The sequence below is a fragment of the Cygnus atratus genome, chromosome 1, assembly GCF_013377495.2.
Source record: "Cygnus atratus isolate AKBS03 ecotype Queensland, Australia chromosome 1, CAtr_DNAZoo_HiC_assembly, whole genome shotgun sequence".
In the NCBI taxonomy this organism is placed as follows: domain Eukaryota; kingdom Metazoa; phylum Chordata; class Aves; order Anseriformes; family Anatidae; genus Cygnus; species Cygnus atratus.
In genome coordinates this window covers 205918862-205990001 of record NC_066362.1, presented here as the reverse complement: position 1 = coordinate 205990001, position 71140 = coordinate 205918862, and the positions used below count along the sequence as shown (strand labels likewise).

The 71140-nt window shown below is 41.3% G+C and overlaps 2 protein-coding genes across 9 annotated transcripts in view; one reads left to right on the top strand and one right to left on the bottom strand.

The window, feature by feature from the left end:
- The window catches only part of THAP12 (THAP domain containing 12), a 13828-nt gene extending 1230 nt beyond the window's left edge, over positions 1-12598 (bottom strand). The window contains 6 exon segments of the mRNA XM_035560501.2: positions 1-2394; positions 2671-2707; positions 3689-3796; positions 5395-5515; positions 12511-12580; positions 12583-12598. The exon segment at positions 1-2394 is cut by the window's left edge and continues 1230 nt beyond it. Coding sequence (XP_035416394.1) covers positions 446-2394; positions 2671-2707; positions 3689-3796; positions 5395-5515; positions 12511-12580; positions 12583-12598 — 2301 coding nt within the window. The 3' untranslated portion in view covers positions 1-445.
- Positions 12599-24458: 11860 nt separating this feature from the next.
- On the top strand, positions 24459-64603 carry EMSY (EMSY transcriptional repressor, BRCA2 interacting). 8 transcript variants are annotated; one of them, XM_050713803.1, is made up of 20 exons: positions 25448-25695; positions 29205-29304; positions 29922-29996; positions 32272-32447; positions 33559-33711; positions 37229-37488; positions 42027-42300; positions 44237-44542; positions 46645-46794; positions 48317-48490; positions 50581-50717; positions 52233-52406; positions 53316-53514; positions 54578-54742; positions 54963-55121; positions 56977-57036; positions 58110-58264; positions 59643-60206; positions 61037-61543; positions 63071-64603. In XM_050713803.1, exons 1-20 carry the CDS (start codon positions 25626-25628, stop codon positions 63263-63265), a joined length of 4053 nt encoding a protein of 1350 aa, XP_050569760.1. In that variant the 5' UTR covers positions 25448-25625; the 3' UTR covers positions 63266-64603. The 8 variants fall into 8 exon arrangements, with proteins under 8 accessions (XP_050569914.1, XP_050570459.1, XP_050570102.1 ...); XM_050713957.1 differs by lacking the exons at positions 33559-33711; positions 46645-46794 and adding an exon at positions 24459-24639 and having other exon boundaries at positions 25587-25695; positions 63071-64592; XM_050714502.1 differs by lacking the exons at positions 33559-33711; positions 61037-61543 and adding an exon at positions 24499-24639 and having other exon boundaries at positions 25587-25695; positions 63071-64592.
- The last annotated feature ends 6537 nt before the right edge of the window (positions 64604-71140 follow it).

The following is a 71140-nucleotide window of genomic DNA, read 5'->3' as shown; positions in this document are numbered from 1 at the left end:
CGAGTTTACCAAAAAAAAAGAAAATTTCTAAGTAACAGAAGTGAAATGGATTATACGTTTAACATTTTCAGTTTTTTCTTACCCTAATTCATGAGCAAATACGTAACAGCCCCATCGGATCTACAATCACCACAACGTACTTCTGCCAAGATGCAACAAAGTAAGTACCTAGTTAAGTCGATCAGATGCAGAAAGCACTTCTGCTAAGAGCATGGGCTTATTCTCAGGCTTGTTTGTTCACATCACATATTTAATGCAGACTAACAAAACATAATTTGGGTCACGGACCACACCTTCTTAAATCTGAGACCTAAAATGGAAACACATTTGCAGTAATTTATTTATTTGTGTGTTTATTTATTGGGATTTCAAAGTCTTTTTTTCTTCAGCCTTGAAGCTCAATGAGCAAAAAGCTGTTTCACCAGACTGGTTAGAGCTTAAAAAATTAAGCATCTTTTGTTACTTCGGAGTTGTTTGAGGGAAGAAAGTCTTCTTGAAATTCAACTTTATCTGGATAGAGTTTAATGTAGGTGTCCACCATTAAATCTAGGTCGTGTTTTATATCAAAGTTTATGTTTAACAAAGCTAGGTTGCTTGACCTTTGCTCTGTCAAGGTGTTTTTCAGGTATGCCTTTAAGCGCTTCCGTCCTACTTCGTATTTCTCATTCTCCACCTTCATCACTGGAAGTATGGACAAGACTTTAAGCAACGCGTATACGTTAGGGAAAAACTTTATGTCAGGCAGGTGAAGTGCTTCATAAATAGTAGATGGAAGTTCAATATCTTTCCCTCGGTGCTTCCACTTGATTCTCCAACAATGAAGTTCAGCAGAAAGCGTGTCCGGATTAGGTAAGTCATTTTTGTACATGTCAGCGTGATGCTCCTCGGACGTATTGAATTTGAGCTGACCCATGACTGAGGGCACTAACGATAAACATTTAAGAGCTTTTAAATGTTGTTCTGAGAATATATCTTTTAATTCTTGAATTATATGTTCCAATGTGGGGATACTAAGGATCTCCTTGTAGTAATTCTCTGATGTTATCTCAGAGTCCAAGTTACCTTGTTGTGCTCTGCGAAATTTTCCTGGGAGTTTAATTTGTACGTCCAGTTTTGTAGCCAAATTTGTTGCTTCCTCAAACCAAAATTCATGGTAAACGTCAATATTCTCCACCACTTCGTTCAGAGAATGCAACACCGCTGTCAAGCTGCTAGCTGCAAAGAACACATCTGACGTTTGTCCCTGGAGATTTCTTCCAAATGCTCTCGTAAAAGACAGAGCATTTTTCAGAATTACAATAGTCACAATGAAGTCAAAATCCGTTATTGCGCTTGAAAGTACAAATGCTCGACCAGCAATAAAGTTGTTCCACCTGACAGTCGAGTCACTGTTTACCGCATCCAAACACAGCACCAACGCTTGTATGAGGTCCACTAAAACCTCAAAAGTATCGTGCCTGCCTGTCCACTGAGAACGGCAGATCTCCTTCAGCTCATTGCTCTTCTCCTTATTGTTCTGAAAAAGAACAGAAATTGTATTGTCCAGTTCTTCCAGCAATTGCGGGGACTGACGAAAAAGGCAACAAACTTCCTCGATTGTTCCCAGTGCCGTGGAAACTCCAACAACAGGAACGGATTTTGCCAACCAGACATTTAAGGCACAAGAGGAACACAGCGTATACACAGCTTGCGGATACTTCTCCAAGAGTCTTGTAGCCACAACTTTCATTTTAGAAGCAAACCCGCTGGAGACAATGTAGGCTTGACCTCGACAGTACTCCATGTTTAGTCCCCACTTTTCAGTAATAGTCGTATGGAACTTAACAGCTAAAATGTCAGGATCAGCCTCATAAGGTAAAAACCCAATGAATTCTTCTCGTAGATTATGAGAATCATCAACAAATCTCACCAAGACTGGCAAGTGTTCCTCTCCTGCTATGTCTACCACTTCGTCAGTAACAATAGAAAAGAAGTGCGAGTCTCTTACTTCCCTCAGTGTCTCTTCTCTAATGCAGCTCTCACAGATCTCAAGCATTTGTTTCTGCTGAGTTTTTGAACAATACTCCAGATTGACCGCAGTCATCTCAAACCGTTTCCTCAGAACTTCATCTCCAGCATTTATTCTACATTCCAGCAGAGCCTGAAAGTTATCTGAGGCAAAAATACCTTCTGGAAGCTCATCAGCATTATGGCCATCCAGGGGAATATTTTGTTTACCCATTAGGATCAAAATTTCAAACAAAGATTTAAGGTAGTCTTTGTTTTCTCTTTCTTCCAGTGTTAAAGGAGTGGCTTCTTCTTCTTGCTCTTCCCCGCCTTCCTCTGAGACAGTGTTTTGTGCATTGCTTTCGTTCAGTTCTTGGGTTGCCTGCTCCCGTTCAAAAGCTTCATCAACTACAAAACGTAAAATACCGTAAGTGTTAAGATAACACGACTAAAACATAATATTTGTTTTTCCCTACTATCCCCATTACCATTAAGTTACTGGAGTTCAGAGGATGTTTCCAGTTTAAAAGTGAGTAATTTGGAATGAGTTTAGACTGGCTACTTGAATCAAGCAGCAACTCAATTATCCTCCTGCTATACATAAACTTACAGTTACATATTCTACGTTATGTTGAAAAACTTAAGGCTGATAAAGTTTTTCAAACAATTATTTTGCTCACTTACTCTTTTGCTGCTTCAGTGTTCTTATTTCATCTTCACTCTTAAAAAAAAGATAAAATTGATGTCAATGTCTACCACATGACCTTAAGATACTAAAACACATCAAGGTCAGATACAAATATTGTAGATGAGACCATTTTCAGGTTTTTAATACTTATTTTAAAAGTGCTAGAAGGTCTAAGAGAAGGAAGTTCTTTAGGTAGTTTATTGCTGTCACAACGTAACTACTAACTACACGGGAATACTTTGTTGCTACTACTAAGCTTCCCATACTTGTATTAGGAGTTTGTTGAATCTGCATTACGAGCAAACCAATTTCATTAAAGAATTCTATTTCAGTAGGAACATGCACTATGCCAACAGAAAGAACTGTCTTAATTGTTTCCTAAGATTCAGTTAAACAACATACTTATTAAACTCATGAAGAAATATTTAGAAATCATATTTCTCCGACATACAAGCTGAGTTTAGGAATTGAATTCCTCTTAATTTTCAATATACTTAAATCCAGAGATCTATAGACGTTTTGTGTAAATGACACAAAATAGCCATTGACAAGTCACAATTCCACGAGAAACTGCTTGATCTTGGTTTTATACATGGATCATCTTTTGAGAACAATAAGCTAAAACATGCATGTCTGAATTACTGCAGACTTCAGAAGAGAATCAGGCAAACTGAAGATCAGAGTCAACATATAGCAAGAATTTCAGGGTAGCATGCCTAAGTTGTATTCAGTTAGCGCTGCATCAGCAAGTAAAAGAAAGTTATGCACTTGCTTTCAAAGACAGGATTAGCTCTCATTTTCCAGATTATTTCATTAAACTTTTCTGAGTAGGTAAGAGTTCTATCAGTGTAATATTTGGGTATTTAACTTACTATCAGCAAAATTATACTAGAATAGCAGCACAGAAACTGCAAACACCCAAGTGCTACGTATTGTTAGACATTATGTAGGTTCATATGAACTTACTTGCCTTCACTGTTTTAACATTAAAAAAATCGTACATTAAAAACTCACCAGCTCTTTTATCCTTTTTCTATGTCTGCTGTGGGGATTGTTCAGGTGACTTGTAAGATCAAATATAGTTGGCACGGCATTATCCCGTAAAACTGTTCTGTAAGGACTCTGTGAAGAGACATCTAGATTAGCGATGCCTTTAGGAAATGAGCATGGCCTCTGAAATTGTGTTTTTCAGACAGCATGTACAAAAAAAACTAGGCCTCTGTGTAATTTCATGTTTTTTGTGCAGTGCATACAAAGAGCATGGCCTATGAAATTTTGTGGGTACACAGAATTTTTTTCCTGTTTATTATTTTCACTTTCTGATGCATCAGAACAAATAGGAAGTTGTGCTATGCAATTCACATTTTAGGGATTTAAAGAAAACACTGAAAATGAGAAGAGATTAAAAAAAAAACACAAAGCACTACTACTTTTTCTTCCCCTTTGTATTCACATCACAGATCCTCAATGCCATAATTTCAATTTACTTGAATATTATGATTTTCTAAAAAATAAATATTCAGGATATACAGACACCTATGCATCAGAAAGGAAACATTTTATTACTAGTGCTTTGTTTATCATCACTTGATTCACAGTTCTAGAAATAATCACACAAGCATTTCCACAATGAAAACATTCAACTGCTTCTTTACGTCAAATTATGCATATCCACAAAAAACTACAGTGAACGACCATATTGAAGGAAAACACATCTGTCAAATGAGTAGCAGGAAGGCTTCCAGGTGGTCATGTAAACGTTTCTAACAGTTAAAAGTGTTTTAAATAAAACGTATTTGAATATGCTGTGAACTTGTGTCGTCTAAACTGGACCGTTTCCATCAAGTACAGACCTTTGACTGATCGTGTTTCTACATGTCATTAGACTGAAGTAGATTTCAAACAGAGTTTCACAAAGCTTCATTTCAGATTCAGAATTTCTTCCAACATTCATCTGTTGGTTTGTTTCTGGGAAGCTGGCTAATCAGAGACCCTGTCATGTGTAATACCAACAGGAGCTCCAAGTTTGACCTATGTATTTTAATTACCCCACAGAACTGCCTTTGTGTCTTTCAGCCTAGAAATCAAGACTTGGTACAAAGCCACAAATCCATCGTTTCCTACTGCTAAGCAAGCTATTAAAATCAGCATCATTTTAACAAGAAGAATTGGAAGCTATTATTTCATTAACAGGAAACAGTAACATGACTTAACTGGATAAAATATAGCAGGAACCAGAAGCTTGACAAACGTATGGTGTGTTTAAACCTCTTGGCCACAACCGAGTGCAATTTAACTGAATCACACCACATACACACTTCGGTAACAGCACATTAGTGATTTTAAATAATGAGGGGTATGCAAACTTACATTCTTGCACTGAATACATTATATAATGTTGTAACATCTAGTGACAGTAAACAAAATAAGCATGGTTTTGCAAGAGGAAAGAACTGCAATAAAGGCCACAAACACATTAAACCAGCACAAACAGTTTCTCTTCCCAAACTGCTCATTTCCACCTCATCCTTTGTGCCAGTACAAACATCTGTGAGTCTGTGCGGTGCCCTGGACCACGACAATGATGTCAATTAAGACTAGGAGATCATTTTCCCAGGGACCACTTACCCAAGGGATCAAAGATTAAAACGCAGCATTCTGACTAAAAACCTTAATTAGATTTTGCAAGGTGCAATAAACAAATGCTTGGTTTTACTTACACTTCTACATATCATAGAAGTCTCAAAATGTTTAGCGCATAGTCTGTAGTGCTTGTTGAGTTGATCTGGAGTTTTATCTTCCAAATCTGCCCTTCGACAGTTCTCCACCCATCTTTGACATCTGCAAGTAAGCAAAAAGAAAAAAGTTTTTAGTTTAAACAGAACGCCCTACAACTTCAAACCTTACTCACAACTGGAGTGTAGCGATCCCTGCCCTTCATGCAGGGCTGAGGAAAGCTCTGTGCACCTTCCCCTGGAAAGTACCATGGCATCTTTTTAAAAATCTGCTTTTCTCCTTTTGTTCGCCATTTAACGCCACCCAGCAAAGTCATGAATCTTTTCCCTCTTGCCTTTGCCTCATACATACAACATTGCAATGCAATTGCTCACAAAAACCAGCCATCTAATTCTTGACAAGAATTATATTCAAAAAAAGCTTGTAGACTAGATAGATACAGCCATAGCTTTTTAATACCACTATGAAAAGTTACCTTTTCTACCTACCTTTCAAAAAAAATGAATTTTTCCTTTTCTATCCTGATCACCTGGGAATTTAGAGTTGATTTTCAAAAGATGAAATAATAAAAATTCAAAAGCAACCATTCTACAGACAGCGAAGTCTGAAGTAAGTTTTCATTAGATTTTTATGACATTTATTTCTGCTTTAGATTAGTTCTCTGAGATACAACACAAAGCTAAAGGAACATTTTACCAAGTAATAGGGCTCCTTTTAGATACGCAAGATAATATTTCTTCTGGTGAGTAAACGACTTTCAGTAATTGATGCGAGTGTATTAGCCAGTTTATATTGCCCCCAAGGGGGTCTGCACAGTTACCTCTGAGCAACACCATGCACAAACTGACTCTGTACAGCTACTCCAGTACAACTCATCTATTTTATCTGTGCAGTAAATATACACATATAAATTAACGAGATTCCAGCAGCCATTAATAGCTCGGTATTTGAAAGATAAACCCAATCATTTCCATCCTGCAAAAATCATTCTCTGAAGGGGCGTTATTGTCACGTACACGGACCTTGTGGTATCACAGATCGACCACAACAGCACATAAGGAAACAAAATTGAAAACACAGATGATTAAAACCTTCACGTGAATGTAACTGATGATTTGCCCATCGTTCTAACTGTGTAATGAGGTTGCATAAGCTCCTGTTCCTTCTAGGCTAAATCTCTCCCCAGTCAAACTCAAGAAGGCCAGTGACAGCTACATTGTAAAGAATCATGATGCTATCACAATAACGCTACAGTAAAAGTGAGGAATTTTCATTATATTCTTACTGTACTTTACAACACATCTCTTGGCTACATACTTTTCGGCTTTTCAACTCAAATTTCCCATATTTTATATATTTTTAATTGGTACACGTTGGCAATGTCCACGAAGTTCCAGGAACCCGCTCAGAGAAGTCACACAAACAGTGCTATTTCAGCAGGGCAAAGTGGGGGAGATCTTCCTATAACCCAGTCATCGCTGAAATTCATGAAACTGCACAAGGTATTTAAGTTACTTAATCCACTTAAAAACAAAAATTACTCTTAAAAAGAAGGGTTCTTAGCTAAGAAATTAATAGAAGCTATGAGAAAGTAAATCTGTTATCCTTTTCCGCTGCAAACTTGGAATTATTGCTCACCAGAGCAAGGAAGGAGAACAGTAATTAGTGATTTTTCAACAGTTTAGGGATGAAGGACGTTTCTCCAGGTGTTTTGGTGGGCGGCCCAAATGAAGAAACCCATAGCTCTGCGTGGATTCACGATCACATCTACTTTAACTGAGTAACTAAAGGACAACTGTGCAAGTGAAAAAGGAATCTTGGATCCTGATCCCTGCACTGTTTGTGCATTGTAACTTTAGTTCACACAAAACATAAAAATAATACTGGCGACAAGTACCATAAAACAGGGATAACTTTTAATAGATTGTTATTGTAGATCTACACATAATATCCTGAATTATGGCTTAAAAGAGAAATATATTTTCTTGCTCAGCCTTTTGGCAGCACAGACCTTGCACTCTTGCATTCTTCATTTCACCAAGCAGTATAAACATGGACCTCTCACATGGGACACCTTTAAAGCGCAGGTTATACTGAATCTGGCTCTAGTACTTTCTGAGCAGTTGCTCCAATTACGAGCCAGGTAATTAAAAGTAATCACACTGGGCTGCCACACAGGCTGATGAACCTTCCTATAGTCAGTGGTGAAGGCTTCAGTCCAGAGTGGTTGGTGTCCAGAACAAGAGCTTGACCTTGGCAGATCTTTTACCTGCCTCTCTCCACGGACTCAGGGAAGCCGTGGAAGACCACCAGGGAGCAAAGTCAAAGCTCCTCACGTTACAACTACTCCTCTGAATCACCTCCTGGCAAACCCACGAAAACAAACTGGTGGCAGCAACGGTGTGTCTACAGCACACATACCAGAACTGACACGTAGTAGTTGTGGACAAAGTCAGCCCGAATCCCTTCACCTTCAATGTCACTGCCATTCAGAGAACAAGTTAAGTAGCTGCTAGTAGCAGCTAGGCACCAGATCAGGCTCGTGACTGATGGTAAAAGATACCAAAAACTCCTCAAAGGGGTCTCAGGAAATGAGTTTCGCAAAGATAAAATCAACCTCCAAATACACCTCTCCCTTCCTGACTTCTCCAGTGACATTAGAGCAGCTGTGGCTGCTGCCTTCTGGGCTGAAGTCAACTCCGAGCACAGAGTCCCAAAGAAGCCTTGGCACGTACAGCCCGAGTCTGTGGATCCTGATCAGGCACAGGCACCAGGCTCCTCACCCCACTGGAGCAGAAGATCAGTAAATGGAGCTCCAGACGTCCAGGAAACTTTACTGGCAAAGGCTGGAGTGCTGATGTTTTCTCAGGTAGCCACAGGACGAAAAGGAGATGGTGGAGGTTATATGACTGGACCCAAGAATTTGGCACCTCAGTCTCATTACGAATTTGGCTCCTCAACAAATTCTCTCCGAAGAATAAGGAGCAGAAGAACAAAGGAAAAGGAGGTCAGATGCCTGAAAACACGCAGCGTAGCTGTGCATGGTATTATCCAAACAGCAATTAGAAAGATTTGAGAATAAAATTAGGTACAAAACTTTCTTCACTGTTTAAGCGTTCAACTAACACACGTTGTACACTGGGGTGTGAGTGCTTTAGTTGCAAAATATTTCGCAAAAATTAAGATGCATTTCAACGCAATATTTTGCACCACTCCTTAGATACCACTCATCAGTTTTATGGAGGTTTCCTTCAATCACAAATTTAAGGAGGTTTCCTTCAATTACAAATTTAAATAAACTTAACATATTCAGAGATCTGCTGACACCTGGTAGAAGCTCAAATGGCATTTTATTTAGGTGCAGATAGAGTAAATCACTTATATTACCTTGGCGTTGGTCAACGACAGCAGAACAGCATCTCTGCTGTGTTAGAGAGTATCTTACATTTTGTTCTAAACATACCTCACCTCAACCTGCCACCATGAAGAGTCAGAATCGCAGGTGGTGGTTAAACACAGATCCTACTGTCTGCCTGGGCTGCACGAAATGATAAAATACCCATCCTTATTGGCATAACAGAGGCTACTTACTTACTTACATTCACGTTTGATGTGAAAATGCTACACACAATCCATTAAATGCAGCTGGTTCTTTTCCAAAGCCTAGCCTGTGCACCTGCTCTTGCTTTTCTCAGACAGCGACAATCAGTGAAGCCAGTCTTAAGTGACCGGCTAGCTCTCACAGACCTGCTAACGCTCCAGAGATCTGACTTGGTTAGAAATGAGGAGACATTTCTTCTCAGCAAGAGCGGTCAGGCGTTGGGACGGGTTGCCCAGGGAGGTGGTGGAGTCCCCGTCCCTGGGGGTGTTCAAGGCAAGGCTGGACGTGGTGCTTGGGGACATGGTTTGGTGGGTGACAGTGGTGGTAGGGGGGTGGTTGGACCAGATGATCTCGGAAGGCTTTTCCAACCTGAGTTATTCTATGATTAGAGCTGCTTAGCACTGAATTGGAAAAAAATAAAGGCAATTACTCAGTTACTGTAAAAAAAAAAATGAAAGCAGTAAGGTAGTACAGACGATTCACCTAGGATTATGTATTTCTTATCAATGATTTTTTTAAATTAAAAGTTTCAAAGACGCACTCAAATTCTGTTATGCCCACCATTCTCGCTGTAAGCTGCCAAGAGCAAACAACACATTTTTGGCACGAGCTATTTTGCTCCCCCTTCCAGTTTGACCTACAAGGATAAGAGGTCTGTACGGCAGCAAGCAGCACTGGAAGGCCACAGCAGTAACATTGCCTGACATTTACAGTTAATTGCAGAGCGGTGCTGTAGTTCACGTAGGCAAATAAACCACTACCTTCCTCCAGCCTACAAAGACAGAACGTTAACAGGGTTTATCAATCTTTAAATGGTAATAGTTAATAAATTCAATATATGATCATTTTGGACATTTTACTACAGGTTTGAATGAGAAAAGTATAAGATATTAGGGAAAAAAATGTAGATAGCATTGAAAGAGCGTCACCTTTGCCACTGCATGTTTTTAAGAGCACAGCAGACAAAAAATGCTAGAAAGAGCTTAGGTATAGCTTCTCCTTCCTTTGGAAAGAAATGGTCTAGATCACCCTTCAGCGTCGATTTTATCTATTTTCTACTACTCCCTTACAGGAATGTTAATCTTTTTAGCCTGAACTACTTTACGGGGATTATAAAGTAGTCATGAAAACAGAAAGCACGCCTACCCGTACCAATGCCATTGTAGAAACGTAAGCCAGTACACCCTTCCTAAAACCACGTCTGTGATCCACTTCTATGGATGTTTCATTAATTTATGTTGTTCAACTCAATGTAGGTGGTGCACATTTTGGATATATTTCTGTCACAGTACCACAGAAAACGTTCAAAGTGCCTTTCAGTACAAATATTATGAACTGTAGGAGATATTTTCTTCATACAATAAACTTATGCATTGGCCAATTTTGCCCAACTTGACATTCCTCAGATTTTGCAGGAAGGACTCCTTGCAAATTAAGCCTGGAGTTCAGACAGCACCAAAACTCTTCAGTTCTGCACAGCCTGCAGTCATTCCTTTGACTGTGTAAGAACCTGTGGCTCTTAAAGGATGGAGAGTTGAAACAGAAAATGCTAGGAGTAAACCATACAAGTGAAAGGTTAAGAGTAGGCAATCAACCATGTTGATTTCAGTTTTCATTAAAAGCATAAACATGTGCAATGTGGATTGTACTATGAAGCCTTGCAGCGTACGGGCATCATAAGAGGTTTAGCACAAGGCACTGAATCCACTCAGGAGAGCTTGACAATGTCTTCGAACCCACAGGTTTCATAACCAGCTACTACCTGTATGACTTTTTGTGCCTTCTTGTGAAATCACTTAAACAGGGGACGGTTTCAGAGCAGTTATGTACCCACAGCTCACAATTTCTGAAGTGCTTCACGCGTGTCAAGCACCTCGAGGAAACCAGCAAGTGTCACGTATCAGTCACTGGGAGGTTCAGCCTTAATTGCCTGCTGTTAGAGAGAACTGACGCTGCTTTAGGGAGGACGCACCTTCCAAAAGTGTGAGGAGCAAGTGGAGTCAAGAGGTGTCAGCTAGACATGGTCAGCTGCTACCTCGGAATTTCTACACCTAAATGCAGGATTTATTTCTTGCACGTGCCCCACTCCTCTCACACACTGTACCAGCCCACCTCGCGTGGGCCATCCTCACCACGTGCCACCTCCCCAGGGCACCGAGGGGCTTCCACCACCTGACGCAGCGCTGGCCCTGTTCCTGCACCCCATCACACCCACACGTCTGTCCCCTCAGACCCCATGTCCGGGCACCCCCTGACACCCAAACACCCCCTTCACAGACCCCCCCACACACAGCCAGGCACCCCCACACAGCCTCAGTCCACCCCCCCCAATAGCCCCAGCACCCCCTCAGAGCCTCAGCTCCCCCCCACCAACAGCTTCAGCTTCCCCCCCTCACCCTTGGCTCTCCCTATGACCCCCTCACAACTTCAGCTCCCCCCCAGCCTCAGCTCCATCCCCCCCAACGGCCTCAACTCCCACCATACCCCCCCCACAGCCTCAGCTCCTTCTACAGCCTCAGCTCCCCCCCCAACAACTTGGGCTCCCTCCCAAGCCCCCCCCACAACCTCAGCTGCCCTTCCCTGATCCCCCCAGCCTCAGCTCTACAACTCCTCCCCCTCACACCCTCAGCTCCCCCCCCAACACCTCAGCTCCTCCCCCAGACCCCCCAAAATCTCAGCTGCCCCACAACAACCTCAGCTCCCTCCCACAGCCTCGGCTCCCCAATGCCCCCCCCCCAACCTCAGCTCCCCCCTAGCCTCAGCTCCACCTCCCCACACCCCCAATGCACTCAACTTCCCCACACCCCCCCCACACACAGCCTCAGCACCCCCTAGGCCACCCCCCACCCTCAGCCCCCCTCCCATAATCTCAGCTCCCCCTACTCTCCCCCCCCCCCCCCGAACAGCCTCAGCTCCCCCCAGGCCCCCCTCACACCCTGTTTCCCCCAAAAACCTCAACTCTCCCTACAACCCCCCACAGAGCCTTAACTCCCCTCAGGACCCCCCCCCCCAACACCCTCATCGCCCCTCAGACCCCCCCCTCACACCCTCAGCTCCCCCCCCAAGCCTCAACTCCCCCCAGACACCCCCCCACACCCTCAGCTCCCCCCAGACCCCCCCCATACACCCTCAGCCCCCCCACATACACCCTTAGCGCCCCCCAAATCCCAGACCCCCCTTCACCCCCTCAGCCCCTCACCCCCTCTCCCCTCACGGGGGGGGGGGGGGGGGGGGGGGGGGGGGCACAGCGGCCGCCCCGGCGCATGCGCAGCCGCCCTCCCCAGGCCAGGGGGGTCCCGCAGCGCCCCGCCCCGGGCACCACACCGCGGGCGGCCTCCGCCGGGAGCCCACGGCCTCTCACAGCCCCCTTTTTATTTCTTTAACACCTCCCCCCCCCCCCTTTTCCTCCCGCTGAGGTGAAGAGGAGGAGGAGGAGGAGGAGGCCGGGCTGTGAGGGGGAAAAGGAGGCGAGGCCGCCCCCCACTCCCCATCCCCTCACCTGACGGGGTCCCGGGGGAAGCGGAAGAAGGCGAGGTCGGACTGCGTGCTCTTGCGGGTGCAGTTGGGGCCGCGCAGAAGTTCGGCATGGCAAAAAAAAAAAAAAAATAAAGACAAAAAAATAAAATAAAAAACCAAACAACCCCGCGGCGATAGAGGAGGGGCGGCGGCCCCTTTAAATCCGTGGGGGGGGGGGCGGAGGAGGTGGAGGAGGAGGGGGGCGGGGGGGGAGGGGGGGGGGGGGGGGAGCGGCTCCACACTGCTGTGAGCGGCCGGGAGGATTCACCGCCGGGACGGGGCGCGACGGGGCCGCCTCCTTCCCACAAGGCCCCGCGCCGGCGGGGCGCTTCCCGCCGCGCCGCGCGCCTGCGCGGTGGGGACGTTGCGCGGAAGGGGCGCGGCGCATGCGCGGAGAGCGCGGGTGAAGGCAAGGGGAGGGCAGGGTGAGGGCAAGGCTTGTGTGGCGATGCGCGGGGCGGGGGTTAAAGCGGTAATTAACGCTTCATCGGTCGTTAATTAACGCCGTAGGCAGGCTTGCGTACCACATCTTGCTGCTCCGAGAGTGTGTAGGCCTGAGGAAGACCTTAAAACTACCAGGACTGCTGAGGCACAACGGGGTCCAATGCGTTAATTCCTCATTAACAATAAAGTTGGGCTCCTGAGGTTTATCTCACTAATGGAATTCACCCATTAAAGTCATGAAAGTGACTTTTAATACTGAAAGAAGCAGAGTTGGTGGTGGTCAGTTAGCTCATCCCGGTTACTCTTGCTTCCCAGCTCCTTCCATTGGCTGGCACAGCCTGCTTTCCCTGGGAGGCAATTTAATTAATTAAACTCCTGCATTCACTTAACTCTGGTGCCTTCAAGAATCACAATGCTTAAAATCAAGAAATCTGCACTTGATACTAGATAAGCTAATTTATTATAGTTTTAGCTAGATTATAGTTTACAAACACAAACCGTATAGACAATGTAAGTAATACTCAGACAACATAAATAGTGTTTATGTGTAACATTGAGTAAGTTTACCCTAAAAATGAACTTAAGTTGTAGAATGAGGTCATAACCTTTTTCTCTTGTGTATCCTGTTTTGTCTTTTAGGGAGGTGTTAATCCACAGCCTGGACTGATATTGAGAGGAGCCAAGAGCTGACAAAGAGTGTTATAAGTAATAAAGTATATAAAACAGGGAGTATACCTACTGTGAAGGCTTCATCAGCTCTCTCACAGGCAAAAATGAAACAGAGCTGAGAGAAAAGAAAAGAAAAAAAAAACAGGAAATAGAAAACTAGATAGTTAGAAGAGACTCATTCACCAAGTATAGCCTGCTGGTAATTTGAGGAAGTAGACCCAGAAGCTCTGACATGTATAAATGGTGATGTCAAACAAGAGTTGTTTTCAGGCACAGTAGTACTGTTCTGTAAGAGTTCAGTTTGATGTAGACATCTCTTACGTACCTTTAAAGTCACGTAAGAAGAATCCTGGCAAGGAGACTTAGGGGGATTATGGAAGCATAATCTAAACATATGAAATAGGCAAAGAATGTGTCTTTCAAAACAGTGAATAAAGTTAAAAAGACAAAAAAAAAAAGAAAAAAAAACATTTGATTCCTTTTGGACAGCCTCAAAACCTTTCAGCTTATTTTGTTACTGTGAGTAGGAGAAAAATTGTCTTTTAGGTAAGGAAACCTTCAAAATACTCTTCAAACTAGGAAAAAAAAACATATATTGTTGGACTAATTTCAGTAGCATGAATTTATTGGCGTGTTCTTTGCCAGAATTCTAGCTTAGCTCTGATTGTTCCTTTTGAGTAGTTTTGAGTAGTCGATTTAAGCTGATGCTAAAGATACATTTAGCTGCACCTAATTGCTCTTGCTTCTCTAGACAATCACAATATGCATATACTGTGAACATTGTAAGCGAATTAATCAGGTGAGAAGTAACTTTCAAAAATACACTCATTTATCTTTGATAGGTCAGTTTTAATTCAGGTAAATTTGTTCTTTGATTTCCTGTGCAGGTTGCATGAATGTTCTTGCTCATGCAGGAAAATGCGCAGGAGAGAGCAGGATCATTTTTGGTTGCAGTAACAGCTTAGGAGCATGAATGTATAATGTTAAGGTGAAGCTCCCTAATTTAAAAACGCTTTTAATACTTGTTTCAGTATGAAAAAATAATTCTTCCCCGTTAATTAATAACAAAATTGTTAGTTTATTTTACCCAAGAGCAAAGGGCTTTTTTCCCTTCAAATTGATTCACCAAACAAAGGAATTGTGTGCAGAACCTCCTGAGGATTCTGAAAAGCCAAACTAGAAGATTATAGTGACCGCATTAAAAAGAAATTAATCCTGGCATGTATTTCTAAATGGCTACTTCCCATCAAAACTTCAGTTGATATTCTATCATTTCAGTCACCATAGAAGCATGTTGTAGCTGTTACGTTCTGAATGTGTATATATATGTATATAGGATTTCCTAATTAAATGGATGGAATGGCTTATGCTTAAAGTTAACTTATTGAAGTTTGCTGGATGGTACTTTTATAAGGAGAGTAATTTTTAAGTGATTTCCATTGAACGGAAACAAAAATCAATTGTTTAAAAAAAATATTACTCAAAGTATGTTCTCTTAAAATCAAATTAGTTTACATTGCTACTTAGTTGGAAGTTCCAAAAATTAGCTTCTGTTGTAGAGTACAGACATCACTGACCTTTTCTGAGTAGCCTTTGAAGACTACGTACATAATTTGTATGCTGATGATTTTTTTAAACCTCTAGATTATTCAAGTGTTGTTCGCAATTACATTTCCAACCTTGTCTCCATATTTTGTTTACATTGAATAGAGATTATGTACTGTATTAGTAGTGTTATGCAGATAATCTGTATCATCTGGATAAATTATTAAAGGAATTGTGTGCATACTGATTTTTAATTGCTTTATTTCTCCTCTGTTTAAGTCAGCTGTGTCTTAAATCCAGCACTCCATGTAACATTACAGCAGTTGCAAAAGAATCTCTTTAATGTATTTCTGGAAATGAGCTGGATGTCTCTTTGACAAGACGAAGCTTAGTATGCCTTTATTTTCTAATAATACCATTCAAGTGTGATTGTGGTGTTCTGCAGGCTTCCTGTTAATAAACGTTGTAAAATTATTTGCAACAGAATATTTTGGTCTAATTTGCTTTAATGATTCTTTGTTACATAATCCGTCACAAGCCCTACAGCCGCATTGTTGGGATGACCTGTCTGTAAGAACTGAAGAGACATCGGGTTAATCCCATAGATGTATCTGTGCTCCCTTTGAGACACGCTGAAATTTGCAATGGCAGGATGAAAAACAAGATCCTCGTGTCTAGGGCTTGCTTATGATTTTGGAGAACTGGAAGGCAAAGGTGGGGAATAACCCAATTCTTACGTACAAGAGGACCTCTGAGACCAACCTCTGTAACTGTAAATTGGAGTAATGCAGTATCCTGGCTCCATCATCACAGTTAGCTTCTTGCAAATGACAATTACAATATCTATGATTACATTTTAGGTCATCAGACCCATTTTCCATTGCGTTTTCCTTGTTTTACTGGCATCTATTTCATGGGGTCATTGCTGATTCAAAGAACGCTGGGTTTTGTAGGTTTAGTATCAAGTCTTCGATAACGAGAAAATACAGAGGGTGATTGGCTTTGTGCCACTCAACTTTTAAGCGAGGGTGCCGTCTGTGTCAGTAAGGGTCTGCCAAAATAATGCGATTTTGTGTGCTGGCAAAGCTTTCCAGATGACCTGTACTAAGCTATTTACTCCAAGCTGCCTGTATTCTGCACTACGGCTATTCTTCCCCACGTAGGAAGCAGCCTTCTCAGTTATACGAGCTGCTCTGTGCTCAGTCTTCACTTCCACCTCAGCTGCTGCAATTTCTGAAGCGCTCCTCCAGCCAAAGCAGATGATTGCAACGTTCTGTGCTGCTCTGTGGGCAGCGCACGCTGGCGAAGCCGTATCTAGCTTCCTGGCAGAGATGCACAAAGCAGCAACCAAGCAAATTCCTGCCCATCTGCCCCTGTGCGGAGGCATCCGTTTTTAATTGTTGATGCTAACCTTAATTTACAGCCCTTGTTTCCTCAATACATTGTCTTGATTGCACAATATATTGATATGAGTACATAGAGACAGAAAAACTTCCAAAACAAATATTACCTAATCGGGCACTGTCGGATGTGTGTTTAATATGTGTACCACAAGGTATGTTGCCATTTGGCCAAGTTCTTTTCTATATCAGCATGAAGGACTTATATATATATTTCATTTCCGTTTATACCATTGTCATTTCTATCAGCATGCAGTGCAATAATGCAAGTCATCTTTTATTTTCCCTGTTTGTTTGCCCCAGCCCAGGAGTGGCAGGCAGTCTGTCTAGCTGTGTGCAGAAGGCTTGCTATCCGGCGGTGTTAAGACCATCCTCTTAAAAACTAAATGCTTTCTCCCAAAATTTCGGTGCCGAGTACATAGTGACAGAGAAATTTTGCATCATCCTGGTTTGCAGACTCTGCACCAACGTGTTTTTCTTTTCCATGGCTCTTTTTATCTTGAAACAATACCGTGTGTTTAAGTAAACTTTCATTTGGAAGGTGTTCTGGCATGGGATCCTTCAAAATTGCTTATAAACAGTTTATAAGCGATCATATTGCTAGGAAAAATAAGGACAGTGGCTGTCCAGATAAAGAAATGCCTGGTGTCTTTAGCCATTAGGTATTGCACTCTGTAACTATTTCTCCTATTGTCAATGGAGCTGCTTTTGTTGTCCAGTCTCTGTAACGTGATCGAATATATCCTTTACGGTGGATACAATCCCTTGCTTCTCCAGCATTCTAGCAAGGCGCATCTAGCCTTGTAAAAATATTTATGTCTAAACTGGGAACAAGTCATTCAATCACGAGTTGACTTCAGCTTAGAAGCAATGCCAAGTGTGCTGGGTGAAAAGTGCAACTGGAGAGAAGGTGCAAGCTTACCTAAAATACAACGCAGATCAGTTGCTATAGTGGCTGAATTCTGCTGCATACTAATCTGGGTTAAATTCCCTAAATTGCAGCTGTGTTACCCATAGTTTGCAGTAGGTGTATGTGGCCATAGGTAAGGACAGGAGTTACAGTGTACCAATAATTTTAATACTTTTATTTTTCCCATGCTTTCTCTCTTGAGAATTGCCTTTGCTCCTTTATACATTCTTAACACATACTGAATGCTACAATGAGAATGGAGATAAGCATCCATCTCTCTAGATTGCAGAGGGCACTGACTTTAATCTGCTCTTTGACATGCTGCAGAGCTGACACAATGAAGTTATTTTTTATGTTATTTCAGGTTATATAATCAAATTTTTGCCTCAGTGTAGCAAAGTGTTTAAATGGGTGCTTAACTTGATGCAAGGTGGCGTTTGGATGGGTTTAAATCTTGCTGAATTTCGCTGCTTTCAGCACTGAAGTTCTTAAGACTTACGATTTGCAAAATAAATATATGTATTGAATACAACATGTCTTACTTAAAATAAGCAAAAATCTCTATTAACTGGCAATGCACAACTACCTTCAGTGAAAGAAGGTGAAATATTGTTACAGATTTAAGTACATCTAGTCCTGGGCCCACAGTGACAGTCCCTGCATCTGACAAGGCTGTGTATAAAAGGACTCCTCTGGCAAGCTGCCAGCGCCTGAATGTTGCTGAGGCTTCTGTTCTTATCTTAGCCGGGAGAAAAATGTGACGGGAAAGGGTTTAAGGAAGAAGAAAGAGTTTAGGAGTCTAAGGGTGAGGGAATAAAACTAAAATGGAGATGCTTGTGTTAGGAAAATGTATCAAGTCACTAAATAATCTCTTAAGAGAAGTGCAAACTGTTGGCTAGGCCGTTTAATGTGGAAACAAAATTGACCAAGAAAGGATTTAACTTTTGTTAGAACCTGGGCTGACTGTTCCTCTCCTACACAAAATATAGAAGATATTTTAAAACATCTTTAAATTCCCTAAAATTTTAAATTCTCCATGATGTTGCATTTATCTTAATATAAGAGTGTAGCGGGTTTTTGGTTGCTAACAGACTAATAAAACTATTTTCTTGGTTTTCCAATTTTACTTTTGAACTTACCAGCATGAAACTTGAAAGTTGAAAATTTACAATTTACAGCAGAAAAGCAGCAGCTGCAGTAGCTGTGTGTGTTTGTCATGTAGCAGCGAGCTGATTTGCTTCTGCTCTACCCTCAGAAGACTGCTCTGAAGAAAAAGGGTATTTCAGAGTTTGTAGGACTCCGGTTTTAGCTTGGATCAGTGCGAGTCTGTCAGCTGTGTGCCACAATGAGAATGGAGTTTGTAGCGGCGTGAGTCAAGGTATAGTTAATAATCCAGCAAGAGCTGCAGTGAGGCTGCTGTGCTCGTTTCGTATGAGCCCCCAAAGAGCTGAGAGGAACGGCTTTGCTGCTGGTGGCCTGGGCTGCATACAAATTGCATTCTCCAAATGAAAATCACCATTTCTCCCTTGAGCTGTGCCATCTCACTGCCGGCGCCCCGAAACTACAACGCGTTGTTTTCTCCCTTCCATTGCCTTACATGCTAGAGGGAAGTGTAGTGAAAACACAGATTATTATGTAAGCTCCCAGAAAGTCTGTAATTAATTAGACCAGTGCCTGTAATTGATGAGAATCAAATTATTTAAACTAATAGGGGATCTGAGGTTGTTAGGTCCTGGAGAATATGAAACAAAGTAGGAATTCTTGATGGTCACTGTATTTCTTACTGGAACTGTTTCTTAGGGGGAACAAATTAAGCTTAAATACATATAATTGAGCAATTTCTTTAAAAGACCGGCAGTTTGCAGTTATCAATGATAATGCATGGCTCTTGTATATCAGTCTGCCATTAGGTTTTAAATTCTTTATAAAAGCAGGAAACAGAAAGGTGAAACAACTTGTCGGTGGGTCCCCATCAGATGAAGAATACTCCAGGTCCTAATGAGCTCCGGTTTTATCTTTGTCAGTTGGCTGTAATAGGAAAGCTAACAGCAAGCTGTTGTTGACACATTTATACCTAAGGAACCAGTTTTGTACGACCAGCTCCTGAGTCACTTGTTGAATTTGGTTGGACAGTCAGTAGATTTACTGCTTATCCTGGGGCAGAACTGGCAGGCAGCACAGTTGCATGAGTCTTGCAAGATTAGGAAATAAGGTGAAATGGAGCTGCTGTCAACAAGTTTCTCTGTCGTTTTCCTTTTGGAAAAGTCAGAAAGTGCTCTGTAATTTTGGGTCTCCTTAACTGGTGACTCAGTCAGTAAGAGAGGATGTAGGTAATGCGAACTAAGAAAGTGATTCACAGAACAGATCATCTTTGTGGAACAGGTCATCTTGAGTGCAATCACATGTGTGCGAGATAACCAGGGGATCCGGCCCAGCCAGTAGGGGTTCGTGAAAGGCAAGTCCTGCCTGACCAACCTCATCTCCTTCTATGAACGGGTGACTCTTCTATGAACGGGTGACTCTTCTATGAACGGGTGACTCTTCTATGAACGACGACGGAAAGCCTGTTGACGTAGTCTACCTAGACTTCAGCAAGGCCTATGACACAGTCTCCCACAGTAATCCCTTGGAGAAGCTGGAAGTCCATGGCTTGGACAGGTACACGCTTTGCTGGGTTAAAAACTGGCTGGATGGCTGGGCCCAGAGAGTGGTGGTGAATGGAGTGAAATCCAGCTGGCGACCGGTCACCAATGGTGTTCCCCAGGGATCGGTGTTGGGGCCCAGCCTTTTTAATATCTTTATTGATGACTTGGATGAGGGAATTGAGTGCACCCTCAGTAAGTTTGCAGATGACACCAAGTTGGGGGGAAGTGTCGATCTGTCAGAGGGTAGGGAGGCCCTGCAGAGGGACCTGGAGAGGTTGGATTGATGAGCAGAGGCAAGTGGGATGAGGTACAACATGGCCAAGTGCCGGGTCCTGCACTGCTGATTGATGCTCTCCTGAACATGAGCCAGCAGTGTGCCCAGGTGGCCAAGAAGGCTGACGGCATCCTGGCCTGTGTCAAGAGTAGTGCAGCCAGCAGGGCCAGGGAGGTGCTCGTCCCCCTGTGCTCTGCTCTGGTGAGGCCGCACCTCGAGTGCTGGGTTCAGCTTTGGGCCCCTCACTACTAGAAGGACATCGAGGCCCTGGAGCATATCCAGAGAAGGGCTCCGAAGCTGGGGAAGGGCCTGGGACACAAGTCCTGTGAGGAGCGGCTGAGGGAACTGGGGGTGTTTGGGCTGGAGAAGGGGAGGCTCAGGGCAGACCTTATTGCTCTCTGCAACTGCCTGAAAGGAAGGGGTGGGGAGCTGGGGGTCGGCCTCTTCTCACAGGTAACCAGTGATAGGACCAGAGGGAATGGCCTCGAGTTGTGCCAGGGGAGGTTCAGGTTGGAAATAAGAAGACATTTCTTCACTGGAAGGGTTGTGAAGCATTTGAATGGGCTGCCCAGGGAAGTGGTGGAGTCACCATCCCTGGGGGTGTTCAAGAAAAGTCTGGACATGGTGCTTAGGGACATGGTTTGATGGGTTACATTGGTGGTTGGGGGACATTTGGACCAGATTATTTTGGAGGTCTTTACCAAACTTAATGGTTCTATGATTAACATTTGGAAGGCAACTAAGAATATATATAAAAAAAATGCTAGCATTTTCACATTCTGCATTTTCTTCTTTTACCCACAATGAATGAGTCTGTTTCATATGAATTTACTGAGAAAATTTCACCCATGAGACATTTAGCCATGTTTCTGTGCTAATGAAGTCTAAACCACCCTGTCTTTATTTTCATTTTTTTAGTATATAATTGGAAGACTCTTGACATTTTGTTCATCAGACGTAAAGAAATGCCATCAAGTATTGGTCTCATTTGAGCGGACTCCCTGGATCGCTAAAATACCCTGTCTGCCTCCGTGCAGTTATTCTGAGTCAGGGTAGCCTCTTATGCTTTTCAGGATTCATTATTTGTTTTCTTTTCTTCCTTGTCCACAGTATCTCAGCCCCTCATTGTTACAGGTAATGGACAATTGATTGTAGCTGAGTAGGTGGGTCTGAAGTAAAAGGAAACTGTGCTGCTGTAACTACAGGCAGAATTTGGCTTTCAGACTTTCTGGACCTCTCCTGCATACTTCTGTGTCTGGGTCTTTATTCTTAATGAAAATAAGAAGTATTCTTGGAAATCGTGTTACGACATCTGTGAAAACACGGCAGTCACAGCTTCAAACACTTCATACATAACTGGCTCAGGTTTTACATCTCTTTGTTCTGTGCACAGAAGGAAATGAAGCACGCATGATTTTCCTGAGCACATACATATGTACTCATGTGAGTGTTGCTGTGCATCTGTCTACCTCGCCTGTAATAACCCGATCCCATTGGCCAGTTTAATCCTCATCTGGAAGAAAATTAAAGATTAAAGATTAAAAAATTACCTAAGCTATCTCATCAAGTTTAATGAAACTGCTGATCCAGGCTGAGAAAACTTATTAATATTGCTTTCTCTGAGAAAAGGTGAGCTGTGTTGTTAGAAGAAATTTCTCTGTAGAGCGTGTATGAGGACAGAGTGCATTCATAAACACACAAACTTCAAGAAAACATCCATCTTACAACTTAGTAGAGATATTTTGTTAAAAAAAAAAAAGTTTAAGTAGTTTCTTGCTCAGGGAACAATTTACTCTACAAACTTAAGGGACAGCTGTTAAACACCTCATGCAATAAAAATGATTCTCTGCTAGAGCATCACAGTTATGACTGATGAGTAAACCTCAAAAGGGCTATATTATTCTGGGAAGCACTGTTCATACTGAACAGAATAATTGTACTGAAAGTCACGTTTCATGACAGGTTTGCAGTGGAGCCTCTGACCTGCAAAGGAAAGGTGCAAGTTCCAGCACCATCCTTCTCTGCGTCTTCCTCAGCTTTGTGCAAAGCTTATGGCATTTGGTTTTGTTAGGTAATATTCTGCAGGGATGATCCTATTTGCCTTCAGCCAGTTCTTGTTTAAGAAGGCATTTAAAAAAAAAAAAAAAAAAAAAGGAGAAGGAAAATTGTTCTAGCTCTTCCATACCATTCAGCATAATTATTTTCAGGTACTTGAGATTTATACTGCTGTGGAGAACAATAGGAAATTGCAAGTGAGAAAACGTTCATCAGTGATCACAGGGAAGAAACTTTTTTTTTTTCTGTAGTTAGGTGGAAATAATAGCACTTGCAGATCTGAAAATAGGTGTTGCTGATCAAAGCGCACCATTCGCCTTGTCTTCACCTCGGAAAGCTTCCAGCTGTTTCTGGCCCTCTGAAAGCAAACTATAAAATAAGATTTTCTTATTTTCTCACTACAAAATGCAGGCAAAATCTAGATTTGGGCTGAGCCTCAGAGATTGCTCATTTCTAGGATTTTTTTTTTTTTTTCCTGGAGAACTACGGAAGACACCGTAGCCAGCATTTACCTTGTGGCCATTGACACTGAGAATCCTTCCTTGCAGCGCTGTGAAGCATACCAATGAGCCCTCCTCTCTCGAGCGAGCCACCAGCTTCCTGAGGACTGCATTATAGACTTCCCAGTCAAGCGTCTAGACAGGAACAAAGGGAGTTTCTCCTGCTGGCATTTCCAGCAGAAGCCTCTGCACACTGGAGCTTTCAAATTATATAGGGGAAAAAAAAAAAAAAAGGCTCGATTCCTTTCATTTTACGTGATTTCCTGTTAAAAGACGCCGCGGGTGAGGCAGCTGGTAATGAATTTCCGTAAGGCAATCAGGGCACGGATGTGTTTAGTGCAGGTGTGGACCTGAAACCAGGAGACTTATGCAAGCAGGAACACCCACGGAATGGATGCCACGAGGCGGGACACCTTCCCTCCTCTTCATCCAGCCCCAGGGTGCACGTTTCCTTCGTAAAATCAGAACGCGTGCGAGACGAAGGGTGGAAAAACAAGTGCACGTGGCAAAAACGAAGCCCTGGGGGCCCAAACTCATCCCAGTTGTGTTTTTTTTTCAGCGATCACCTCACAGAAAGTTTTGTGAACAGGCTTTTTTTGTTTGTTTGTTTGTTTTCTTGCTGTTTTACAAAGAGGCTTTTTTTTTTTTTCCTTTCTTGCCGTGACACGGCAGCCGCAAACAGACACCACATCGCCTTCAAGCCTCAGCTGCATCCCGGAGATGGTTTCTTTCCTATTTCTAATCTGATCTAAGGACTGTTTAGAAGACATTATTTATTTATTTATTTATTTGTTTGTTTGTTTGTTTTTCTGTGAAAACCACGGAGGAGGTGACCAACGCTGTTACACCCACGGGTGCTGCCAGGCCCCTGGCCTCCGGATCCATCCCTCACAGCCTTGGGCTGCAGGGCAGGTGAAATGAAGCCGTGTTGTGGGTGGCTTTGGGGCACACGCTTTATTATTATTTTATTATCACTTTATTTGCACAGAATAGTGGTGACTGCTGTCGCCACACCAAAACGGTGGCGATTTTAACCCAGAAAACGGCTGGATAACCCTCCATCTCGCCACGTTTCCTCGCACAAACAGCGGTCGGCGGTTAAAACCCGAACTTTGCGGGGCGTGACGAGCCCACAGCCCGCACCACCCCGCCTGCCGCCGCCTCAGGGCACGGCTGTGGGGCCGCCGCGGCTCCCGGTGCTCGGCGCTGCGCATCCCCCAGCGCCTCAGCCCAGCGAGCAACGCGCGCGGGCTGTTTGTCCCCTCTCGCCACCCGTACGCAGCCGCCGGGCAATGGCGGGACGGCCAGCACCGTGTCCACAACTGCGGGGGGGGGGAAGCCTACAACTCCCATGAACACCCTGCGGCGCTGCGCACGCGCGCGGACACCCTGTCTCCATCTTGGCACCCGGTTCTCCCATCTCAACCGGTAGAGGGACAGGGGGGCGAGGACTACAACTCCCAGCGTGCCCCGCGGCGGCGGCGCATGGGTAGTGCGGCGCGCCGCCATCTTGGCCCGGTGGAAGCGCTGCCGCCGCCGCCGCCGCCAAACAAACCGGAGCGCGGCATCGGGAGGGGGCGGAGGGAGGGGGGTGGGGAAGGGAGGAGGAGGCCGAGGCTGGGCCCTGCCGCCGAGGAGTCACCTTCGATGTGCCGGGCACGGCCGGGCAGGTGGGTCCTGCTCGCCGGGGCTCCGGGGCAGCTCCCCGGTGCCCGGGGCTACCGGTTCCCTCCGCCGCCTCACCTCAGGGCCCGGCCCGGCGGCAGCGCCGCGTTCCCAGGCCGCTGGTTGCTCCCTGAGGGGGCCCTCAGGGCTCAGCCCTCACCTCCCCCAGCCCCTTTTCCATCCCCTCCGGTCCTCCTCCGTGAGCCCCGGTACCGGGGAAAGGCGGGCGGGGGGTCCCCGGTGGCGGCTGCCCCCTGAGGGGAGCCAGCCAGGCGTTGGGAGCTGCGGTGGAGCCGGGGCTTTTGTTCCCGGTGCCCGCCTCCCGCCGTGCTGGCAGGCAGCGAGCGGCTCCCCCCCGCTCCCCTCCGGTCCTTTTTTTCCCGTTTCTTTTCACCGTTATAACGGGGAGATGCGCCCCCCTTTCCTTCCCTGTGCCCCCTAAAACCTCGCTGCCATGCCGTGGGGAAAGGGGGTGTTCCCGTTTTTGGGGGGGCTGGCGTCGGCGGGAGGAGAATTTCACGGTGTTTTTGCTTCTCTGGCATAGGAGAGGCTCGTGCTAAATGTGTTTCCCGAGGGGAAAAGGCGGGGGGGGGGGGGGGGCGTGCGGTTAGCTGGAAGAGTTTCTATAATAGGTGCCCTGTGCATAAAGGGAGGGAGGAGACTGGAGCATCGATTCGGGGAGCGTTTCAGCGTGAAAAAGGGCTCGAGCAGGAGATGGGAAACTCGGGAGAAAGGCTTGGCTGGTGGATCTGAGGAAGGGAGGATAAGAAGCCCGTGCCCTTGCGGAGCTGCTGGATTCCTGCACGGTAACACATGCCAGCACAAAAGCTGGAGCCGGAATGGCAGCGAATGTGTTGGTGGAGTTGTGAGCAGGCAGGAGAGTTTGCATTAATCAGCTTGGGAAATCGATAAATGGTGGATTCACGTTTACTGCATTTGTATTCCTTTTCAGCGAGGCTGAGCTCTGGGGGAGCACAGAGGCGAGGGAAAGATGCCTGTGGTGTGGCCAACTCTTCTGGATCTTAGCAGAGATGAATGCAAGAGGATCCTTCGCAAACTGGGTACAGTAAGATACAGTCTGTGGGTCTGTATGTTTGCCCTTTCCAGATTTGCTTGCCCGCTGCTTTCGTGAAATACTTTAATACGTCTACAGGCAACTTACAAGTCATTTCCTGCATTTTGCATGTGTCATTGGTTTGACAGCCCGGGCTTAAGATGATGGTTGGCAGATGCTCTGCCTGAGCAAAAGCAATAGAATGGAATTAGTTTGGTTTGGTTGAATCTCTCATGGACGTCCTGGTCCATCTCTGCATTGATGTTGCAGTGCTGTATTTTTCATGACTATTAACGTGTGAGAGGAGGTCTTCATTTGCTCTTCAATTCTTTATAAGACACCTATTTGTACCCCAAAATCATGGAATCCGAGTTTGGTTGATATAGAGAGGTTGACTTCAAGTAGCAAAGGTTCTGGTGTAAAGACCTGAAACAAGAACCCAACAACCTGTGTGATAAGTTGTGATTTTTCAGCCTTCAGGTACATGGATTGTCAGGGAAACGTGAAAACAATGTTATCACTTCACTGTCATAAACAGCAGGAGCTTTTGGCATTGTTTCAAATCTAGCTCAACATCTGAGTACCTTGCCCAACAGGTAAATAAATATATTGTGAGGTTTTTCATGCTTCATCCTTGTAAATAAACGTGTACAAGGAGATATACCGCTGTATTTTGGAAACTAATAAAAATATTTGCTGTTTCCAATGCGCGCACACCTTTGGGTGTCACAGGGGAGGAGATCTTTTGTTAGATCAGTGATTTGACCCAGCAATGTGCTTTTTGCATTCTTAAGGAACTGGATTTTTGGATTTAGTTAGTTTTTTTCCCCAGTTAAATGATGCATGGGATTAGAAGGGAAGACTGCCTTCTGAGGAGCATAATATAGGAGATGATGTCAGGAAGAAAGCCGAGACTGCCACAAACTTCCTGTGACAGTTGAGTCACTTAGCTTCTTGTTTGTATTTTACTTGGAAGTTAAAAGATTGTGTGCTGTACTCCTGCGCTGTGCAAAGGTTCTCACACGTCCTGAAGCCATTGAGTTTATTTTCTGAGAAAGGAGAAGTTATTTTTTCTTGATTACCCTTTATTTCTTTTCTTGGGAATCTGGGATTCGCATTCTGTTGAAACAGACATTGGCACAGATGTTGTGCACGATACCAAAAACTAAGCTGTACGTCCGTTAAGGTGACAGCTCTGCGTCTTAAGCAAGGCTCAAGGAGTACGAGAACTAGGAGAAAGTGCAGGATGCCAAAAAATTCAGACCGGATCTGTGCTACTAAATTATGTTCACGTAGATCTGCTGGCTAGAAGCGTGGAAAAAAAAACAAACAAACTTCCACCCCAGCTGATGGCGGTGTGCTGGCAGAACCCTGCTGGTGCAGCTGAGCCAAACAGAACTGCAGCTACACCTCCTTCAATGACATAACCTAGGCTGACAGAAAAAAAATAAATAAATAAATAAAAAGCTTTTTTTTTTTTTTCTTTGCTGGCATGAGCTGTGTCCCCACAAGGGGGCCCTGCCAGCATAACAGAGGATCGCAGCTTGTAGCAGCCGTGGCTCTTCGAGGGTAGGGAAGCTCTCAGTTTATCCAGACACGCCAGGAGACAGGAGGGGGAAGGAGCACGGGCTGTGGGAGTGAATAGCTGTCTGACAGCGGTGCAGCAGATCGATAGAGCTGGATGCAGAGCCCTGCCTCGCCAGCTCCACACAGCATCTCGTTTGGTTGGCCGTTCCTCAATGCCAGGGTGCTCCGCCACGAGTGAAATGCCACAGTGTAGGTGAGGCTGAAATGCATCCCCGAGGTGTGCAATACCTAGTGGTGTCCTTACTTCGTAATTTTGCACCTGAAATAATGGTATTTATTTGTAAAAGCAAATTTTTGAAGCTTTTTTCTGCCTGTTTGATGTGTTTCATCTTGAAAAGAGAGTGCACCGGTTCGTGACCCCTATATAAGACAGAAGGGTGAGGAAGCTGGTTATACCTGCTCTATAATTTACTCAGTTTACCAACTTCCCAAAAGCTGGAATGTGCATTTGAAAGATTTTGTGCAGAGCCTCTCTATTGAAAATGCAAAAAGGAGAAAAAAAAATCTGTCCTTGCTAAGTAATTATATGGTTGTATGTGGGGATTACTTTACGTTGTTAACAGAGGAAAATAATTAGTATCTTAAATATTGTAACGTGGTTGTCTAAATAAATGTTGATATTAGTAATAACCGTTGCATTAATTAGCAAATGTTTTATAACCGAAGCTGTAAATGCTTCTCTAGGTCACTCAGCATCCCTGTGCAGGCTGCGTAGTTAGCCAAAGCGACTCTGCTTTGGGTTCTGTCTGCTTAATCAGGACAGGAGAGCAGGGCTTCTTTTCAACGCAGTTCCTCAATTTGATTTGTAAACGAGCTCTTTGGAATCCTAATCTGAAAGCTTTTCAGAGCAGCATCCTCTTCTTTATTTGGCAGGAAAGTTCCGATGTGTTTTTGGGCTCTTGTGGCCTGCCCCTTTGTTTTTGTGTTTTTGGTTAACTGGGTTCTGTTGTGGGGTTAGGTCGGTTGGCTGCAGAAACGGGGTGCTGAATGAAAGTCGTCTAGTAAAAGTCACGTAGTGAAAGAATTTGTCCTGCTGGTTCACAGCATGGTTCCCAGGAACATTTTCTTAAAACGTTAACGCTAAGCTTAGAACAGCAAGTCATTCTTTGGGAATCTGGCAGACTCCAGCATTACGTGCACAAGGTGTGTTTTCACCCTTCTTAACAGGACAAAATCCAGAAATTCCAGTAGGCTTCAGAACTATTAATTTTTGAAAACACTGACGGAATATTTCCGTGAATCACCTGGTGTAATCGATTTGTTCCATCAGAATTGCGTTTTTGCCTGCTGATCCTCACAATGCTTCTGTGTTTAAGAGTAGCTGCTCGTTTCTTTCATGCACTGGACAGGTTTAATTCAGTCGCAGTGCGTTGTTTTCAGATTCAAGCTGTTGTACATATCAGATAAATGGGCATAAAAGATAATGGTGAGCATATTTAACAAAGCAGAGTGTATGTCCTTCATGCTAATGAAGGAGCAGTGTTAGGAAAAATTCATTTGCTCTTCTCATAGTGTATTTCTTCTGCAAGCCAGGCACTTCCATTAAACTTATTATTAAAAGTTAATTCATTAAGTTTCTTCTTCTATTGTTTCTAGAGAATTCTAAAGTACTGTCCGGGTTTGGGGACTGTTTCTTCAAGGTTTCTGACTTGAACTGCCAGCTCAGAGCTCGAAATGTTCGGTTGGGTGTATAAACCAGATAATCCTCTGTGATGATACAATTGTTTCGTAGAAAAGCTGTCCGCTGTGGAGTAATTGACTGAGAGAGTTCTAAACCATCAATCTCTTTTGAAAAGCACTAAATAATTGAAGGACATGTTCCTTTTAATGACTTTGAAAATTAATGGAATACCGTCAGTAATACTGAAAATAATGCTTTTCCTTTGCTGCGAGCATTAAATAGAAATACCATTTGCTCTAATTCCTCAGAACTGGAGGCATATGCAGGTGTCATCAGTGCCTTACGTGCACAAGGAGACCTTACGAAAGAGAAGAAGGATCTTCTTGGAGAGCTCTCAAAAGTGCTTAGGTAATCCTGACCTTTTTAAAATAAGAACAAGCAACCTGTTCTCTTTGAAGGTATTACGTGCTTTTTTATCACTCGCATCCTAAAGCAAATCTTAATTTAGAGAAGTAATTCTCCATCTTGTGGAGCTTTGATTCCAGTTTGGCTGTGAGTAAGGAAAACAACTGTTCCTCTCCAGTTGAAGATTTACTGTTTTGTCAATGTTTTTGGGGAGATCTAGCATTAGAAGCATCGCAGCTAGCTCGTGAGTGCGTGCTGGCTTGGATTTTATTCCAGGTAAGATTTGAAGATCTTCAGGCCCAGGTTGCAGCAAGGAATAACGCTGCATGTTTGGTGCAATTTTTTCTACCGTGTACTTTAAATCTATTGCACTGTTTTGCAGCGGTACCCAGTGAATGGTAATGTTCTCTTCATTCTTCAGTAATACTTTTTGGACAATAATGCATTCATTCTTTCTCACTGTGATAGCAAAAATTAAGTGACAGTCTCGTAAATGTAACTGCCTGTTCCCTTTCGTCTCCCTGACTGGATTATTCATAAGTTTCATTTTAGCTGGAAGTTTTAGATAAATGTTCATGTCTCCCTCTGACTAAAATATATTGGCTTTTTTTTTTTAACAGTATCTCAACGGAGAGACATCGTGCTGAAGTTCGGAGAGCAGTAAATGATGAACGATTAACGACTATTGCACACAAGTAAGTTCTAGGTTATTTTCTACACGATTTCCAAAGGTACCCATTATGCCATTAGCTGAATGATAGAACTTTCAAAATTGACAGTAGTTTAAAGAACAGTAGTTAGAACAGTATATGGCCAAAGGAATTACTGTACCTGATTGAGATCAGGGTGCTGGAAAGGATTATTTAGTACTCTTGCATTTTGGATCTCAAGGCTTCTAATTTGCTGCACAAGCAAAATTTAGGAGACAGTCCTTTGTCATGAGGAGCTTTCTGTGAAATAAACCAGAAGAAACAGAATAGAGAACGGAGTGAAAACAAATAGCATGAACAGTTTCTTGTGTACAAATTTCATCTTTGTTTTATACTTATTTTTTAGATTTGATTTTATTTATATCCATTTGAAAACATTATGTTAAAGGAGACTTAACTGTAGAAAGACAAAGGGAGGGGAAGAGGTGGGAGAGAGCAGTGGAAAACAGTCTTATCAGCATAGAGGGGGAAAAATGGTCAGAGTGGAGAAAAAAAACCAACACCCTGCAGCAAGCTGTCTGATGACATCAGTGTCCACTGCTCCTGGCTTGATGCAGCTGCTGTGCTAGCATCAGCTGGGCTGGTTCCTCCTTGCGTTTGCTTTCTCAAGCTTCATGTGATTTTGAGAGGTAGAGAGGAGCAAGGGGGGCAAGAGCTTGCATGTCTCTATAGGTAGTTAATAGCCTTACCTTTAAGAAGCGTGCTTGAAAAGCAAGGGATTTTAAGAGTGTTTGTTTTGCCTTATTTTCTTCTGTGTTGTAACCATCGATTTTGAATTTGACTCCTGTAGCTTAGGTGTTATGGGGAGGAAAACAAGGAAATTGGGCAAGTAGCAGGCTGCTTGGAGTTAGCAGTTGTCAGAACCGAGACTTGCCAAAATCAGCATGCCTCTTTAGTGCTGCAGAAGGACACTTAACATTTTAGTGTCTTAATGCTTATGGTTAAAGAGTTACAATTTGCTGTTTACCAAACAAAAATCCCACCAACTTCTTTAGCAAAAGAGAACAAATAATAAAAAAAATAAGTATTTAATTGTCAAATCTGGATTATTTTCTTGAATCAAGTATCCTTTTTAAGTAGCAGTTCTGTTTTTAGCATTTTACAGAACAAGCGTACAGTTTGTCCTGATGTATCGAACTTCAAACGGATGAGATATTATAATCCAGACAAGGTGCAACTGTAAAGTGCTGCATCTCTTTATTTTTCCTCTGGTAAATTCTTTGTAAGTGATGGTTGGTAATATAGTATTTGATTTAAATAATTCTCTAACTCACTAGGAAAGCAGTCTTTGCTAGCTTTGCTATGTGCAACATTTGTAGTCTTATTTTTGATTAAAAAAAATGTATTTTTACCTCAGCTGATGCAGCTCTGCTTATTCGATGTGAATATGTATGAAGAATGCTGAAGCGTATCAGAATTTAACCACGGAGCAGATCCTCTGCATTTTACGAACTAATTTGTGGTAGATTTCGCTGCAACTTGCTTGCAATAGTTCATGTGGGAAGCTGGTTTTCAGAATATATTAATACATTAAACGGGTTGGTTTGTTTAAGAACGACATAACAGCATTGGAAAATAATCTGTAATTCGAGTTTTGCCGATTTAACAAATGACTGGTGTAAAACAGTCTTAAACACCTCTCTATCTAGACAAGAACAGCACTTTGGGGAAGCATTCTAGTTTGTGTGTAAGTACTAAGGTTAAGAGAAAATGAGAGCAGCAGGTTGGTTTCTGTTGAGGAAGATGCACAGGTACCTAAGTCATTTCATGTCCTTTTACTTTGGGACTACATTAATAAGTCTGAGAAAATTCTGCTGAGGTAAAATAAGATTTGCATTAGAAGCTGCGGGTTTTCTCCTGTAATGTGATCAGTTTGCGTAAAATTTTATGAAATCTATTGGATGTCTAGGTATTACTGTCGTCCAGAAATAGAGAGTATATTAATTCTACCTGAATAGTAGATAATCTGTTGGGGGGTTTTTGAACGTGACGTCCACAGATCTCTGGCCCATTAAGGGCTTTGTAAAACATAACATTAAAAGAAGCAGCAACCCTTAGGTTTGCTATGGGAGGATTTTGACATAAATTGGGAAAAATGTGTAAGGGCTTTCAAGAAATGAAGAAGGTTTTAGGTGATTTCTCTGGTATGTCTTTAGCAACAGCCTTTTAAATTTTCACTGTTGCAAAAGGAAGTTAAATAAGAGTACTGAGTGTTTTGGAAGGTCAGCAGAATACTTAAAGAATATGCGTTTCTGTTTAGTATGTCTGGACCAAATAGCTCTTCGGAATGGTCTATAGAAGGTCGTCGACTGGTGCCGCTGATGCCACGACTCGTTCCGCAAACAGCTTTTACTGTTACAGCCAATGCTGTTGCCAATGCAGCTGTTCAGCACAACGCATCTCTTCCAGTTCCTGCAGAAACTGGAAACAAAGAAGGTGAGAGAATGCCGAGATTCTGCCACAAACTATGGGAATATAAAAATAATGTCACAGTGTAGATTTTTTTTTTTTTAGTGTTAGATATTGAAGAAAAACATGAATCTTTTTTATTGCACAATATTTGTAGAAATGATTTTTTTTTCTTTTAAATATACCTTTGTAGCATCTGCAGTGTAAATCTGACAGCTTTGTGTTAGTTCCTGGTATGCACACTACTGGAATTTAAAAAAATGCCACAAACTGGGGAGGAAATTCACTGGTTAACTTGTTAAGCTCTGTAAACCATAAAACCTTATATTAATGGTTTAAGGTTCTGTAAAGTTCTGTAAGTGGTGAAAAATGGTTCAGAACATTTTGTCATAAGACAGTGGGTACAGATCTCTGTAGGTCTTGGTGAAAGTCAAGAAAACTTTGTTGATTTTTTTTTAATGGACCGAGTTAAAAGATTGATTTCCGCTTTTCCCCATGCCTTTTAAATAATGTTAGTACGCATTCCATCTGACTTGGCTGGATGGGCTTGAAAGCAACTAGAGAATGTGTAACACTTCTTGAAATAGGCTGCTTTTTTCTGTTTTTCTGAGAACTGTTGGACCACTGTACTATTACATGTAAGCAACTTTTTTTTTTAAGCTGATTACCAAAACCATTACTTGTTCATTATTGAAGGGGTGTTTTGGTTCCTTAATGGTACATCAGTTGAAGAAGAGGCACAAACTATTTTCTATCAGTTAACAGTCTAGATTGTAGGTCATTTATAGAAAAGCAAAGATCAAATATTGAATTAATACTAAAATTTAAAATAAATCAAGCTGGAATGTAAAACATCTGATTATGGTAAAGAAAAAGAAGAAAACATACCATAGAATTGGCAGCACAAATTTCTGGGCATGGGAGGAGAGGAGGTTAGATTTCTACCTCCGAAGGCAGTTAATTCCATGGCCATGCTTAGGTCAAACCCGGGATTTTTCAACAGTAACAGGATTGCAGAGGCAGAGATGTGGATAATGACCCAGTAAGTCTTTGGCTTCCGTTTCAGTTGCTAAGCTAGTGATAGAATTACAGGATCCTGCGCTTCAGTTATATGGAAGGTGTCTTTTCTCCTCTTCAGTGTTGGTTTGCTATTCCTACACAAGTACCACTTCAACCCCAACATCTACCCCTGTTCCAAGTGGCAGTGTAGCAACAGTGAAGTCCCCCAGACCCGCCAGTCCAGCCTCCAATGTAGTCGCCTTGCCAAGTGGAAGTACTCTTTACGTCAAAAGTAAGTGATGCTAGTAACTGATTAACAAAAGGGAAAGAAAAGGACAACCTTGTGGCTGAAGCATGGAGCGAGTTAGACACTCTGGCTTCGGGCAAGTCATTTAATGCCTTTATGCCTTAGTTCAGTCTAAAGACTGAATAAATCGGTTCCCTTTCCCAGAGAAATTGTGTTCAGGATAAATCCACTGACTAAAATGCTGCAGGGAGCAGTAATGGCAAGGACAGCAAGACTGGAAAGTGTTTTGAAGGTGAAATATAGGCATTGCTATATTTCAGTGGATTTCTAATCCAGTTTGGTCAGATGTCTCCAAGGTGATACTGCATGTTGTTCTTCAGAGGACTCCCTTCTTCCCTCTCCTGCTTAAGTAATGCATGGTGGTCACTTAGTTGAGTTAGCTAAGGTCCCTCCTTCCCCCTTTCACAGTTGACCTAGACTTTTTCAGAACGCAGTAGTTTGGAAAATATGCGTGCCCTTATTTTAATTAGAGATTCAGGTATTGAATCACCCCAGGTGGTCAAATCCAGCCTTGTGCTGGTTAAGGATTTGGCTCTTTGCATACTGTATGCAGCTAGAAGCTTGAGAGAATACAGAGATTTCTGCGTTGTGTTTGAGCTAATTACAATATTTATAAGTCAAGTCATTTTGTGATTTATTTGGGATCGGATTTTAGTGAAGTTTGCATACCTAGGCAATTATGAAAATCCCATTAGGTATGAAATCCCATCAGATACTCATCTTCGCATATCTTTTTATTTTCTGGGTTTGGAAACCCAGGGTGTAACGTTTAGAATCAGTCTTTCTTCACATTGTTTTGTTTGATTTTTTTTTTTTTTAATTTCTTGTCTAATAAATCAGCTAGTTCCAAAAGCAGATTACGTCCTCATAAATATGTTCAGCTCATCCAAGATAGTTTTATCTAATAATTAAAAATGCATTATCCTGTCATTATTTGAATTTTGGTGCCTATTAAAATGCAAATGATAAAAAAAAGAGATTAATAGTGAAGTTGATCAGAAGTGCTATTTGCTATTTTTGTTGATGTTGAGGACAGTTAATATTTAAAATTATAAATATTAATCTTAGTGCTGTATGTGCATGTTTGTATAAACTTCTATCTAGCCAGAAGTGTCAAATTGCACATAAACGCAATGTTAACTGCAAACCATCATCTGTATCGGCTGTATCAACCCACAGAAGCCATTACAGTAAGATTTTTCATTTTTCTGATTTATTGCACTAACCATTTGGCTTTAGTTTGAAGATTCTGGGGAAAATGTTCTTAACCTCTTAAAAATTTAATTTAGACTTCTATTGAATGATTACATGGTAATGAGTATAAAACCAGTCTAGACGCACAATAGAGGGATGAAAGGTTCTCATTTTTATTCCATCCATTCCTAGATTTCCTCCCCGCACACATGCACACACTTGAAGTGCTTTATTCTATTTTTTTAATATAATTGTGCATTTTTCAGAGCGTGTTGTTACCAATCGCATTTTAACCAATTTGGTTAAGAGCAAACTCAGGAGGCCTGAGTTAGGGTTAGGGTTGTTGTCTGACCTCATTCATGTCACAGTCTGAGCCATTAACCCCTCCGTGCCTCTGTTTCCTTGCCTGCCCAGTGTGAGCTACAGCCCAGCTCTGTTACCTTTTTAGCTAAGTGCCTGTGGAATATTTGGCTCAAGGACAATTTCTGCCATGAAATTACAGGAATAACATCCTTACAAAACCCCAGCAGTGAAAACAAGGAATGAAACGAGCTGTACCTAAGAACAAAAGATAAATATTCAGCTAGCTTAATGTGCTGCTTCGTCTGTTTTGTGGGAGAGGATGAGTACAAATACTTCTTACCTTCAGTATTTCTTTGTAACCCACCGGAGTAACAGCCAAGCTGCGTGTGGATTCGTGATTCAGATGGATACTTGGATTCTGAAACGCCTGCAGGTTTTTGATGCCATCAGTGGCCATGTGGTTACGAGTTTACAAAGTGAACTCACAGTATACTTGGAGCCTCTTCCGAATACACCTTAGTCCTGTAACTGAGTCTCTGCTTTGTGGATGGGGATTGCATCTAGGCTTTTTTAGCCCCATAAAGGAAACTGTTGATTAGAGCTTTAACTCATCTGCACTTAATCCATACTGCTACAGTGTGCTAAAACTATTTTTTGAAGCTGAAAGCAAGCTCAAAGTAGAGCCTTTGCTTCTCTGCTGTAGTTCAGTTTCATGATACAACCTTCATCTTCTGAAGCGTACCTGCAGATGAGCTGTTCGTAGACTAATACAGAATGCCATGTTTTGAAATTTTCATTTTTCATGTGCTGTGCCACTAGGCATTTTCTTGTCGACATCAATTCCTGCATTTTTACTTTCTGAATGCCAGCATATTTAGTTATTTTAATTAGAGATTGACCGTAATTAGATCCTGACCCTAATTAGAAGTTGACTGCCAACCAAGTTTGCTTGGGTTACCAGCAGGACTGCTTTTTACCATGGCAGCATTTTCTGTCTGTAAGCCACAGGCATACAAAACAAAGTCTTCAGTCGTGTTCTGTATAGGGGGGACTGAGTCCTTCCTGCAGTTCTATGTTTTTTTAATTGTTTATCCCTGGGTGATGATAAACATAAATGCTACCTAATAACTGTAGGAGATTTTCAAGGTAGTTAAACTGTGTCTTTCCCTAATGCATACCAATTTATGAACCCCTTGCCTACTTAGGAAAGTTTCATATGAGTTTAAGATCCTAGATCGTGCTGTCTAAAGAGGTGTCTGTTGCCCAGCTGAATGTTACAACAGACTTGTTTCTACATGTGCAGAAGGTGATTGTGGGGATGAATGAACTACCTTGAGGCCAGACTTGTCTTGTTTTCCATGATTGCATGTTAGGTGATGTTTTACTGCTCCACACAATGCACCAAAGCAGAAGCTTACAAAGTGAGGCTTGACCTTCACAGTTGTATGCTATGAAAAAAAAAAATTAGATCTCAAGATGCTGTGTTGAGGTGAAAAGAAGGTTACTGTAACAATAAACATGGCATGGAAGTAAACGCAAGGGTTGAAATCAGAGAAAACTGCAGGAGGATAAACTTCAGTTGTCCAGTAAAACATAATCAATAACATCAAGGTAGGGTGAAGCTTTAAACTGAAACATGCATGACGTTATGCCAAATGCTGTGTGTGTACAGTCTCATTAGCCAAGCTTCTGGAGACAGAATGAAACTCATGTACTGGCTCTTGCGTTCTTTTAATCTTAAAAAGAACACAGTAACCCAGTGGCTGACTAGCTCGCGTTCTGAGGGCTTGATTCTTTGCTTCCTGGCACTGTAAGTGTGGCCTATATTAAGGACTAAGACCATCTGCGGTGTGTTATGGGTTAGTTGTGACCATAAGATGTAATTTATATTTCTTTTTCTCTTACTTGAAAGTGTGTGCAAGACTCAGCAAGTCTGAAGTGTTTTAGAAAGCACTGGGAGCTGCAGATGGGGAAAATATAATTTAGCAAAGCACTTCTCTTCCAGGTGTCAGCTGCTCAGATGATGATGAAAAGCCCCGCAAAAGACGGCGAACTAATTCTTCTAGTTCTTCCCCTGTTCTCCTGAAAGAAGTCCCGAAGGCAGTGACTCCTGTCACTAAAACCATCACAGTGCCTGTAAGTGGCAGCCCCAAGATGAGTAATATAATGCAGAGCATTGCCAACTCCTTACCACCGCACATGTCGCCTGTGAAAATAACCTTCACTAAGCCCTCAACACAGACAACAAACACAACAACACAGAAGGTATGTGGGGGAAGCTGCCAAATGTTCCTTTATTCTGGTTTTATCAATGAATAAGATGTGATGTTTGACTCTTCCTTTCTGTGAACTGTCTAGCTGTTTTTTTAAGGATTGCGCTGGGGATAAGGTAATCCCTCTTTAAAAAGAACAAAGAGAAAACCGAACTCTTGTATGAATTTAGTTCACCTGTGTGTGAAGGGACCTGGATTGACAGCCGTGGAGACTGAAGCCCTCTTTTTATCCACAGAACAGGTACAGCACAGGCAGCGGGAGTGCAAGCTTCCCCCAGACTGCCCCACCAATGTGCCTCAACCCTGACCTGAAGGGACCACTTCTAGGGATGAGAGGGGATTCAGTCTCCATGCTCATTCAATTCTTGGCCTCTCTGGTGAGACTGCCAACAAGGTTGCCAGTTAGTACCATTTGTGGTGTTGGGTTTTGTGATATGGACACTAGTCCACTGAGAACTGGATCACATAGGCCACTGAACAGCCTTCAGATGGTAACAACTATTGGTCAAAGGTAATCTTTCTTATTTCTATTTTCCTTATTTATAACTATTCTTTGCAGCAGTAGAATTCCAGGAGAGGTGGCATGGACTTTCCCTTGTCATTCCTTTTGTCTAGAGACTACTTTCTGGGGGTCTGTAAGGCTTATTCTTGGAGCTGATCAAAGACAGGGGGTGGGCTTTATTTTCCTTTGAGTTCTAGTGTGCCGTTTCTCATTCTACATTAACAGTATTATTGTGGTTAAAAACAATTTCATGAGCTCAGTGTGCCCAGGCTTCATGAGAATGCAGAGTAGAGTGTGTGGAAGAGGTTTTCCATAGCGAAATTTTGTACTGGACTCGGATTTTATGTGCCTGATCTATGGCATGGCTGTTTTCCCATGCTTTACAATGCACTTCAGATGTCTCTGTTTTTTTGTCCTTGAGGTTTAAAAAAGATTAATGCTTCGGACCAAGTTAATTCTTGGGGCAGTTATTAATTAAGGCAAACTTGGGAGAGGAACAAAAATGAATTTGGCGTTGATACCGACAGACTGATTGTAGGCTGGCTGCTAACAAGCATTTTTTTCCAACCGTGAGAGTTTGACTCTTGAGCTCAAACCTTCACACACTATTTGTTCTATTAGTCTTGTTAATTGTTTTATGGCTCTGTTTGGATTAGCAGAGTTCCCATGTCCTGATTTTGGAAACTTTAAAAACAAGGAGAGGATTTACCTGAAGTACTGTGCAACAAAGAGCTTGCTTTCTGGCCTCTTCCCACTTCAGAGCTCTTTGTTTTCATTTGATTCACTGTGCTTTAACAGCGTCCTTAATATAAAGTTGTCTCAGAAGACATGCATAGAAATTTGTCAGGGAGTATACATCATCAGATAAAATGTCCTGTATTCACTGCAGCAAACACACAGCTAGGTTAGAGTTTAACATGTCTATCCTGGTGCTCTTCTTAGGCTCATCTTCTGTGCAAGAAGATTTTTTTTGCCTTAAATGTCTGTAGTATTGCATTAAATATGCATGTTGTATATTGTGGTAGTTAAAGGTGGAGGGTGTTAAAGCTGTAAAAGGAAGAGAACGGACTGTTGGTAGGGTCTTCTGCAGTTGTGCCTCTGCTTGTTCTGACATGGAGGTTTTAGGTTTTGGTTTGTGTAGTATTATTTGACTCTTGCTAATCTGCTGATAGGAAAATCGTTTGTTTCATTAGGGAGCCACAGCAGCGCTTGTCTGAACTTGTCACACTGCCCTCTTTCGTTGTGTTTGGGTATGGTAAAATACGTCACCGGATAATTTTGGTGAGAGAGATCCCTCTTAGGAGTTTCAAATTAAATGACAGACTTGTTAGACTCAAATTGGAAACGTACTATTTTAAAGAAGTGCAATTGGGTATGAGTGAAGATCTTGGATGTGAATGAAATTCTTAGCTTCTGCATGGCAGCTTTCAGAATTGTTTTGACATCTCAGTAACATCTCAGTAGGTTGGAGGAAGATTTGTTGTAACAGCTAATAATGTCACAGCTCCAATTTCTGGATTCTCCTAAAATTAAAGTCCTCTGTCTAGGACTCAGAAGGAAACTAGTAATTGAAGCTTCTGGCCATGTAGTGTGTTTATTTCTCCAGAAACTAGGTTTTGATATTTCTCAAAACAGAGCTGGTGGAACAAACCTCAGTGTATGTAAGGAATTGATTTTTTTTTTAATTTATTTTTTTATTTTTAATTTAACAGTTAAAATCAACAACAACAGAACAGGAAACTTGCTGTTAAGACACTAGTCAGTCTTTTTAATGTGGAAAGATGTGATGCAATTTTGGTACCGGTGACTAGTCTACTTTTAATTTTTTGACTTGAAAATAGTATTTCAAAAATGTAATTGTTGTGACTTGAGCTTTACTGTTTGTAAATTTTTCATCAGAAAATTCTGCTTTCTGGATATGCTTCACACGTGAAGATCACTAATCTTTATTCTATTTCTTCTCTAAAAATGAAAGCAACAGAACATACAGATCCCAACCTTCTTAGTCACAGGACAGCAGTCAGTGTTGAATATATAATACTTCACAAGCTTTTCTCCTTGCATGATTAAACAAAGTGTTATTAAGCGATAATTTCGGACTGGGTGGTTTATCTCTGGCTTTGAATGAAGAACAAAGCTGTTCAGGAGCTGTGATTATGCCCAGAGGCATCCTGCGTGTCTGTACTTCGGGGAGATGCTGAAGTTGTCCTGTTGCACTGAGAGTTTTGTAGGAAGGTTAACTCTTGCCTTCCTTAACTGCAACTTGTCCTTTGTATTCCTCCATCACTTATCCTAGGTGGAATGGAGCTGGCCCTAAAATTCAAGAACTTGGGAAGTATTTCTAGTGTTAAAGGACCATTTAAGAAACAGAATGAAACTCCAGAGGCACATCATAGGATCTTTTCACCTGCAGGATTAGTGCCAGATTGCAGCTGTGCAGTGCTCAGCTTGTGTGTTTGGCCATAGCCTAAGAGCAATTTCGGAAGCGTTTTGATTAAATCAAGGTTAGGCAGAAGGCAAAAAGTAGAGTGACACAGCAGAAACGTTCTTCCAGGAGAAAGCAATAAAGTGGTAGAGCAGCAGATATGGAAGCCTTGTCCTTCAGGCAGTGGTGAGGTGTGGTCAGCCTGCTGTTACTCATGGAGGTAATAAAGTTTTGGTTTTCCTCAGACTGAGATGTGAAAGGCTTAGCTAAGTAGCAGGGGCCATAAAACTAGGCACAGCAGGGAGAAAGGGAAGCCAGAGGCAACCATGGGGGTGAAATTTGCTGCTTTTATTCCATCCATGTGGTTATCTTTTTTTTTTTTATTTAATTTTTTTTAAACAAAATTTAAACTCTTAATCTCTTCCTGTTTGGTTTATCACTTAAGTCTATTTCTGGTCCCATTATCACATTATTTCTTTTTCTGTGTCAGGCAGCGTTTCAGTAGTCCAGGTAGTAGTTCAGGTAGTAGTGTAAGATTTTCAATTTGAGCTGACCAAGCTTTTCTTTCTTCCTTATGTAACCTTTTTTTCTATTTGATTTTGTTATGTGGAATCATGAATAGGTTTTGAAGTTCTAGGATTTTACTAAATGACACTTTTATTGGGATAACTGCGTTATTCAAACCATTTCTTGGAGTTTTTGCGTGGTAAACTGAACGTGTTGCATTTCTGTCCAGTGTCTTTCTATCTTAACTGTGTTTGTAAGTACAAGGAGGTACGTGTAAACAGAATAAAGCAAACCTCCTTACATAAGCAGTCCCTGTATTAAAAATGTAGGAAATGGTTAGCTTTCTAGGTCAGTTGCGTAAGAGCAGACTTGTTCCAATGTTATAATGGATTCTATGTATTTCAATGTCAGATCAGATTCATGGGGTTGGAATTGTAACTCGCACTAGCAGTAATGTTTATTGTCTTCAGACAAATGTTTCTCAGACAGATACGAAAGAATTTCTGTTACTTAGAGCACTAATTAAAGCAGAAATTGTTTCTGAACCTAAACCAGGCTTTTCACTGATGAAATATTGTTGTTTACAGCATTATGGATCCAAAATATTTCCCATTACTGACTCTCAGCAACTGTTTGTTAAAGAGAAAAAGACATCTCTTTATTCTCTTCATTGCCATTTCTTGATATAAGTGCAAGGTTTGGGAGAATGGTGTTTAAAACTTGCTTGAAATCCCTGCTTGTTGTTGTTGGTTTTGTTTTCAAAATGGGCTTCAGACTACCTGGCCCAGTTAAATGAATCCAAGCAGTTCATTTCTGTCTGTCTGTCTTCGAACGTAAGATAATTCTACTTTAATTAATAGCAATTGTTATTTTTTTAAAAAAGACTTGTAACTTTATGGAAATATTTATTAGCGTTTTTTGAAACCAAGGGAATTTTTTATTGCCAGCAAATGTGTTTGCCAGTCTCAAATGGTCTTGAAAAACACATATCCGTAAGACTAAACATTCATACACCAATATGTTGCTGCAGTTCTATGCTTTGAAACAAGTGCAAAGAACAAATGAATTTCTTGTTGTTGTTTTTTTCTCCTTTCAGGTGATAATAGTAACCACCTCTCCAAGCTCAACTTTTGTACCCAACATCCTGTCCAAGTCCCACAACTATGCAGCGGTTACGAAACTTGTCCCGACGTCAGTCATTGCCTCGACTACTCAGAAGCAACCGGTGGTTATAACTGCTTCTCAGTCCTCTTTGGTCAGTAGCAGCAGCAGCAGTAGCTGTTCCACTCCCTCCTGTACTGCAAGTACTATTGCAGTGACTGCTGTAGTATCATCAACGCCATCTGTCGTTATGTCAACAGTAGCACAAGGTATGGCGGTAACTCTGTGTGTGTAAAAGCTCTTTCACTGCTGAGTTAGACTTTGAGAGCAGCGTAGAGATGTGCTTTGTGTTCACACGTGCTGAGTAAAGAACAGGAGACGTGAAAGAAGTCTGAGGAAACTAATCCAAAATACTCCACAAAAGGTCTTGTTGGGCACGGCTCTTTCCCTCTTCAACAACCGATGTGCAAATCCAGTTCTTAAAGAGAATCTGGTGAGATCGTGTGGCACAGCTTTTTATTTAGTTTGAAAAAAAGTAAATTTCTTGTGGCATTAAAACATAAAAAACAAACAAAAAAGTGGCTTTTGAGAACTCTATCTGATGGACAAAGAATGGGTATTTCCAATATCATTTGTAGGTAATCGCTTCCTTTAATACCTAATTTCTATACATATGCAATATTAACACCAACTAACTGAAATTTATGTTTGACGTGCCCAGTCTTCAGAATGCTTCTTGTGGTAACCAATCCAGATGACAATTCTGAAATGTAGAGAAGTTCTTACGCTTTTTTATCTGTGTATTTTCTCAGCATCTTAAATTTCAGGTCCTTAAAATTAATACCTGAGTGGGCCGGAATTTAAAATTCCTGGTTTTCTGATTCCTAGTTCCATCTATGTGCTAGCTTGACTGATTCAACTGTACAGGCACTAGCAAACTGTTTGGCTGGGAAGCTGTGGAAGAATGAAAGGACCTCAGTGACCAGCACTTACTGTGGCTGAAAATGACAAATGTTACACACCAATTTTTCCTGGTCCTTATTTTCCGTTCTTGTTCCATTCCACAAAAAGCTGGGCAGCTAAATCAAGGCTCAGGAGGTATTCTGCATTCCCTATTACTTTTATTTATTAGGTCCCAAAGGTAGACCATCAGTTTACAGAGCACAAAAGCTTACAGTAGAACTTCAAATAATATGAACTGTGGATTTTTAGTTGGATTTGATCTTGGAAGAGACAGCTGCAGTTCTAAAGTAACCTATGCAGTTAAAGATTCAATGTCATTACAGAAAATACTGATGGACCATTGTGACAAACGAATAATCATTCCCTTGTGAAGCAAGTGAAATTTGTGAATGAAAACAGCTAGCCAAGAAAATTGAGAATCTGTCTTAGGTGATGTAGTGAGAAGAAGGCTGCTTATTTAGATTGCCAAAATTGTAGCTTATTATGACTGTTAGCACTATCACTGCCATCTATAAATATAGAGGAGAAGTAAAAGATTTTCTTTCAATGTTCCACTTAGACAGTTTTTAACCAAGCCCTTGCCAGTATAAGACATGGACTTTGTCTTTTTTGGTGCAGCTTAGATAAAGACAAAATTTATTGGAAATATTGTGACAACAGTGCAAGACCTAAGTATTTATGTATTTGGGAGTCTTGTTTTTGTATCCTATTGCTTTTCTTTATTACTTGTAAGATTGTTTACCCTACCAGCAGAAAAAATGTGTTCCACAATTTTCTAAATTACATGCCATTACTTGATTCATTCTTGTATGGTGACGTGTTCACTAATGGATGCTCCCTTATATTGATAGATTTGACATTTGTCATCCCTAATTCCCTAGCTTGTTGCAGTCTTGATTTTTTTTCACTATAAATATTTTGCTATATTGAAGATTAAAGTCTGGCTTTGCAAAGATTAGTGGAGTTACTTGTACTACAAAAAGTGTACTGATAAAAGTGCAGGAAGGGGATACTAAGACTGTTGAGTCTTTGCATTAGGTGCCGTAACATGTTTTACTGTCACGCTGAAAATCTGCATAAAGCTCCCTTGAGCATTTCTGATACAAGTAGGAGCTTTTTTTAACCCATGTATATATTTATTTGCATCTTTCAGTAGTAAAGGCAGTTTTAAATGCAAAAGTATACAGGAAATTGTAACTTTATATCACATTATTCAATCTTAAACCATTTGCTCTTTTACAGGTGTGTCTACATCGGCGATTAAAGTTGCCTCTACCAGACTACCTTCCCCAAAAGGTTTGGTTGGGAATCCAACACAGATCTTAGCACAGTTTCCCAAACAGCATCAGCAGTCTCCCAAACAGCAGCTGCACCAAATACAGCAGGCTCAGCAGCAACAGCAGCAGCAGCAGCAGCAACAACAACAACAGCAGCAGCAGCAACAGCAGCAGCAGCAGCTGGCACAGTCTTCTGTAGCTCAACAGCAGCCACAGCAATCTCAGTTGCCACCTGGCATCAAGCCCACCATTCAGATCAAGCAGGAATCAGGTAGTTGGAGTTAATCTTCGCTCATATTGCTGATTGATGAGGTCTAACCCCACACCTCAAGAAAGCAGGGCTGAATTCTGTCGCAAATGTATGTGGGGAGCTGTCATTAAGGCATAAGTGCTTTATGGATTTAGTGGATTGTGCATTAAACACAAAAACAGATAGATAGTAAAGGATGTCTTAATGTTTTCAGCTAAAAATACTTGAAGAATATGGTTCTGTCATTATTCTTGTTTGACTCAGGTATTGCAGACTATGCTTTAGGAATACATGTTTTATCTTTAGACACTTAAAGGTACGTAAATATCTTGAAAAGTAACTTGGTTGGCAACTTGAAGACGCCAGTTTCCTGAAGATCCAAGAGCTGTTCAACTGTATCGACTGCAAAAAAAAAGTTAATCTGCGCTTTAATTATTTTCTTGGGTCCAGAAATTGAAATCTATTTCTGAGATATTTGTCAAAGCAAAAATACAATTAGATCCGAGACTGGGAGTTGGACTTGATTCTTTTTATAACATTGATTCATTCATTTGACTTTGGGCAAGTTGCATAATCTTTCTGCCTTGGCTTTACTCTGCTGTAAAGTACAGTTCTTAGTGAGATGTGGTAAGAACTGATGCTTGCAGAGTTGCCAAATTCTAAAGTAAGAAGTGCTATAAAAGTGCAAAGTATTTTTATGTCCATATTTTTATATTAGTCATGTGGTCAGCATTTTATTATTTTGTATTATCAGGCCATGGAATGAAAAAAAAACAAACCAAAAAACCAAGCAACCCTACCCCTGTCCTTTAATAAACTTCCTCTTGGATTATAGCACCATTATCTGGGAAAGTATGTCCACTAATAAAGAAATGTAGGAGGCCTCCATCCTCCTGTTACTGGACAACACTTGAGCAATAAGAGCTTCACTCTGTGCCTTCTACTATAGTTTAAGGCTCAGAGTGTTTTTAGTTAAAGTATCTTTGGAAATACCATCTGATACCTACTCCCTGAAAGATTTTCATGGAGACTTTGCTTTTTATCCAGTTTTATCTGGACGGTGCAAAGGCTTTGGTCTCCCCAACTTCATTATGGCACTTAAGTTTGGAGCTTACTTGCTTTGTACTGCTTTTATAGTCAACGTAGAAAGAAGCAAATATCTCTGGAAGATGTTTCATGTCCTCAATAGACAAAATTGTTCACCTAGAAATATTAGTGTACAAACATAAATGCCTACATTTAGATGGGCTTAATTCAGCCTGGGTGTTTCATGACATTTGACCAACACAATTCAATTCATTTATCTCAACGTGAAACACCACTTGAGATGCAAGTGGCCTGGAGGTACTTTTGAAAAGACAACGTGAATCTTGGTTTGCAACTGAGAAGTGAATCTCACACGTACGCTACTCCTCTACACAAACTGAGAGAAAGCGAGCAGAATCCTTGCCGTACTGAGGTGTCCCCATCCTTTGTTCTTGCTGCTTCTACTCAGAGTTTATTTCACCCTAATTCCTTTGCAACTTCAAGATAACCAATAAATCAAGAGGAGAGACGATAGTTTACTGAAAGCAACCTTCTGTAACCAGTGTCACAGTTGCTTCCTTATGCACGTCAGTACTCAATGTGCAGGAAGCTTTTTGTTTCATAGAGATGAAATTCAACTATACTCTTTAAGGCATGTTAAAATTTACAGGCCAAATATATGAAGAACTACTTCATTTTTAGATCCTTCACTGTATACCAACCAATTTGGTATTGGTTGTAACCTGTTGGTTCCTGGGAAATGTGTTCTTCTTTTGGAGTCATGGAAAAAAAAACAATATCCAGAAAAGATCAATAAAACAAATCAGTGATGGAATGGAATCCCATGCCTCAGTGGGAGTAGCTAGGAATTGAAACAGGCACATGAAAGGCAAAGATGATGACTGTCTTGTTATTTGCAAAGCAATCTTAAAAAAAAACACAAACAACAAAAAACATTTTTTTCAGGATCAAGAATATTTGGTCTCAGAATAAAAGCCTCGTGAGGCTACTTGCCCACTAGGGCTTGGTCTGAGAAAGCATTTCAGAAAGTAACTTTTCGTGCCTGTATTTTAACAGTGACCTTTCTCCTTTCCTAGGTGTTAAAATAATCACTCAACAGGTGCAGCCCAGTAAAATCCTTCCCAAACCAGTTACAGCGACTTTGCCCAGCAGTAGCAATTCACCTATTATGGTGGTTAGCAGTAATGGGACTATCATGACAACTAAACTGGTCACTACTCCCACTGGTAAGTTATGGTTCTGAGAAGGGAAGGGAGGGTAAACCCAGACATACAGATAATAAAACATGTTTTACTAGGGTAAAAAAAGAAAAAAAGCACTTCTCTCTTATAAACAGTGAGCACAACAGTGCATTCACAAACCTTGATAATTATTCTAGATTAGGATTTTTAGCATTGAGTGCTCTTCTATTCCCTTATGATCCCTTTAAATTGATTCACAAAAGCATGAAAATTCCATCCCCATTGGGTTTGTTTTAAAGGAAGTTTTTTTGCAATTTACACCAATACTTTGCACTTCTGTAGCACCTTATATTACATAGTTACATTAATCTGATTTTTTTAGGTGCCTTAAGTAGATAGGTCATCATCATTCCTAGTCCACATATGTGGAGTTTATAAGACAGGTGACTTGCTCATAGTCTTGCAGTGAACTTATAAAAAAGGCCTATAAATTGAATTTTAAACTCAGTATTTTTCTGGGGATCTAATTGTATTTGTGTTTTATTGATTGAGGATCAGAAATAATGCAGACTATGCAGATTATAAAACTTGTATGAGGAAAAATTGCAAGGCAGCTTTATCCTAGTTTTCTGAAAACTCAAATTAATTTGCATGCTGAATTTTTAGCATGAGTTGGGAATAGTAGCATAAACAAACGGTTAATGTTCTTTTTTAAACTTTACCTCTTGAAATACCTCCCACAACCATATAAAAATTGTAGCAGTTTTGTAGTTCATTTAATTGGTAAAACCTGTATTCTGCTCTGTTGGATTTGAACACATAGCTTTCTTATTAAAGGAAGTTGTTTTGCTGTGTGATCGGTAGCAATTAATGTCTGTAGAGCGTTATCTGCAGCCGTACAAGCAGAATGGAATTGCAGTGTTAGTGTAAGTATTTACTCCTGTTATTATTTTGAGCAAGTTTTTTTGTGGACTCAAATCTCTTTCCATTCTGAGGAGTAGGTAGGAAAAATAGTAGGTAGGATTTATCTATCTACTAAAACTATAAAATTACACTGTCGTTTTGAATTGCACTTTTCACTTAGAGATGTATTTAGATCAGTCATTGTCAGCGTTCTTAAATGATTTGTCTTATGGGTAAAGTGAGAGTATAGGTATCCTTTGAGAGAGAGGAATCCATTCTGGTAGTTTCATCAGAGAATTCTTGGGCATCTAACAGAGCAAGAGGCAAACATACAGGTAGAATCTACGTAGCTATTGAACAGTTTAAAAAAAAAAAAGCACAAAACCTTAGGGACAAGGATATGAATTAAAATGTAGCAGTCGTAGAACACAGTATAATATTTTACGAAACTCTTAGATTATTTTAAAGCTGGCATATACTTGAATATTTCTCTGCAGGTTTAAAAACTGCCTGTGGGATCGTAAAGGGTAGTGATAAATTTCAGCATAGGAGCGCTCTGAATAAATTCTAGTGTTTTTCTTTTAGACTAACTTATTTTCCCCCATAAATACTAGTGGGGAATCATGTTCTAACAACAAACTTTATTGTTTTTTCTTCAAAACAGGAACTCAAGCAACATATACGCGGCCAACAGTTAGCCCCTCTATAGGGGCTCGGATGGCTGGAACTCCAGGGGCTGCAACGTATGTGAAAACCACAAGTGGCAGCATCATTACGGTAGTGCCAAAATCACTGGCTACGCTGGGAGGCAAGATTATCAGCAGTAATATTGTTTCTGGTAGGCGTATGAGTTCTTTGATATTAAAACTTTTGTCACAAGCAAGTTTTTACTTGCTTTAATTGGGCTTTTCTGTGGGTTATGTGCTTAAATAAATTGTAGGGCTTTATTGGAGAAGTGAACTCAGAAGAAAAATAGCTGAGGATAAAAATGAAAATAGCAGGTGGAAGGTATGGAAGAAAAGTACTCCTATGGATTGAAGTGATTCTCATATTTAACATGGAAGCATCTAACGTGAGGGAAGCCTGAAAGAAAAGAGAAATGTGGAGAAAAACTGCTGTATTGTCTCTTGTTAGAGGGCTGGAAGATCAGAAAACTGCCGTAGTCCCAGTTTAAAACATTTTGTAATCTGGACCCTGCTGTTTTTCTTCCACTGCACAGCCAAAAAAAGAAAAAAAAGAATAAAATTAACTTTGTAGCTTGTAGAGTTAGCTATCCAGTCTCCTCCTTCCCCCCTCCCTTTTTTAATAGTGTCAGCGTGTCTTTCCCTTAATATCCTTACATCTTCCCTCCCAGCTTTGTGCAGATCCAGCTGCTTGTCTTTGTTAGACTGCTGACCAGCCTCGATGTTCTCTGTCAGCGTAACCACAGTACGTAGGGTCTCCTTAGGATCAGGACCAAGCGCACTTGCACCAGTTACATTTCTCAGTGTCTGTTTTGGACTTTGACAGTGCTTATGAAGAGAAGGTCTACCTCATTTCCTAGCTGGGTGCAGGTGTGCAGCAGGATTTGCTGGGTCTGTTCTTCCTGCCTAGTAATATCTCTGAATTACTCAGAGTTTCCACTGTCGGTGCTTAGCAGAGACCCAGCATGTCACCAGCCAGCTCCTTGCACAGGCTGTCTGGTAAACCCACCCTGGAGCATAGTCTGGTAGAGAGACTTCAATTTTTCAGATCCTAATTTCTACAAAATAGTATCTGGGGCAAATACAGTAGCTTTGTTGGGAACAAGGGACTTCTTGAGCCTGTTGCAGGTATGGTGAGTGGTTGGGGGCAATTTCCAACGCAAGTTTGGAAAGGATGTCTGCTTTTTTTTAACTGCTGTTATTCATATTCTTTTTTTTTTTTTTTCAGCTGTGGGTGCAGTTTCCTAGCCATCTAGATAATTCCTAAGTCACTAAAACTTAAAAGATGATGGTCTTGTCCAAGCAAGTCTTCCCTTTCTCAGAATTAATACAACTATTAATCTGAAATATATAGTAAAGTATCTGCAGATATGTCTACTGGGTAGAAGGTAGTGAGAGGAATCCTTAGGATTGCAGCTATGCTGACTGAATGGTACTTTCTGCAGGGAGAAAGTGGAAGGGATGGTAAAAAGCTGTCTGAGTAGATCTTTGGAATGGCAGTCTGATAACATTAATGACTTAAATATGAGTGTGTGTACTCTTGTAGATTGTGGAAGGTTGTCTAAATTTACCTGTTGCTGTAGGTAGATAATCTGGTGCGGGGATTGGAACTTAATAAATATTGTGAAAGGAAGAGAAATATTCAACACAGCACTTCAAAATAAATAAATAAAAATAAAAACACTTACAAACTCAACTTTCAAGAACTGCTTTTTAAAACAATAGCATTTTTTTCCAGTACGCGATTGGTCATTTATATTGCAACAGTTCAGTTCTGGAAAGCAATGGCTTTTCTCTTTCGTGGTACATAAGTTCTTCTGCAGAGGTTATCTGTGTGCTCTGAAGTCATCTAAGTCAACTTATCTGTGCAAATAGGACCTTGACTTGAGTATTAGTGTTGCCCTTATCTCTCCTAACATGAGCCTTTGAAAAGTTAGACATGTTAGCCTGAGAAACTTGCATTAGTCTGCCCTGTAATTCATAAGAAGGGGCAGACTGTACTCACACAGCATGAATTACTCTTGTCCTGCACATGCCTGTCTTGACTCTAGAAGAAAGATTCATAGAGTGGTTAACTGATCTTTGTATGTTGAGTTGGGTGGCATAAATTCCTGTTCCAGGTGCTATCTTTTGTTTTGTTGTGCTGTCACATTTAAATACCCCTATGCAGCTCATCAACTTCTAAAATGACTGGAAATGTACATGTGAGAAACATCACGCTGCTTCTTTTCCCTTTAAAATTAAGGAACTACAACCAAAATCACTACGATTCCAATGACATCCAAACCCAATGTGATTGTCGTGCAAAAGACTACTGGAAAAGGAACTACAATTCAAGGGCTTCCAGGCAAAAATGTTGTCACGACATTGTTGAATGCTGGGGTAAGTAAGAATTTCGAGTCTAAAGTCTCTGGCCAAGTGACAGGATGTGGTAGCTGCTGTGTTCTTTATGCTAACATCCCAATTAAAAGCAAATTGTGCATGAGCTCATAACAGATACAGCATGCCTTAATGTTTGGGGTGTTTGGAGAGTGAGTATGTTTTATAGGATATGAAAGATCTTTAAAACAAGCTGGAATTGTTCCCAGAGTTAAATGAAAATAAAAACTTTTGTGCTTGCCCTTTTTCCACAGTTAATGGTTTTGTAATCTTGAAGGGGTTAAGCAGAAGAAAATAAGTAAAATTTTACCCTGTTAGTGGTCTAATGAGAACCCCAGTCCTGTTATAAGCTTGCATGTCCACCTGTGTATCTTTTGGGCAGAAATAAGCTGTCCCTTCACACCTTTGATTGCCTGTTCAAGAGTACTGTATAATGCTGAATTAGTTTTTGAATAACCCGATGTGTAGAAAGAACAAAATCAAGTTTCCAGCTTCAGCTGGGTTTTCCCTCAAATGCTAACAAAAATGATGAACCTGCTTTACATTCCTAGCTAAAACTGTGAGATGTAGTGCTTTAATCATGGAATCTTTTAAAAGTCTACTTGGCTAGCAGAGCTCAGTAGGATTTTTTTTTTAAACCTGTTAGGAAACATTTCTTTTTTGAAGATTTCTACTTTTGTAGTTTAAATAAGAACAAAACCTGAAGCCATGTTTTCACACAAATGGGAATCCTGTGATGTTACACAGTAGGAAACACCAGAATGTGATGATATTTCTGAAACAGCTATGGCTCTTGGGATTTCCAGCTACTTGACGGGAATTAGTAGGAGTGCTGTGAGAACTGCCAACTAACGTAGTTCCTCGTATGGTTTGTTACTGTGCAGAACTAAAAAAGCATGCTCAATTTCTTTGCTCTTCTTAAGCTATCAAGAGTCTAGTCGTGTGTCAGAACTATTCCAAAATCAAATGTTTCCCATGAAACAGCGGTGAATCTGCTTTTTCTTTTTCATAAGTGAAATTTTACTTAGGAAAAAAAAAAGTCCAGACATAATTAATGTCTTGGTCATGAGGATAATACAAAGATCTCTATTTAATTTATTTTTAGAATCTCAATTCAGGTTTCATAGATGTTGTGCCAAAATCAGTGTTAATAGAAACAAGAAGTTTTAAAAAAACATGTATGAAGGATTTGAAGAAAGTTCCAACTTAGGTGAATTCTTTGAAGCAACTTCAAAAACTTGTCAGTGTCATTTAGTTACTCTTTTTACTCAGCCTTTCAGAGCAACTCAAAAGGTAAAGCAATGGGAAAGGGGATTTTGGTAGCTTTTCCATTCAAAGCCACAGGGTTTTTTGTTCTTGGTCTTTGAATGTTCTTTGTATTAAATACATCTAGTTCTAACAGCGGCAGGTTGATTTTGTGGTACACACACTCACCAATAACTCTGTATTTTTTTTAGAGAAGTGGGTCTCTCTGAACAATTTCACTCAGTTAACCTGTAAACTTTGGCTTCTCTACAGGGGGAGAAAACTATTCAGGCAGTGCCAGCAGGAGCAAAACCTGCTATCATCACTGCCACAAGACCCATCACAAAAATGATTGTTACACAGCCAAAAGGAATAGGGTCCACGGTCCAGCCAGCCACCAAAATCATCCCAACTAAAATTGTTTATGGTCAGCAAGGGAAAACGCAGGTACAGTGAGGACCCATTTCTGTTTTGAAATGTACCCCTAAATTTTACCGGGAAATAGATCATTTTTCACTGTGTTGCCACATCTGTTGCAAGATGAATATATGCAGAATGTGTCTCTGGGGAACGAGACTTAGGGAAGTATTGAGGTGGCCTTGATTCTGGCTACTTGAGCGCAGTGTTGGCGATCGTTAGCTGTTCTTGGAGGCCTAGACCAAGCCAAAAAGAATTGCTAAGTCTGTTATGTAGCTGAAACTTAAGCTATCTGGTGATGGCTCTGGATGCCTCTTAGATGTTAAAGCTAATGGTCAGATTGTTAAAAGTAAAGATGTGGAGACTGGACGTAGGCCATGTGTCAAATGTGAGAGCTTTATTGAAGCTGTTCTATCACTGATGTATGTTCAGGTTGTCCCTGCAGCCTTGTATTGTTGGTGGGGCTGTAGAAAGAGAATCTGGCTTGTTTCTGGACACAGTATCAACTTTTTTTTTTCTGGTTGCACTTTGTATATAAAAGAACTAAAGTTATGTCAGGTATAATATTTCGTGTCTTGATCATTCGAGACTATTGTGGGCTAAGGAAGAGAGGTGCTTGTTTTTATCAATGCAGTGCATGTTCCAGCTCACTCGTGTAGCTTTCTCTTGTCCACACCATTGTGCCAAGCCATGAAGAATGACTGTTTAGTGCTTCGTTGTGTTAAGTGCTCCAGATTACGGAGAAGTGCATTCTTGTGCACTGCCATTTACTGGTTTCATAATCAAAGCTGCTGAATTTACAGGTAGATTTCTTTTAGTGAGTTATCAATATTATACGAGTCTTGTACCTTGATCTGTTTTAGTGGCACGCTGTTCTCTGATTGCTCAGATCTGTTTTCTTGAGTGCTCTTACTGTACGCAATCTGTCTTTCTAACTAGGTCCTCATAAAACCAAAGCCAGTGACATTTCAAGCAACAGTTGTGAGCGAACAAACTAGGCAGTTGGTAACTGAAACGTTGCAGCAGGCGTCAAGGGTAGCAGACGCAGGAAATTCGTCTCTCCCAGAAGTGAAAGAAGAACCACAAAGCTACACTGATAGCAGTTCTTCTTCCACAGAGTCCTCCCAGAGTTCTCAAGGTATGTATTAGTGTTTCATAACATGTGAATGGACTTTCTCCCAAAACGTGCCAGCAAGTTTCATATGTTTCAGTGCATCTCTTTAGCACAGTTCTTTACCCAGTCTCTTAGCAGTGAGTGTCAGCATTCGCTGCCCTTATGAGCTTATTTATCTTCTCTGAGCTGTTCACTACACGCAGCGTTTTCCTGTGCAAAAAGCGGGGATAATGTTTTCTTCCTGGCCCCTGACTTGCTCTTCTGTGCAACTTCTCATGTGATAGAGGAGAATAAATAATAAATAGATTTATTTATAAAGTAACTAACACCCAGCCTTTGGTCAGGAGTGGCCATAAGGTGTATCACTGCATTAAATAAAAGCAAATGACTCTCAGTAAAATACATGCACTTATTTATGTGCCATCAGTCACTTTTTCTAATAATTCTGTAGCTGTTGGTCTATACTGTAACTTTTTAAAATCTTTGAGGATTCAGCAAACTTAACAAAACTTAGGATGTGTAAATTCAGAATGCTGAATACATGTGGATAATCTGAACCACTAAAACTTGTTGAAAAGCTTCAAGCTGAATTCAACATACAAAGAAGTCACAGAATCACAGAATTGTAGGGGGTTGGAAGGGACCTCGAGAGATCAAGTCCAACCCCCCTGCCAAAGCAGGTTCTTTAGAGCAGGCTGTCTAGGTAGGCGTCCAGACGGGCCTTGAATATCTCCAGAGAATGAGACTCCACAGCCTCCCTGGGCAGCCTGTTCGGCCTGTTCCTGAAACCTGCTGAACTTTGATTGTTCAAACCAAAGCTTTTTTAAACAATTAAAAAACAGTATCTTTTTGTTGGAAACTGTTGATAACATTAGCTGTGTTTTACTTCGAGTCACTTGTAATTAAAAAAGCATATTTAAAAACGTTGAAGAATGAGACGCATCCGTTTCAAAGTTCAGAACTAATGCATAATGACTAACCTGATTTAGTTTTTGAACCCTACCCCTGCTTTGAGCAAGAGATTGGATGAGAGACCTCCAACCCAATTCGATGTCAACCTGATGTGCTTTTGTTCTCTTGTGAACAGATTCTCAGCCTGTAGTCCATGTGATTGCTTCAAGAAGTCAAGATTGGTCAGAACACGAAATAGCTGTGGACACGAGCCCTACAATAATTTACCAGGATGTATCCAATGAGTCTCAGTCAGCTACTTCCACGATAAAAGCTTTGCTAGAACTTCAGCAGACAACAGGTGTGAAAACGCATGTGGTTGTTTAAGATCACTTCAAAGTACTCAGCTGCCACCTGTTTAAGCAGCAGTTTGTGATAAGTTCTGTAATCACCTTAATTCCTTTCTTTTTAGCCTGTAAAAGTCCATTTGAAACAATTACATAATATTCACAGTATTTTTAATTAAACCATTGCATTTATGTCAGAGATGTATTTTAATGCATCCTGCTTTTCTTCTAAAGCAGTGAAGGAAAAGTTAGAATCGAAGCCAAGGCAGCCTACCATCGACTTGAGCCAAATGGCTGTCCCAATCCAGATGACCCAAGAAAAGAGGCATTCTCCAGAAAGCCCTTCAATTGCTGTAGTAGAGTCGGAATTAGTTGCCGAATATATCACAACTGGTAAGTGACTTAAGATAGCATGATTGTGGGTTTGCAATTGAAGTCTGGGGACTTCATTTGAAGTTTTCTTACACTGGAGTTGTCTTCTACTTGTTTCACTCTAATCCTCAATAGAGGAAATGAATGTTTTCTTCCATTCCTGAGAACCTGTGCAGAGAGGGGCAGAACCTGCATCTGCTTATTAGGACATGCTGGAGAATGTTTCTAACTGAAACAACTGCTTGTTGCTTCAGGACATCCTATTGGAACAGATATTCTGTCCTCTGATCTGATGGTGAGGAAAGCAGTTCCGCTTGTCGTTGGGGAAAATGTCTAGTAAGGAAAAAGTAGGAATGAAGTTCATAGAATCATAGAATATCCCAAGTTGGAAGGGACCCATAAGGATCATCGAGTCCAAGTTACAGGAACTGCAGTAATTGTTTTGAGAGAAGGCAGATTTTGAGTTAGTTTCATCCATATTTGCAAAATGTTACTTGATCACAAGCATTAACTAGTTTTTTTCAGCCAGGTAGGCATGTAGCACGGTAGTGTAGATTCCAGCTTCATTGTTTGCTGGAAGGATCTATTCTGCTAAATTTGCACTTTTTAAACAAATGACTGATTTAAACTGGAATTATGGTTGGGAATCAACCCTTAACTTTTTTTAATTCTTGATTTCTCCTATCTGGTTGTCCTTTTTTGTCTCACCCAATAAATCCCTTCCACTGGACAGCTCTAATTGTATCACGCATCTCTGATGCTCTCTTCTACCCTCAGAACTCTAGTTAGGAGCCACCTTCCATATATGCATGAGAGGATCAAATTATGTGTTTCCTGTTTTAATTTCTTAATTCCACATTATTGGCCTCCCTACATAGTTTGTTAGGAAAATGGAGAAGAAAAAAAACGTTGAAAACTAAGCATTGAAAAAGAGGAATAAGTACCTGTCCATAACTTCAGTGTTCTTAGTGTTAAATGTCCAATCTGATGTTTTCTTTTTTCATTTTCCTGTTCTCACCTCCTCCCCTTGCTTCCATCCCTTGTATGATCTAAATTTAAGTAGTGTGGAGCTGGGGATGAGGGGCTAGTGTTATTCTTTTAAATAGCACTTACTGTATCTGGCTTCAGCTTTGAATGTTTGAGTCATGCTCCCTTGGATCCCTGTTTAAAGAGACTCCGAAGTACCATAAATAATGTTAAACTGATCTCCAATTAACAAGTCAGTCATGTTCACTGACATTCAAGGTTCCAGTTTTTGCTGGATCTTGCTGTAAAAGCCGATGCAAACTAGGACCCTTTGGGTGCTGGGGGGAGAGGAGGAAATTACAGGCAGTATCTCCGTAGGCTTGGGTCTTCTTTTGCAGTTTAGAAGCCATATGGAGTACAAAAATTGAATGCTTCCCTAAACTGTGATTACTGCTTGAAATACTGGTTGTTGATTTTTTTTTTTTGGTATTATTTTTTTAAACTTTGAGATGGTTTACAGGAATCTACCAGAGAAGTGCAGGCTACTGTTGGTTGACTAACAGCAGTCTCTATTAGAGCACAGAACTGGTTATTTTGCTCTCAGGTTTTTGCCCCTTCCCTTTCACTCGGGTTAAGTGAACCCTGCCAGGGCATGCAGTGTTTCCTTTTGTTTTAATTTGTGCTTCCCAGGATTCATCAGTAATCCATGGAGCTGTATTTTCTGCTAGAAAATTCAGCCGTAAGATAGCCTACAAGCTATAATCTGGTGTGAAATCTCCTGCATGTGCTTAGACCAAAGGATTTAGGTACCTTTTATTCTGTTTGGGAGCTGGGATTCAACGTGTGCTTCCGAGTGAGATGAGGGGAGCAGTTCACACGTCTTAGTGTCACTATTTTTGTCTGTCTGCAGACTCAGGAAGACAACACTGTATTGGTTCACATTCGGAAGAATATCTACACAACCATATAGGTTAGAAACTTTACTTCTAAATGAAGCTTTAAATTGTGCAGGAACTGTTGCGGGATATCCACGACGGATCTGGCACAGCATGCAGGCTGGTACTGATATAATCCAACTCCTCTCCTGGAGTGGGAAAGTAAAATTGTCATATTAATTCAAAAATAGACCTTTCTTACAACTCTCAGCAAGGTCTTTAGTATCTTCTAACTTTCAGTTATCTTGTAACTGGGTATAAACTACTTCTTATCCTTTGTTTTTTCGGTATTGTATGACTAAAAAGTTAATTAAAGCAAATATTTACATATTGGTATGGCCAGACGTGTAATTTGGATTCATGTCTTATCAGTGACTGCAATATAGAATGGTTTGGGTTTTTTCTCTCACCAGAATATCATTTTTCTGTCAATCCACTGTTTAATTACAGAGCCCTAACTGTAGCTCCAGAACTTAGTTGTAACTGCTCTAACAAGAGTCACAGACCCAAGACAAGGTCTCTACTTTTTGCCTGTGATTTCTTATCAACCTTGCTTGTTTTCTTAATACCAGAACATTTTCTAATTGCTAATCTTGCAAATTTAGCCTATGCTCTAGAGTATTTCTTGTGATTTATCAGTGATAGAAATTCAGTGAGCAAGGCTTGCTGTTCTTAATTGCAGTCAATTGTGCAGGTGCTTTAAGCACCTGTAAAGATTACAGAATAATTTGTAGTAATTGTACACTGTAATTTGCTGTGTGCTGTTGTGCTGGTTACATAAAACGAACCCAGCTGAAAATATAGATCCTGTATGTGAGGTTGTTGTGTTGGGAGAGGGAAACCGGAGGAGATTTGGACCAAGCACAATTACTTAGGAATCAGAGACAAAAGCAAAACCCCTGAGATGCTATTTTAAGAGGCTTCTCAGAATGTTTAAGAGGCTTCTCAGCTGTGCACTTAAAGGTTGAAGCTAGCATGCAGTAAAAGATGCATTCCAAATGCAGACTTTTATTTCACTCATGCTTTCAGCTGAAGGTTAGATACAAAGCAAATACTTAAGTTCCTGCAGTTAGTTCTGGAGAAGTGCCACTGACCTCTTTACTTTCAGTTAGCCATCGGTCCCAGCCCCACCAGCAGTCATCCCAGCCCCAGAGGACTCTGCTGCAGCACGTGGCGCAGTCACAGACAGCAACGCAGACTTCTGTTGTGGTGAAATCTATCCCCGCATCCTCCACAGGCGCAATTACCCATATCATGCAGCAGGTTGTACCCTTTCTTTTCCAAGCAGTCTATAAACAGTGAATTTTGTATGGGACCAGGGCTTGTTCAGAATGAGCATGTTGGTGCCACTGGAAATGCTAAGTCTGAGGGCAAATTCGCAACTTCAGTTTAATGTTGCCTGTTTTGATGGGGAGGGTGGTGGTTATTTTCCCTATTAAAAGGGAAACAGTTAATGAGATGACTTGAGAGTGTTAAGCAAGAGGTATCCACAGCCACTGTGGAAAAGTTTCCTAGATTAGTTCTTGCTCTCTGTATGTCATCTCTTTGACAGCAGTAAGTTATTTTTTTCTATATGTTGTCTTTTAGTGGTTTGTGTTCTTCAGATCACGTTGGTGTTAGCGTAGGGCAAGAGGAAGCAGAATCTGAGCAGTACACAGAGCACAAGTGGCTTTTGGATTCAAGGGCTTTAGTTTATGAATTATATGAAAACTTCTCTTCTTGCTGAATCAGAAAACAAGATTATATTTAGACATTTATGGTAAGGATCCCAAGCAGTTGTGTAGCTTATCCCAGGCTGGGTAGCTTACGGAGAAATATTACTGAAGCCGTGCTGCTGCCTTCATTCAAGAGCTGATGTTTTTGTCAGTCAAGGTACAGTTGATTACCACCCAGTGAATGCACGCTGCTCAACTCTGCGATGCTTTAACCTCTAGCAGCCTCAGCTGTGGACCAGGGCAGTGCCATGTTAGGGTTATAAACCCACTGCAAAGAGGATGTTGTCACTGATGTTTGTGTAGGCTGCTTCATCCTGCTAGAGTCACTTGTTAGTGTGTCTGTACCATGGTATACAAAGCACAGTAACGTAGATCTTTTGCTCCACCAAAAAAATAAACAATGTTTGTGCAATGCTCAAGAAAAATTGTAATAAAATTTTGAGGAGGGAAAGAAAAGGCAGGAGTTGTACTGAAATAAGATGGATGGATAGATAGGTATATGGGGAGCTGCAGCAGAAATCATGGAGTAGGTGGCAAGGCTTTCAAGAGGCACAATAAGAATTTGTGAAGATGTTCTGGTTTTGAGTAGCTACCGACCCAACCACCTGCTAATCCCTGCTCCTTCCTACTCAACTGCCACGCAGTTTTAGTGGTTTTGAACCTCTGTCTAATGCAAGCAAGGGCTACCCAATCTCCATTGAGGATTAGTTAGGTAGTTAATGTTGTCACTTGGGGACTTGCCACATTTTAAGATGTTAAAAATAGCTGTTGATTGCATAGAAATCATGAATTCTGCATAAGGGCATACGTGAGTTGTAAAATAAGTTGAAGTAGTACAGCTGAAGAATTAAAAATGTTTTTAGATTGTGCAGCCTTATAATTTGGATTTCTCTTTACTAACTCACTCTTCACTTCTTCTTCTTAAGGCCTTAAGCAGTCACACTGCGTTTACCAAACACAGTGAACAACTTGGAACCGAGGAGGGAGAAGTGGAAGAGATGGACACCTTAGATCCTCAGACTGGCCTGTTCTACAGATCTGCCCTGACACAATCGCAGGCACAAAAACAGCAAAAACTGAGTCAGCCGCAGCTGGAACAGACTCAACTGCAAGTGAAAACTCTGCAGTGTTTCCAGACTAAACAGAAGCAGACAATCCACCTGCAGGCCGATCAAATCCAGCACAAACTCCCACAAATGCCCCAGCTTTCCATAAGGCATCAAAAGCTAACCCCCCTGCAGCAAGAGCAAGCACAGACCAAACCAGATGCACAGCACCCCCCCCACCACATGATGGCCAAAGAAAGGCAACTCCCTACCTTAGTGGCACAGCCACAGCAAACTGTAGTACAGGTGCTTGCAGTAAAAACCACGCAGCAGCTGCCCAAACTGCAACAGGCACCAACGGCACAAAAAATCTACGTGCAACCCCAACCCCCCCAGAGTCAAATGCAGCTACCTGCCTCTTCAGAGAAACAGCCAGCGAGCCAGGTAACGGAATATTGATAGCATGCAAAATACACGTCGCTATTCAAGGAAAAATCAAAACACCAACCCTGTCGCTGTAGCAGTGTTTTGTCCTGGCAAGAGAGAACTCCTCATTCCGCTGGTATTAATTACCCGATCAGAAGGTTGACACTAGGAAAGAGAAGCACATGTTATAGGGGAAAAATCCATAGAGCTCACAAACGTGTTTTGTTGGACAGTTTTTATGAATTTCTGCCACCTTCGGTGCATGGAATTTGTCCCTAATTATTTTCTTTTATTTTTTTAGGTATGACACGTTATTAATTTCCGTTCCCGTAGCACTTTTTATTTCTGTGGAAATAAAGATGAATACACTGCAGTCTCCTAAGGCTCCATTGTACGTCTTCCTTTGTAGTTTACATCTTCCTGAAGTTAAAGTCTTTCATGTACAGGAGTAATTTGATTTTCCTTGGGAGGGGAAAACAAAAAGACTAAGAAACATGGAGAAAAAAATTAACTCCAGAATTTTTTTTGGCCCTTTCAGGAGTACGTGTAAAAACAACAGGGTTAACAAACATCACATGGGGATGTAAATCCCAAAGGAAAACGAGGCTGCTGTGGTATTATACTGCTACAATCCTTACGTAGCAGCCCAAAGAGCTGCTTTCCCCCAGGCTTCAATTAACTGTTACCATATCATTGCTAATTCCTTTGTTAAAACACTGAGTTTCAACTGTCTTCCTAATAGCAAGTATGTTGTTTGTGCCATACTGTCCTTGGAAATATTGATTAGATTTTCAATAAAAAAAAAAAAAGTCTAGCTGTAACATGCACAACAAAAATTTGATTTTCAGGTGCAGCATCCAATTATAACGCAAGGATCCACAGTTACAAAGATAACTTTTGAGGGGCATCAGCCTCCTTCTGTTTCAAAGGTAGCAGGTGGCAGTTCTGTGCCCCAGCTGGCACTGCCGGTCACGAGCCTATTTCCCACGCAGGCATCCACGAAGACAGCAGTAGCAGACATTTTGAGAATGTCTGTGGTGGAAGGTGATACAAACATAGAAACTCTGATAGTGGATCCCCCAAGCAAGGCCACATCCACTAGTACACCCGCTAGCGAAGCAGAGGGGACACCTTGTACCCAGGTGCCAAGGGTGACTGCAGTAGGGATGACGGCAACTTCCACCCCCCAGCAACAGACATGTAAAGAATCCAGTTCAAGTCCTCCTGCTGTTGGTCCTTCTGTAACAGAGAGGAAACTCGATGCACAAGGAATGCCTACAACAAAGCAGTTTATACACATTCAGAATATATCACAAAAGAAAGCTGAAGAGAGCTCATCAGAAATTGTTATCCAGGTAAGAGAAGACCAGAGCAAATGAGACAAAGGTTGAGCAGAGCAAACTCGCTTTGTCTAATGTGATGATAGCAACTGAACGATGTTCAAGTATTTTTTTCTTCAGTTTTTGTGTTTTTCCACTCCTATGCTTGCAATGGATTGCTACTTCAAAGTGGGTAGCTCTCGTTAAAATGAGTTTCTCCAGCACTATGTCGTTCACGGTGTTCCTAGTGTCTTCCTTTGTTTTTCTGTTGAGAAAACAAAACAAGCTCATCTATTACAAACCACCCTTTGAAACGGTTAAAAGTGTGACCATCACCGCTTACTGTGGAACTGGATCTAGAATTTTTTGATACCTTTTAGAGTTACTTCTGAGTATAATAATTAGGGCAAAAAATGAAGTTGAGGGTTTCTGCTATGTGGGTGGGAGAGTTCAGCAAATAAGGTCTGGATTCACAAGAAAGTTTGTTAACTTTGCATATGAAGTCTTGCCGCTTTTGAGATAAAATGACTATAAATGCTTTGAATCGTTGCCTACCTGATGAATGATATTTTAATTGATTCTGTTGTCTTCAATATGATGTTTTATGATGTAATACGTGGTCAAAATGTGAACTGGTGAAGTATTTAAGTCATCCGAGGACTCAGTGTTATAGTATGAATCTTTGTAGACAAGTTGGCACTGTATGTGTTTACACAAATGGCGTGGATTGAACTGGTTTTATTGTGTATCGTGTTACAGTGAAATGCTTTTGATGGGGAAGAAATACTTGTGTACAGAACTTTCAAATTTTTCATGTTACTTTGTAAAAATCTTTATTGCAGCTAACTTTCTGCTTTTGTAGAAATCATTTTTGTACTAACTCTTAGTCCTCATTTCCCTAAATAGACAAAGGTAGATTTTATTTTACTTCGAAACTGTGTATTTTGAGAATCTGTATCGTTTATCATTGTGGCGTGCTACGAGCTCTTCCAAATCAAAATACTGCCCAGAACCTTGAGTTGTATAAAGATGTAGAGTTAATTCCTAGAACCAACAAAAGCATAAGCAGAAATAAATAGCTTAGATCCATTTTGTTTCCTCAGCCTCTGTGCTACTGCAGCTCTGAGACAGGGTCAGAGCTGGTATCATATCATGTACAGGAAATATAGCTAGTCCTTAAAACTGAATGCCTAGTCTGAAACGGAACTAGGAAAAGATAAGGCTGAGGAGAGCATTCTCTCTGCTTTGCATGTGGGGAGTGATGGGTGGTGGATATCAGTAGTTTAGCTGCTGGAAATCTGTCACAGACCTGTAGTGAAGATCCAAGCCCAAGAGCAGTGCCTTACCAGCAAGAGCATTCAGGTTTTATCTTTCACAACCTAGTCCTGTGAAAGGGTCCTCTGAAGCTTTGGCTAACGTAGTGTGAGATGCAGCGGGCTTTAGCTAGGGGAGAGTGCTCTTGGAAACCAAATTGCCCCTTTCCATGAGCACCTGCACTTGCGTAGACGCCTTTACCTGCAAAAGCTGTGCAAGTTAAAACTTAAATCTCTTTCTTTCTTTCAGACCATCCCACAATATTCCATCCCTTGTCACTCCAGCTCCAACGTGGTAGTGGAACCCAGCGGGCTCCTGGAGCTCAACAACTTCACCAGTCAGCGCCTCGACGATGAGGAGACGGCGATGGAGCAAGACGTGGACAGTAGCACCGAGGACGGCACCGAGCCCAGCCCCTCGCAGAGTTCTGCTGAACAATCCTAAGGAATTGGGACACGGGAGTGCACTTTAAAATATCTTGGGATTTGAGTATCCAAGATGCCCTCGTATTGTGATGTCTTAGAGCACTTTGCCTATTAGAGTCGTTCATTGGACCCTTGAAGCATCAGTGTGTTTTAACAAGACAGTATTGCAAAAGCTGCATCTTAAAAATCGTTTCCAAAAAAAGAAAAAAGAGATGTAGTTACTGAGATATAGGAAACCTGTGACAGTGGAATGTACTCCTGTTAAGCAAATCTGCAGCGAAATCTACAGCTCGTGCTATCGAAGCCCTTGCCCAGGTACTGAAAGAGCTTTCAGTGAAAAGGGATCTTTATTTTGCTGTGTCTTTTTGTTAGCTGTTGAGCAAAACACCATCAAAAAAAAAAAGATGTTTAATAAATATTTGTATTTTTAAATAGCATGTGAGAGAAAAAGTGTCTCTGACAGTGCTGGAAAAGCCCCAGGAATTTTGGAATTCGTTAGCTTTCTTGCACTTGTGCTCACTTAGAGTTAAGATTTTTTCATAAGCCGAAAAATACAGTTTATTTTTTTAAAATTCTTGTTGGTGAATGTTTGGAAATAAGCAAAATCACTAACTGATAGCAATGTGGCTTTGCTAGTGGATTTTTGTTTTCATGCTTTACAAGAATTAGGGTAACAGTGTATGAGGTGTTTCTCTGTGCCATAAGCACGTGAAATGCTCATCTACTCTAGTGAATCTGTGATTATTTATTTAAATATGAAACTTAAAGTGAGGCCAAGTTGTTTAAAAAGTTCCTGTTAAACAGGCAGGTGTGTAAATTCTAGTACAAAAGAGCTGCGGGGGATGTATTTTGCTATAAATCAGTTTTTCAAAATTGGGGGATAAGCGGTTCAGCATCTTTCAAAGTTGAACCTCCGAATTTAGAAGTGAGCTAAGGCTTTTACAAATCTGTATTTTACTCTTACATGCTGTTTTTAAAGTGACCATTTTTGGGAGTTTAAAAGCTTAAATCGGTAATACAGCGGTAGGTTTCGGAAATTAGCCTTATGACTTGGCTTGTCGAAGCAATACATTGGGTTTTTTGTGATAGTTACAAGCCGCAGAGAGAGGTTCGGGTTCGGATGGGATAACAGAACCGGTTTTAATACATTCTGCTAATGAAGACAATACTTTTTTTTTTTTTCCTCAAATGTATATAAAAACACGTTTTTAACTGTTTTGTATAGATTTCATTATAAATAACTAAGCATTTTAAGACTTTGACATATCATTTAATTGTATATACATCTATCAGCCTAACTGCCCACTTTTTGGTGCTGAAGTACTACTGTAAGTAGATTTCATCCAAAGTCTAATACAGTTTTTTGCGTCAGTCTTTTTTTAAGCTGTGATTTTACTGTTGATATTGTAGTTAAGACTAAATTCCAACTAGAGTAACTCTCCAACTAAAAATACAAAGCCTAAAAAAATATTCATCTTACTTGTCCTGAGTATCCAGCTGCATAAGAGCATGCAGTATCCCCTAGATGGTGCTGTTCCTTTATAAAACAACCGAAGTTAGATGAAAAAGCAAGCTCCTATGACTTTCATACAGATTTTTTCCTTCTGTTTTCTCTTCCATTAACATCACAGAATCATCTAGGTTGGAAGAGACCTCCAAGATCACCTAGTCCAATCTCTGACATAACACTAACAAGTCCTCTACTAAACCATATCACTAAGTTCTACATCTAAACGTCTTTTAAAGACCTTTTAAAGATTAGTTCTAAACTAAAGTTCTAAAAATTAGTTCTAAAATCATACAGTTTATTATGGTAGAGAGGTATCCTGATAAATACAACATGCTGAAATGGTGGAGTAGGAAACTATTTTTTGCATTACCTTTATGTTGGAATAGGTACTGATTGGATTTCTGTGCTACTTAGGATGGAAGAGGATATATATGAAGTGAAACATAGCTTAGGTATTCATCTAGTTAAAAAAAATAACCCTACCAGTATGCCATTCTAGGTGGGTCAGGTTGTGGTAGCTATTTGGGAGCTGTTACCCTTGTTTTAGGGAAATAACTGACCAACATGAGGGACTAAGTTACGATCCCAAGTCCTGAAAGTTCCCCGATACTACAGAATGACAAAAAGCTATTTAAATACAGATTTGGCTGCCAGTGAGATTGGGCAAGTAGCCTGTTAGGCTTTGCAGGTGCCAGCATAAGGCATCCTCTGCAGTTTTCCATACACAGTTCCTCTGGCTTGGATCAAGTTTTCATCGTCACCTGGGACCTTGTTGCATTTTGAGCGTGATGTTTTATGTAAGGATTTTGTTTGCACCTTTAACAATGACTTTACAGCGAAGGCATGAGCAGATCTGCACTGAAACATTTGACATTTCCTTGAAGACAGCAATATCCTGAAAAACAAGTAGGCTTTTAGCGTTGCCACGAGAGGTAATTGTTTTGTAGATTGGCAAATTGAAGCACGCTGGGGGGTATCTAAGGATTGTGTAAGACATTCAGGAAAAGGACTGTTGAAATCAGTGTATTCAGGTTAACTTGAAATTCCTCTCTCCATTCTTTCACAAAGGAGATGTTTCAGATTCCCTTACTTTGTTGTTCTAGCACTTAAACCACATAAATAACTTTAGTAATAAGGAATGTACAAGATGAGCTAAGCGTTAGGGTCAAGTTGTTAATTTTTTCCTAGTTACACGATTTCTGAGAACAGTTGCAACAAGACATGATGTTGCTTGGGGCATTTGGCCTTCTCTTCATGGATTCCAGGCGCTCGTCCTGCCCTGCAGATGTGCAGAGTTTTCATACCTATCCCTGAAAAATCCTTCCTTCATCCCCCTGCAGCCCTGCATCCGTTCTTCACAGCCTCATAAATATCACTGAGCTGCTAAAAATAAAAGATCAGCGCGTACAGTAACATTTGCATATCCCTTATCCCTAATAAGCCGCATCGTCCTTCCTGAAATAAATTTGATGACCGTCCTTGGAACAGAATAAAGGTGAGCTGTGGTGATGATCATAGTCTGCGCTCCTGGGAATTGGCAGGTGATAGGCTTGTAGCTTAGTGGGAAGCTGGGGCTGAGTTGGAGAGCAAGTGAAAAAGGATTGAAGAGTTGCTTTGAATTCGACATTTTAACAACTGTGCTCTGGCACTGCAATAGTACATATGTAAATTCTCAAAATCTGATGCAGTGAAACAAAGTTGGAGAAAATAGTGAAATAAGGGAGAAGTTTAAGGATGCTTGCAGTCACAGAGGGCTACGGTTCCTGGAAAGATTTGACCATCGGGTAAATGCATTTTCAGTCTTTCTACTGCTGACAAAATGGGATTTTTGAGAGCAAAATGGAAAACCAGAAGCTGCTTGAAGTTATGAATGTCATCTTATGTGTGGAGGACCCTTTGAACAGAGTGCTTGGGTAAATAGGATTTAAAAACAAAACCAAAGACCTTTAGAAAAATCAAAGTCGGGGAAATTTTGAGACCGTACTTTTTTCCCTTGGTGCGTGAACAGCTCCTTAAATCTAAGGTGTGTTTCAGAGACGAAATATCTTAAGTTTTGCATCCCCCATAGGGGCACAGAAAAGCCAGACAGTTTCAGCTTGGCAGTGTTCAATCCTGAAAAGGCCGTTCACAATTTTTAGGATACTGAGCTAGAAGAACCATACTACTCAGAGGTTTGCCTTCGTTGGCCATAGTATGTTTAGTGCCCGTCTGGCCATAGTGGGCTCAGGACTCGTTCCCTTCCCTAGGTTCAAGGTAAGCCATCAGGAGTGCTAACAAACAGCCTCCGCAGTTTCCTGCCAGGCCATGGGACTTTGTTTTCCCCTCCACCAAAGTCTGTCCTAAAATACTTCAATTTGTGAGTCTCGTTTCTTCCCGTAGGAATGCAGGACTTAGCTTATGACAAGTTCAGAAGCCGATATGGTGAAGTTAACAAAGAGAAAGCTCGGAAAGAAGTGCTTTCAGATGTTTGTGGGTTACTGTGCAAGAAGAAACTGTCAGCAGTGGCTCCTTAGTCTGGTAGACATGCATGGAGATGGAAACCTGCAAAAATCAATGAATAGTAAGGTTGAGGGTAATGAACCAAGGCTTCGAGGGGATGTCACGCGCTTTCTCCCCAAAACTTTTTTGGGGTTTGTGCTCTCCAGCAAGCACAGGGGCTGCAGGCTGAAATCCAGTGACCCCTTTTGGTCAGCAGCACGAGCATCTTAAGGCTTTAAACGCTGGAAAAACCATCATTGGGTGGCACTGGGGGCACTGGGCTGCGGTGAAAAGTTGCTGGGGTGTTGGAAATGAGTACCTGGGAACTTGGTGGTTCTCCAGCAGAGCATTTCTAGAGAAAATAGTCTGAATTATTTGGGGTTGGAATGATGTGAGCACTGGAGGCTATTTGAAGAACAGTAGTGTAGACTTGAATCATTTTTGGAGTATGAGACTCTTAGTTGTCAATAAATATTAGATCAGTTCCTACTTAAAATTACATACGACTTTGGCTTTGCCCAGTATTTGGCCACTTCTGATAAATCTGATTATTTCTTTATTTAATGACAAATATCTCAATATTTTTCTCAGCTTTCCATTTGTCGGTAAACTTCCCTTAGCAGTGCGGGAATTTCCTGGGATCCCATTTTCTGTAGCCACGTTTAAGTGGGCTTCGTTGTTTAAGAAACAAAAGAAAACCTCATATTGCCTAACTGGGGTGGGTAATTAGGACTTGGGTTACCAAGAAACCCTTCAGAGGGCAGCAGGGCACATCAGCCAGTCCCTCATGGACAATGTGTGGGACTTGGACTCCAAAGAGGTTTCGTCAGTCAACTGCCCAAATTACATAGCCTCCTCTCTGATGGAGCCTTTGCTAAAACTTTGATAGTTCTTAGTGGGAGAACCTGCCTAATTTACTGCTTGTTACAGCGAATGCTGTTCAGGAACTGCTGTGCCTCGTTGCAACAAGACCAGCTTTTTGCAGCTGTTGGCCAGAACCGTCCTGGATGCTCGCAGGACCCCAGGACTTTGGGACTTCACATCAATCTCTACCAGAGACCAACTGAAGGCTCTGCAAGTCTTTTTGCAGAGGCGTTTATTTGCTATTAAGGATTTATTATTTATTTCTAACACATACACAGTGCAGAACAGGCTGGTTTTCTCTACATATTAATGACAGTGAGTGTCATTGCCACCCTGTAGTTGTCTCCACTGTCCACACTGTCTCCAGCAGTGTAAGCCTTTTGAGATGGATGTTTCATGAGGCCAGGCTTTCCCAGCAGATTAATTAATCCTTAAATGTCAATAATTAATCCTTAAAATGCTATTTGGCACTGCAGCCTTTCTTCAAAGCAAAGCAAGCCAACACACAAGATGGCTTTCGGTTGCTTCAGATCTCTGCTTGCCTAATTCTCTGAGTTTGTTCGTAGGTAGATGCTTTCCCTCTTAAGTTTAGTTCACACCAGCGATCTGTCCCAGCTCCTCTTTCTTTTTCAGAAGATAAACTTCTTGCAAGTTTATCTCGTCCAACCCTGTGCTCAAAGCAGGGCCAGCTGGGGCAGGCTGCTCAGGACCACGGCCAGCTGGGTTTTGGAAATTTCCAAGGATCAAAACTTGATGACTTGCTCCAGTGATCAGTCACCCTTACGTGACATGATGGGAGGATTTCAACTGCATGATACAAAATCCACTGCTCTCAGGGCTCTGGGAAATAAAGGTAGTTGTAACTTGGAGGGATAATAACCATGAGTTTTTGGAAGTGTGAAAACGATACCAGGAAATACTTTGAAATTATACTGAGAGATGTTGGAATAATTTTTTCCTGCTGTGTGTCATGTGGAGAAGGTCTGCCTCGTCCAGAAGCAGGCTCAGGCAGTTTCTATGGGGTATGTACGTGTCCCAAGGGCTGGAAACCAGGACCTAGTTCAAGCTATGAATTTATTCAGAAATGAATTTCTCCCAGAGATACCAGAACTTATCTTTTTTTTTTTTTTGTATCTTTTTTGTTTGTTTGTTTCCTGTCAAGATTTCTTTCTTTGTTTGAACTAAATGTCACAGCGAGATGTCATAGCGAGCCGGGGCTTTTTATAGTGGAAAGCAGCAGTACCTCGACTTTCAAAGTCTCTAGCGCAGAATTAAAAGCACAGCTTTTCTGGTCAGGAAATGGCAAAGGTTTGTTTTGAAATAAGCAGTAAAAGCAGAGCCCGTAGCATAAACAGCTGCTTTGGGGTACCGTGAGGGAGGGAAGTGCCTTTTCGGACAGCGGGACTGTGTAAGGAAATAAGGATCCTGAGCCAAAAGTGAGGAGCTGCTGTTGGGATTGCCCTTCTGCTTATCCTATGACTGAAGAAGGTGCTCTTCCCGTGGTAGTTGCACCTTTGGGACCTCTTCTCCTTTTCTCAATTTTAAACCCTTCTCATGGTCCTGCAGATGGAGGATCCCACTGTGGATGATGTGAGAATCCAACACAAAGTGTCAATGAAAAGCCCCTCAGTAGCTCTTAAAATCTTTACTCTTCATACCTTGCTTCACAAGTTTTCAAAGCATGTAGGATGCATCCCCCTTCTCATCCCATCTGGCCGTTTTTCTTAATATGAGGCTGTAGTAAAGAGGTAGGAAAAATCACCTTTAAAACAGTGAGAAATTTAGCTGATTTTTTTTTTCCAAAACTGTCCATTTTGTTATTTAGTAGGAAAATAGAGCCTATGCTTTTTTTAGAGGCACTACAGTGCTGCTTTTGTAATAAGCTAAAATAGGAACATGTGAACTCATTAGGGGGGAAAGAAAAAAAAAAGACCTAAATTGTGGTCAAAATCCTTTTGGGAATGAAAAGGTTTCTGTTCAATTGTTTTTCATATGTGCTGTGTTTTCTGTTTTTTCCTTAGTTTGTTTTGGACATGAAATAGAAATACTATATTGGGTTGAGAAGAGGTTAAAAACAGCCTGAGAACAAACCACAAGAAGTAGGAAGTAGCACAAGTTTAGTGAGAACAAAGTTTTGTAGCTCTAGCGTTCCCAGAAATAGGGATATTTGTTTTCCTCTCCAGACTCTTACTCGTGCATACACCCTGCAGCCACATTTGGACTACGGTGACGCAAGGAACTAACACAGCTTTGTAGTGATCTCCTACTTTCTAGTATTCCTTAATATTGAAAAAGTGTCTGGCCAATGATTTTGGGCCTTCAGAAATGTTTTCTCAATTGCATCAATCTACAACTGGGTGCAATAGTTGTTAGTAAGCACCACGCATCTTCCTCTTTTTGTGTGAAAATACAAAATATAGATCCACGGGTGACCACAACATGGTTTTATTCTGATTTATGGCTTTTGTTCTAACCTACCATGTAAACGCACATCACGCAAGCCCATATGTATGAATTTGAGAGTGCCTCCCCTGTAAAGCAGTGATTTTGGTCAAGGTGGAGCCTGGCTAGCTTTGCCTTGAGGCCATACAAACTCATTTGGTTGCTGATACAGCTTCAGTACCTCCTGTGAATTTGTCCTGAGGGCTGGACAAGTTCTCCTGCAATAGGTGGGGTTGTGGAGACCAAAATCACAATGAAGATCTGCAAAAGTGTCTTAAGACAAAGAACTACAAAACAGAGATGGCTGAGTACAGAGAGCACGTGATAGGGCTTAATTACAAATTATTGTTATTGAGTTAGACTGATTCTAGCTAGTGCATGGATTTGGAGATCAATTTCCTGATCTGATCAGCTGCTCTACTCTGTATGTACCATGGGGCTCAGAGTTGCTTCTGTTACCATAAGTGTTGGTACAGATGCTCGATAGAACAATATTGTAGGTGAGTGTGGAAATAAAATAGGAACCTAAAGCTGAAATAAAGGGGGGCTGGGAGCCAGGCAGTTGCAGACATTGAACCTGAGGGTAAACATAACCTTGAC

Coding starts and splice junctions, on each gene's coding strand:
- EMSY (XM_050713803.1), top strand. CDS start 25,626: ATGCCTGTGGTGTGGCCAACTCTTCTGGATCTTAGCAGAGATGAATGC. Junction 25,696..29,204: donor GAGGATCCTTCGCAAACTGG/GTACAGTAAGAT, acceptor CTAATTCCTCAG/AACTGGAGGCATATGCAGGT. Junction 61,544..63,070: donor CATCAGAAATTGTTATCCAG/GTAAGAGAAGAC, acceptor TCTTTCTTTCAG/ACCATCCCACAATATTCCAT.